This window comes from Quercus robur, chromosome 6, assembly GCF_932294415.1.
Source record: "Quercus robur chromosome 6, dhQueRobu3.1, whole genome shotgun sequence".
NCBI lineage: Eukaryota > Viridiplantae > Streptophyta > Magnoliopsida > Fagales > Fagaceae > Quercus > Quercus robur.
In genome coordinates, this window is record NC_065539.1 from 22,557,293 (window position 1) to 22,629,381 (window position 72,089).

Here is a 72,089-nt window from a genome sequence, read left to right on the forward strand (position 1 = left end):
TCTATTTGCAATTCAGGGACAAAGCAGGCCCACTAAGCAGATGATCCTTGGTGCAATCACGTGATCATTTTTGTACACAACATTACATAACAATGTTGATGGCCTTATCTGAAAATGATTGTAGCCCCACCTGTGTTGGGTTTTCTCCTTCCATTCATTAATGCATTGTTTGTTGGATGATTAACTACTGAACCAGATTGATTAAATTCTTTAATAAACAATATAATTATATCAAAGAATACAAAGCAAATTGTGGCCGCACAACATTGCATATCTTCTCTGGATAGGTCATGTATGTATAACACTGCCTTACTAGATTCATAACGCATACATTTGCCAGGTTATGCTAGGAGGGAAAATTGCCATGTGATTGTCAGTACTGGGTTATGAATACTGCTTTGGTTAGGCTAGAGAATAGGTATTTAGTGAGGCCCACTGATTTGGTATGCCAAGCAAGCTGTTCCCAAGTCCTTATTTCTCAAATCATCTAAACATGAGAAGAGACATAAAGCAAGAGAATATATACAGACTTCATGACTAACTAAACTTATAGCTAGGTATCAGCCTCAATTCTAGCATTTGATGTTCTTTACTACTAAAAAAATACAAAGGCAATGTTATGCTCTAATTTGGGTCCGAGTTATACCCAGTGTACAAATCTCCTACTTCTATGGAATTTAGAATTAATAGATGATCGGTAGGCGATCTCACCTCTATTATCTTTAGAGAGTCTGATTCTAGGATGTTCTAATGTTGGTCACATAAAGTAAAAACATTTAGTCAATTCTTACTCTATTCAAATTTGAAATTTGGGTTTAGAAGTATATACTAAATTAATCATAATCTGTACTATGAACCTAAGCCAGTTAATGAAAGCATGATCATATTAATATAAAGCCACTTGAGTCTTGATGGAAGAAACATGACCAAACCCTGAACCCCACCCCAATCCTAGCTAAATGACATGAGAGTTAATTCTAAGGAGTGCTTTTTAGCCCCAATCATCTACTAATACAAGAAAAAGGAAATAAAAAACAAAATAAGCACCTTTCAATGGGAGACAAAGTCAGAGCCCTCTAACTGGTTGATATACACACAACCCTTGTATTTCTTGTCTTTGATTGAAACCTGTTTTTTAAACACCTTGCTATCCTTTTCTTGCTATTTCATGCTAGACAAAAGGAGACATTGATGTGAAATTTGTTAGACCATATTAGTCACGTACAAATTCCCAATACGCAACTCGTCCAAGAGTGTCTAGGTAATTATAAGTACTAGTTTTTGTCTATATAAGAGAGTAAAATGAAGAAGCTCTAAGCATAGAGATAAATTGAATTGTTCAACAAAAAAAGAGAGAGATTCTAAGATGGCTGCAGTACCATGCAAACGCCTTATTCTTGTGGCCTTCATCATTCTTTGCCTTTTCTCTACCACAACTAGAGGTAACTAATTTCTTCTCCATAACCTACATGACTATATTTCAACAACAATGAAACTAAAATACATGGTTCTTAATTTTTTTTTGTGGGTTTTTTGCTTCTTAATTTGATAGCAGCACGCAATTTGCGAGTGGTAAGTAAAGGATCCCAGATGAGCCATGATGGTCCATCATCACCTAAAGAAGAGAGGATTCCGGAAGTTGATGTTGATTACACTCCAGCAAGAAGGAAGCCTCCAATACATAACTAAAATGCAAATTTTGTTAAACAAGCAGTGGTTTAGTTATTAATGTTCCTAGTATAGCTAGTTTGAGCGCATATGTAGCTTGATATATATATTGCAGAAATGTGATTGGGGAAGAAAAAAATTGGTCATGTAAAAATGTAAGCGGGAAATAGATCTGGTACTACATATATATTATCTTTGGATCTTTTGCAAACTAGGGTTATGGAAAGTTTTATATAGAAAAGCTGACTGTAACATGCTGCACAGATGTGTTAGTTTGTATAAGGGTTTATCAATAACTAAGTGGATGTATAATATAATTATCTTATAATTGTTTCTTTTTGAACAAGAAACAGCACAAATTAAAATTTCAAAGCTTCTTTTAAAACCCTAGAAACAAGAGAACCAAACACTAATTCCTCAACCTATCATAAACCTATTGCAAACTGCAATATATAAGCAATCTACATTGAAGGAATCTCTAAACAAGTAATCAAGCTTTCTGCAAAACTTACTACACAGCCAATAGGATGGATGCATCTTTGCAAAGGACTCAAGCCAAACACCATAACAGTAGTCATAAGGCTAGAAATTAAATTCCTTCTAGCAGTCTGTTATATAGTAAAATTAAATATATATATATATATATATATTATTTCCATTTTTTTATTATTTGAAAACCAGGTTGCTTTCAGTGCTTTCACATGAATATGAATGCATCCCTAACTAGAGTGACAAGATATATATATCAAGTAAGATTATTTTTTAGATATTCTTCCTATGTTTAGGACTATTTAAATAGAATTTTGTAAATTGACTTCGGTTATTAAATGATATCCCTTTAAAATATGATTGAAGATTTTAGAAATTTTTTAATTTTCTATTCCTTAGCTTTGAAAAGCTTGTCTCTTTTCTTACCTTATTTGGAAATTCAGCTCATAACAATGCTATATATGCACAGTTACTTATATGGAAGCTTATCATATGAAATTTTGTCGGGTAATGCATATTATTTTAATTATATGTGTCTGTGATGGTGAAACTGAGTAATGAAAATGATCACAGCAAAGTCACAAACCAAACACCTTGGTTTCAGTTTCTCGGAAAAAAAAAAAAAAAAAAAACCTTGGTTTCGATTCCAAAATATTTCTATTAACAAAACAAGAAAATCAACTTTGATTCTCTGAAAACTTTCTTCAGCCTGTTTTAGATATAACTTACTTACCTACCTAAAACAAAGTTTGTTTTAAAAATATTCAATCCTTTTTCTAACGTCATCAAGAAACTTCTTGACTTCGATATATCTTCCAAATAAAATGCTGTGTCAACATAATTTTATGCGTGTGTACACTCTGATTTTTTCATGCAGTAGCACATTGATGCTGCTTTGATCATATTCAGCATTTCAAGATGTTGTGCACTACGATACAATAATTTTCTGCTAGTTTCTAATTATAATCATGTGAATTGTAACAAAACGGTTTCACAGTCACATTAATCGTTAGTCTTTGTTTCACCTGATGTGCTAAGATAATTGCAAGCTGGGTTGGTTTAATGGGTCACCTAACCTGGCTGGTCACTAATGAAAAGGGTCTATAAATGATGGAATAGATGGAGTTAATCTTAATTAGGTTCAAGTTTTTTTATGCCACAGATGGTTTTGTATAAAAACTATACATATGATATGATTTTTACTGTAAACATACTTGTTTAGGTATTCGATTATCAAAGGTTAAAATGAGTTTGGACAAAGACAATTAAAAGCGAAATGGTGTCAGGTTGTGTTTAACTGGAGAGCATCAAATCCAAATTAAGATTCAAATCAAGTTTTAGACACTACTGGGTTCACTCATCGTCATCCCTAGATGCTGAAATTCAGTCAATGTCTCTGAAATGAAAAATGTGGCTAGAGAAATAGCAAAAAGCTTATATATTTAAGAAACTCCTTGACTTCATCTCTGCCTGTTTTTTCTGGGCAGCAAAAATAAAATGGAGCAGTATTTGGGCCTGTAAAAAACTGATCGCTTTTACACTTTCATGTATTCTCAGACAGAAGTGGCTATTCAATAAATTGAATTTTGACGCCACTGACCAATCTGAAACACAGCTTCCTGGGAACACCTGGTCACTCCGGTTCAAAGGTAGATTATAATAAGAGCGGTGGGATATGGCATCAATTCAACAGCAACAAGTCTAGGGACAACTTTTCTCACCACTCCTACATGTGATTAGTGTATAATAGAGCAGACTCAAGTGAAAGTGATACTGCTCTAGTCACAACAAGTCACGTAAGCTATTGTTACATCCCTAGCATTATTCAAACATACTTTAGGGGCGTGGGGGAACAAAACGAGCAATTAAGACCTACTGGATACAGTGTGACTTATGAATCAAGAAAAAATTTATGGGTTTGAAGGTAAGTTTTCTTTTGTCAAAAACATTATAGCACACTTGTAACATGGCATCCAAAGGGTACAGTGGATCAAATGTACAACTTACACTACAAAAAAAAAAGAAAATATTTAGGGTACTGCTTTATACTCCTTGTGCTAAGAAGGATGTACCAGCAGCAACAATAAATAATAACAAGGCTTTATACTCGTTCTTCCAGTTAGGAATCTTCTACTTTTTTATTCTCTCTTTTTTGTATGGAATTTTCTACTTGAACCTTCAACTTTCCAGGCCTCTCCAAGTTGCAAATGCCTCATGGCACAACCTCTGGTAGATTGAAGGGCCTTCTATGGACTCGTTATCAAAGCAGCAGCACTTGGCCTTTCTGATATAAAATGAAAGTTTCACAACAAATAGATATAGTGTGTAATTTTTCAGCCTTAGTCAATTTTCTCATAGAAGAGCAAGCTAGCCTCTGCATCAAGAACATCTTTTTCTGAGACCCTATGCACTTCAGAATCTGAAATACAAAACCAACTCATGGAAGCAGGCTCAAATTGCTCATCAGGAACTTCTTTATATGAATCAGCTCTCACACTTCTGTAAACAGTATAATGCCCACTACCAGCTTTTCCAAAGTGCTCCACAACAGAAACAAGTCGGTATAAACAACTTTCTGGGGGGACAGTCACCTGCACCAATACATGTGCTTTAAAAAGGACTGGACCTTGAAGGGTTTTTTTCTTTTTGGACAAGTACTGAACTTGATAGGTTGAAATTCATCAATCGAAAGCAAAAATATGCCACCAATGTCTACCATTGGTTTAACAGGTTTTGGAATGCCAAGTAAATTGTTGTCAATTGCACAAAAATAACTCTAGAAGATTCTATATTAAGCCCATACATACCAGTATTAGCAAACCTCAACCTACCTTGTCATCATCACATTGCATATGCATGATTGCAGACATGGATTTTGAGCATCCTTCAGTTTGGGCCATATTGGATTCTCCCTTAACAGCATGTAATTTTACCATGCGTTCAGATTCATCTGAAGAAAATTCATTTGAATGTACATCCTCTCCCATCAGCCCATAGATGTAATTCAGTTTTCTTGTATCAAATTGCATATTGAAATGATTGGAAAGAGGTTTTGGTTTCTCATATTGTAGCTTCACTTGCTTTCTTTGCAAATTTTCTCCCCAGCTATTTATTCCAACCCCCCTTGTAATAAAAGGTAGCAGGTCTACGTTCAATGGAAAAGAAATATGGCCCTACAATCATCAGCAAGAAGTTTTAATTTCTTTGCAAGGAACATTTCTGTGCTACTTATTCAAAAGTGTAGTGAAAAAGAAATAGAGAGAAAAAAGATTCAGAAAATATTAAGGGATCAAGTATAACAAAAGAAAGGAAATTCAATTACCTGAAGTTTGACTGGCTCTCCAAACATATTTATTGATACACGTTTTAGATGAATGCATAGAATCTGCAAGTATAAGATCATATTGACGAGTGTGCTAAAGTTCAAATACTAAAAGCAAAACCCATTTTTATAGATAATAACTTGGGTGTAGTACCCAAAATTGAAAAGAAAAAAATTATGGGGATAGAATTTAGGCTTTTCTAGAGATATGGATTCAGCCTTTTGGTGTACTTTAATGCAGGGTTTCATGGATTAGGACCATTAGGTTATGCCTGGTTCCAACAGAATCTTTTCTCTCTCTATTTCTTTTTTCCTTTTATTAATTGTCATAAGGAAGTTCCAGCTGCTATTTTATTTTTTTTTAATGTCTAAAAAGAGGTCCATCCTCACCCTGGTTTTCAAAGTCCTCCCCTCCCTTATAGATCTTGCAAAGTAGTCTACCCATGCACATGTTAGCAGGCAGACACATTGCTCAATCTGTGTGGAGCAAGGATTTTATCTAAAGAATGTATGAAAATCCAGTCCGTGATAGGTGTAATGACTTCCAGCCAGACTGATCCTACAGTCTCATAGCAACCACCTAAACAGTAAGCCACTCCCAGTTTTTGTTCCACCTCTACAATATCTTTCCATGTCAAGTTGACAGATGAGAAGTGTCTTAGGTTACATTACTAAAAAAAGGGATCAGAATGCGTACCTTTGGACAACGAGCAAGACTTAGTTGCTTTAGCGTATATGAAAACTTATTTGACCATGGTAGTGTTTTAAGACGGAGAAGTCTTCGGCAGTCACAGGTTTCTTGCTCACTACATCTCCTAAGTTTTTCAATCTCCATCTGAAAAAAAAATGCGCAAAAACCACAAAGTTAAACATAAATAGAGGTCAATTGCTTCAAGTTAAAAAGTCAAAAAAATTTCAAGATCCACACTTGGACCAACATAAAGAAGCCACTTCATTTCTTGCATGAGGTAAAACAGACCTGAAAGTTAAACTTTTATGATTGGGGTATAAATAGACTGCTCACATTGATTACCTCATTTGCCTCTACTGAGGACAAATACTTTATTCCAGCAATATGCCAACAGTTGCTGCAGTGGTAATTTTCAACGTGCTCGGCAACAATGAACTGCTTCAGGCAATCCTCCAAAGTACATCCAACCATCTAGTGTTTCATGGAAACAAGAAAAGTGAAAGAACAGTCATAAAAAGTAGCACCACCATTGTAGAAAAAAATGACCAGGAGGATAGAAATCCAAGTAATGGGCTTAAACATACACAATGTTAAATAGTAAAATCTTCACTTAACATACAATGGTGGAACCATTATCGAGCACCGGTGACAGAGGCAAGCTATGAAAAGATTCAAAACTCATTGAGATCTGCAAAATCAGTAAAGAAAAATAAACAACACAGACACAAAGGGACAACTGACAATTTGGCAAATGAGAAGAGAGAAAAAGGAGAGAGGAGATGTACAAGACTAAAATAGTTGCTTGGAAAGTTTATGTGCAAAAAAAAAAAGAATGCTATTGTAAGAAATTTGCTCCTATTAGCTCTCCCAAACCAAAGACAAACCTAACTGGTTGAATTAAGGAACAAATTAAGTAAAATTCAAGATGGATGGGATAGTGAAAATGCATCGCATAGTTCTATTTCATGAACACACAAATGACAAAACAATAAACAGAGTTATATAATTTGGATGCATACCAAACATAGCTTATGCATGCAAAACTGAGACAGACATGTGAATCAAATAAGCCTTTAAAAATTAAAGCATTTCAATTAGAGTTGTTCTTTGTGAAGGCCACATGAACCTGAGATGAACAGCTTTGACAAGTTAAGATGCTACCAAGGATTCCATCAAATGGTCCAAGGAAGTGCTTCTGCCATCTTTCCTGCTCACTCCGATCCTCCCTCTTTGGAATGAGAATCCTACAACTAGAAGCAAAAACATCAACTAAAGAACATTGATTTGGAAGATAACAATCTGAAAACTCCTCTCTTAAAGAGGACAAAAGATGAAGGAACGCTTCTGCTGCATCCTACACGGACATGAAATTGAAAATTAGGCTCTGGATCATAAAGAGCTCAAGCTGTTAAAGCATTCAAAGGGAACCACCGCACCTGCTGGGCAGTCAGATTAAAATTTGGAATGTGATGAGACATAGCTAGCATTAGTCTCCGTGGACTCAATACCACTCTTCCCCCACCAACTTCACATAACTCTGCAGATATGGACCGTTCACTAGTTAGATTAGACCCACCAAGTAAATTTTGTTCACAGAACTGTACAACTTTCATTAACAAATCATAAGTCTGGAACTGATAGATTCATCCCTGAAAATTTTCAGAAACAGTTGCAAAAATTACGAAAACAAAGTTGGGAGAGAAGAAAATATAATTGTTGTCGTCATAAAGTGGCAACTGTCCAGGTTAATGTAATCCAGGAAATCCAAGATAACTAGGAACCTTTTAATCAGTAGATTTTTATATTCTTTTAAAGAATCAAAATGCAGTAATGCTGGGTACATTTTAATCAAAAAGCTAAAAAATTTAAAAGTTCAATGTAATTTGATGCATAAATTGCAGAGTTTCACTGTAAAGGCAATTCAACTAAAATTTATTTAATTGGGAACACAAATTGCAAACGACTAAATTGCTTTATGTTCATTAAACAAAGCGGTACAACATAAGATTGAAGTACATGCCAATCTTTACCTAATGAACACTTTAAACACAATTCAAATAATACACAATATCTTAAATTTACCTTCTAATAAAGCAGCCAAAGCAGCTGTAAGCGGCAAGTTTGCAACCTGTTCCTCATCCATGGATAATTCACATTCCTCTATAACCTTTTGAAGAAAAGGTTGAAAGTATAAACAGCTAGCCAGAGCCTGACAAATTCTCCAAATTTTAGTTACCGAACAAGAAGAAGATATCTCCATTTTAGGTCCTCAAATAGATAAAAGTAAAATTATATTCAGTTTGGTTACTAAGAAAGAAAAAAATTAACTATAAATTCCCATTTTTTTATAACCAAATTAGAAGTCCAATTACAATAAGTATCTCTTCCTTTTTTTCCCCTTTTTCCCCCCAAACAGAAATTAAAAGTACAGCTCTTTAGGTGTTGCACCTTAAGTTCCTCAATTGAATTCAGTTGAAATTAGTCATGTGATTGCATTAACTAATAAACTACAAAGTTAAATTTAATAATCCTTGGAAAAGATAACATTGTTTTTGCTGCATTGGTCAATACAACCATCTAGTTTATTTCAATTGGTGAACCTAAGGTACTGTATAACAGTCTCTCTTTTTTTTTTTGCCCAAACAAAAGAAACACATTAACTCGAAAGTAATCATACCTGTAAAATTACATTGAGAAAACAATTATTACCAAGATTTCGCAACCCTGGTACCAACCAATTCTTCTCTGAACCACTGGATCTCTCAGAAAACCAAGGTAAGCTGGTCAAGTTGCCAACTTTACCATCTCTTATAGCCAAAACCAAACCAACAACACCCAAAAGACCAGCCAAGTGAAACCCAGAAGCTGAAACCCAGTTCATATGAGACAAAGTCCTAAACCCATGTCTGAGATTACTTAGTATTGTCTTTAGGCTTATGCCTCCTTCAATTTTCATTCTATTTGAACCAATATGTCAGTATATTTGTATTTCAATCTGTAACAAAATGTATAAACACAAAGAATCAGAGAGCACACCAACAACAAAAAAAAAAAAAAAAAAAAAACTTAAAAAGAGTTGCAATTTAAGAATGAGAAATACAGAACTTTAAGTTTACAAAGTCAAATAAAAATAAAAATAAAAACACAGAATTACAAATCCAAAAAAAAAAAAAAAAAAAACCCAGATAAGTAATCTAATAGAATGAGTAGAAGAGTACTTAGTTCATGGATTCTTTTGCAAAACCCTCGGAAGATTTTTCCGTACAAGCTGGCACTCTCTCTCTGCGCGCAGATTGATCACGTGCATTTCACATGCATTTCTTGGAATGTCAAAGAATGTTGCTGAAATTTGGGCCTGTTGGGCCCAAAAATTTTTGGCCCAGTAATTTTTTACTCAACCAAACGAGGGGGGAAAATTGAGACCATGTAAATAAAAGGTAAAAATTTTTATTTTTATTTTTTTTTTTTTGGTAAACGGCGATTCATTAAAAAAACTAGGACAAAACAAAAGGGGCAGGGCATAACCTATCTATATACACCTCATTGAGGTCATCCTCAAACACATCAATCATGTCCAAAGGCGGACTATCAAAAAAGGAAAAATCAGAAGATTGACTGAAACCCAATCTAGCTAAACTATCAGCGCAACGATTAGTTTGGCGGAAACAATGCCTAATACAAGTCTGCTACATGTGGGAGATCAACGATCTGCAATCATCCAAAATGGGGGAGATAATGTTGTTCGCATAGCTAGAGTTTTCCAGAACAGTCACAATGGATGCAGCATCTACTTCAATGACAATGCCTGAACTATTAATGTTTCTACACATCAAAAGCCCTTCCCTCAGCCCCCAAAGTTCAGCTGCAAAGCTGTTTGTGGCGCCAATTCTCTTGCTAAAACCTCTAATCCACTGTCCCTCAGCATCTCTGATGACTCCTCCACAACAAGCTAACCCACTACTCCCATCCACCGAACCGTCTGTGTTAAGCTTGATCCAACCTACAGGCGGCTTCTCCAAGGTAAAATATTATTACACACTTCGTGCGTATTGCCTTTTGATGTTTTCATATTATGTTTTAAAAATACGATTTTGGTTAAAATTGTGAAATTGAATACAATTTCACGATTTTTAATTAAAAATGTGAAATGAGATTTTTAGTCATATGATAGTGTATATTAAATAAGTGTTAACAAAAAATATATAACTATCATTACTCTAAATAAAATATAGGTAGACAAATTTGATCGTTGGACAATGGACAATGGATTGGTGAAGATTATTTTGAATCTATTTATAATCAAGCTTGAGTTTAAGTACTTTAAAAAAAGAAAATGAACTCAATTCTTAAGAGGAAGTTTGGTTGTGTGCTTTACAACTTGTAGTTAAGTGTTGCTTATGAGTACAAGACTCAATTAAAGTATATATAATATTATATAATAGGTGTACATATGTTTAAAAAAAATGCTTATATGTATTTGAAATTAGATTATGTAAATTTGTAAATAAGTTCATTAGATATCAAATTATAATTTTTAATTTATAAATAAATAAGTGATTAATTTTGTAGAATTATATATATTTTAACCATATAAGGTTTGTGAATATAATTTTAATATTTCATAAACAAAAATCATTCTATCTATTTAACTAATCAAAAAAAATTAACTGTAATTTAGTTACTAAAAATTAACATAAATTTGTGAATGGATAACAAATTTTGGCTTAATTTGGATTGGGCTGAAAACTAGCGCGTCTGCGTCTGTGTTTTTCCTTTTTTTTTCTTTTTTTTTTTATGCGTATTTAAGACTTGCGGCTACTGTTCATGCACTGTCCAATGAACAGTAGCTGCAAAGTTTGACTTTTCTAACTTTTTTCAGCCAATTAGTGCACATCGTGTACTGTTCATGAACCCACAAATTTCACTTTTCAGTAACTTTTTCATTAAAAATGGGTCCCACGATACTATTCACACATTTAAAAATTATTTTACTACAGTGTTTTTCAGTTTCAGTTTTCAGTTTTTAGTTTTCAGCTATATCCAAACGGACCCTTTATTCATAGTGTTTACTATATATGAGAATAAATAAGTTAATCAAGTAACTCATCAATAAGTTCAAGCTTATTCGACAAAAAAAAATGAATCAAGTTTAAACATATAATATAATTTAAAGATAAGTATGAGCTTGCTTGAATTCAAAATAAAATTAATTGAACACTTCTGAACTTTTAATACTTAGTTTGACTTTACCTGTTTACAAACCTATTTGAAGGGAAATGAGATGACAAAGAGACCAAAATCCAAAATACCTTGAACTCGAGAGTTTAAGGAATAAGCAACAAAAATTATTTGAAAAGATACAACAAACACATTTGTCATATCAAGACAAATATTAAAAATTCAAAGTTGTTCATCTAATTATATTTTGAACATGAACTGAGCTCATGTTTATTATTAAACTAGATTGCATGCTTAAGTTGGTCCCCTTTTTTGTCGCAATGTTTGAGCTTATTTAAAATTCTTAGATAAGTTCAAAGGATTTTTTTTTTTTTTTGGTAGAAAAAGAATTTTTCTGAGACTGTGCGAGTAAATACTGTGAATGTGAGCTGAAGGAGGCTTTTGATTCCAGAGTCCAAAACAGGAATTTGCAAAGTAGAGTTTGTCATACATGCCGTGAAGCAAAGTTTCGTACTGACTTTTACAAGCAACAAAATATTACTACTTGGAATTGACTAGCACAATTTATGTAGGAATTAGGACTTTGGACCTGCGACCATGGATTGATGTAAACTGAAAAAGATAATTCAATACTATATTTGAAATTAAATATTAACATATATATATATAAACACATGTTGAAATATTATTTTTTTTAGTTATAATCAGAGTTTTACGTAGAGCAAACCATGTTTTTTTTTTGATCAAATAGAGCAAACCATGTTATGTTATATTATATACTGTTGAGTAAAATAAAAAAAGAGAGGACATCTACTTTTTTTTTTTTTTTGGCTAAGACATCCAAAACAGAGGGAGGCAAGGAAGAAACATTACAACAGAAACTTGGGTTTAACTGTTTAAGAGAGAGACAACCTTAGCCAAGGCCTGAGCAACAACATTTAACTCCCTTTTAACCCAAGAGAAAGAGCAGCTAAGGAAAGAACTCTTAAGATGCAATACATTTTCAAGTACTGTTCTAATATTCCAGCAACTATTCTCAGTCATCGTTTAAAGCATCTATACAAAGCTTTGAGTCGCTTTCATTCATGATCTTCTTGTACCCTTCCAAGGAAGCTAACTTTAACGCCCAAGTAAATGCAGCAGCCTCTACCTCAATAGCATCACAGTATACTTGTTTCTTAGCCCAAGCATTTAATATTTCCCCCCCTATCATCCCTTGCCACAGCTGTAAAATCTGGGTTTACTGCCTCTGCCGCATCAATGTTGATTTTAATTGTACCTGGAGGTGGTTTTTGCCATCTCCCTTTGTTGATCTGATATGCTCCAATATCATTAGTTCCATGTTGCCAATTACACTCACCAAGTTGACCTTAAGCTCCTTGTTGTGCAAGATTTGATCCTCCAAGGTAATAGCTTTTCTCAAAGGGGCATGCTCCGGAATGTCCAGGTCACCTGTCATAGTGCATTGGAAAAATAAATGAACAGATTCCTTCACCCCCTTACAGCAAACACATACTGTGTCAGCTATTCCCATTCTTTGCTCCAAATTGTCCATTGTGGACTCTCCATAACTCCATTTTCAGTCTCTCGTGGATTCTCAACTTCCACACTTTTTGCCAGTTTACACCTCTAGCATCACTGGTAGGGATTTCTTGGATGGATCTATATGCCGACTTGACAGAAAAACACCCTTTGGGGTCTTTGATCCACATGAGACTGTCTTTCTTAGGGGAAAGAGGTAATGGAATTCTTTTAATGGCTGCTACAGATTCAGGTGCAAACAATTCAGATAATTTTCTCTCTATCCAAGTATGGTTAATGGAATTAATCAGACTTGAGACCATCATTGGATCAAGTGAAACAGATTCATCCTTCGGTTTTGGTTTAAACCCCTCCATCCAAGGATCCAACCAAACATTTACTGATTGCCCTCCCCAATCTTAAAGCAAGCAACTTTAACAATAATATCTTTTTGCATTCTCAATAGCTTTCCATACTTGTGATAAGATCTAAGTTGAAATCCTTTGATTTTCTAAACCCCAACCCACCAACCCTCTTAGGAAGACAGCTTATCCCAAGATTTCCAAGCCAATATACCTTGAGTTTTGTGGGTTCCACCAAAATCTTTTCATTTGGGATTCAAGACATCTACTTGACATAACCGCAACATGTAAGAAAATTAATATTATTTACCTATATTATGATATGCTTAGGTGGATGCTATACAAATGTTTACCTTACATTGTAGAATTTAGTATAAAAAAGCTCTGCAGCAGCTATATAATTCATCAAACCTTCTTTTGGTATTTTATCAAATGAGACAAGATGTGATGAATGGGAAATTACTACAGCTCCTTATTTATAAACATTAGCATGGAATGCAGGGTCACTGAAGCAATGTTGGTTCCCATGAGCCCTCAGTAACAAATATGCCTCATTTCATGGTGAAATCATCCATTCTTTCCCTACCTCTACAGCCTGGTTCTTTTCAAGTCATTTTCTCCATCTTTCTAACACTTAAGATAATCATAACATCAGCAAGACACATCAACAACCCATAAGCATCTTGGCCAAGTGGAAATTTAAAAACTACAATCATCCAATATCAAAACTTGTCAATCTAGTTTTCGAAATTCTATTGCCTTTTCCAAAGTACAAATGAGGTTTTGGTAGTCAATTTCCCAACACAACTGCCAAATAGCTAAAACACCTTGTTAAGCTCAAATCACACAGAACTGGACATTGCAGATTCAACAATGACAACAATAATAAATCTACACTAACCCGATGGTAGCGCTTTCTCTTTTTTTGGCGGCTCCACTCACCTATCAATTATTCAATAACTTAGTAAGCCATTTTAATCTAGCCTCTAGGTCGCCCCCTCCAAGACCCAACCACAAAGCCGCAACTCATTTGATCCTATCCTCAATGAGCTATGTCCAATTACTTGACGTGTTGTTTGGCTCTGATATCAAATGTTAGGAACCAATGGGTAAAACTCACCCTAGAAAACCAACTTCCAAGGGGGAGGGTACCCAAGAGCCTATAAACACATGGTTAAGCTAACACTTAATCCATGTAGGACACTAGGATCATAACACTACAAGGTTACTTATCTACACATATGTAATAGTAACCTAAGTGACTGCAATATAACAGGTTTTAGTTTTTTCAACCGCAGATAGATTTAGTCATGTTTTCATTATAAAAAGTGAATCTAGATCCATAGGCCTAAGCTTGTTGTATACATGATGACACATTAAGTGCCATTACTACCTAAAGCTGAAGATCACTGACCAGTCTACCAAGGAATTTAATTACGTTTAATATGCTTACTTCCCGTGATTCTATAGATAATTTAAAAAAAAAAAAAAAAAAAAAAAAAAAAAAAAAAAAAAGTTAATCAGGCTAAAGATAACTTGATTGCGAAGAAACTACAGCATATCTTTGTCCACAAAAAGTTCACAGAAAGCTCAAATAATCTAGGTACACATATTGACAAGGCTACAACAAACCACTTGCAATTAACAACAGCAAATAAAGAAAAGTGAAAAACTATCTGCCCTTGTTACCTAGTAGGTCCATAACTCAACACACTGAAAAGTAAAGCCTCAATGATGATACTAGCTGGATATTTTTTTTTAATTAAGATTGAGGGAAAATCAGAAGAAGAAAGAATGAAAAATATGTACACAACATATTTGACAATTTTCACCATCAAGCTCATTTGTCTTATGGTTTACCGCTTAGCTCGCTTAGTGAAATAGTTGAGGGCCAACCTAGAAAATCGGACAAGGGTGAAAAATATTTGCAGGATTGAACGACCCTTCACGACTCCCTCCCTTATGCCCCTTGCAGTTCTAGCCAACACTGGCACTGTTGTCTTAGTTTTCGGGCTGGCTACCTCCTGCACCGAAGCTAATCAAGTAAAGATGAGATAAAATTCATTGCTCCAAATCAATTCAACGAAGTCAGATTAAACCATGAAATGCTACAGAAGACATAGATAACCTGCTGGAGCCATGTCTGTTAACCGACGCAACCTCTCTTCAGCTAAGCGAACAGCTCGAGTGGAGCTTTTAACACCTTGGTTAATCTCCTGGCTAAACAACAAACGAATGGGTTTGCAACGTGATATACAAAATAGAGGCTAAGATGATTAGCAAAAGAGCTCTTTATCTATGATACTAACCCTAAATCACTGAGCTCCATGGTAAGGTCACTAATCTCCATGCCAGACAACCGAACAGCAGCCATTGTGTCAGGGAGCTCTTCTCTTGTAACATCCATCAGCTTTTCTAGTGATTCTGCTGCTCTCTTGAAAGCCTTCCATATGCCACATTGAACATCAAATATATTACTATCAAGAAAAGTGAACACAATATGCATAAAAGAAGTAAATATTTCATCACGCACCAGAAGAGTTGGTATTGCAGAGAAAAAGAGCCAAGTTGCTGAAACTGCAACCTACATGCGAAATGCACATCTATTAGAATCCACCACATACTATCACCAAAAACACCAAATTGAGATAACTAACAATTCTCTTAAAAAAACATAGCTCCATCCAAACCAAAAGTTCATTTTGTTTCGAAGAAAATGAAATCATCAAAAGGAAAAAAATTTCATACCAATATACATTAAAAACGCATAACCATAATCTACAGAGCCCTCAATTCTCACACAGTCTTACTCTATCCATTTTTTTCAACTACTACAAATTTTACTATATAGCATATAGGCCTTATTACAAACTAACGCGTCAACTTTTAAACACGAAACAAACAAATCATTCATAAATTTATTTGTTATGTTGTCTAATGGCACCAAGACTTGAAATCTAAAGAATCAAAAGATTCAAAACAATCATTTTTTTTTTTCACACAAACTTGAAATAATTGTCCCATCATGTAATTAATTGAACAACAAAACTTAAATCATCTAAGTGAATTCAAGTAAAAATTGTCTAACTTGTTTCAATTTAGTTTAAATTTAAAATTAAAAAAAAAAAAAAAAAAAAAAAAAAAAAAAGTAAATACCGCGCAAGCAATGACTTGGAGCATGACGATGTGACGGTTGGTGAGGTTCCACTGAGGGAGCTGAAGAGAAGAGGATCCGACGGTTGATGTGTAATGAGAGGAAATTGACGGCTCAGATGCTGCGGTTGCATTGTACTGTGATTGTACGACCGACAGAGACAGTTGGAGAGGTCGTCTCATGAGATTGTAGTTTTTACGGCGGGAGTCGATGTTAACGGGGAAGCTGTATTTTTTGTAGTTTGGGTTTTTTGCGACAACGTTAGCGAGCTCTAATTTCAAACCACACAACATTGTTGTCTGTCTCTCTCTCGCTCTCGCTCTCACTCACTCTCTTGCTCTATAGCTCTGTGCGTTTGTGGGTGTCTTTCTGTTTTCTTTTCCTCGCAATCTCCGAAGTGAGGAAACACTAGGTACGTTAGTAGTTCGTGAGTATTCGGAGGGGTAGTTAGGTCATATGGGGCCACTTATTTCTCATGCTTTTAGCACCGTCGGATTAGTACTCATGATCATGAATTTAAATTTGATTAATTTCGGCCGATAATGTTTTCTAAATGAATTTAAATATAATTAATTTCAACAATAATGTTTTTAAGAAAATGTGTTATTTAAAAAATATATTTTTTATAATAATATCTTATTTTTTGATGATTGGTAATAACTTTAAATTAGTTGAAAATTAATCTTCTAACTTCCCTCTTTTTTTTTTTATGCTACTAAATACTAAAAAATACACACACAAAAAAAAACTATATTTACACGTAATTTTTCATCAAAACAAACAAAGCGTAAGGAAGAATTGAAATCCGGTTTACACAAAGTAAGTAAGTTATTACTTGTTGTTACTTGTGGGCAACAAAAATAATTTGAGTAGTGGTGAAATTGGTCAATCCTCCATATAATTTTGGTTAGAAAAATGATTTTCAGCTATGCAAGATTAGGAGCCTTCAAAAAAAAAAAAAAATTGAAAGGATAATAGAAACACTTTTGTTCTCCCAATATGCATATCAAAAGTTCAAGATTATTCATCTAATTTTATTTTAGAGGTAGGTTGAGCTCAAATTTATCATTATGCTCAAGTTTGAATTAATTTTTTGTCAAAATTTGATTTTGTTCACAAAATACGTAGGATCCATTTGGTTGGAGGGTTGAAAAAATGGGAGAATAGAAAAGATTTTAATTTCCCTCATTTTTGTTTGGTTGGAAGTAAAAAAGTGAAATGATGAAAAAAATAAGTTTGTAGTATAAATTTAATGATGTATCCTTATTAAAAATTAATGCCCAATTAAAATAAAAAAAGTGACAAACCAAAAAAAAAAAATCATCCAAATTTATTATAAAAAAAAATTAAAAAAAAAAAATCACTTCTAGTTAAAAAAAAAAACAAACAAAAACAAAGACTGTTACGCCACACACACACACACACAAAAAAAAAAAAAATGCAACACCCAGGAGGAAAAACAAAAGAAGGCCAACATACTTAAGCATGGCATTTTGGTCAAATTAATAAATCAAAGTTTCCCAACAGTTTTCTCTCATTTTAGGGAGAACTTTCTCATGGGCCCTCACCCTTTTTTTTTCCTCTCCCTCTCCCAGCTAAACATTCTTCAAAAAGTTTTCCCTTCTTATTTCCTCTCTTTTTTTTTTTTTTCATCCTCTCTAAAATCCACTCTATCAAACACACCCTTAATTAGCAAGTTTGAACAATTAACTTTATTCTTTTTCATATTAACTTTATTCTTTTTTTCATAATTATGAACTAAACTGTAGTTGAAATTGTACTATTTGAAATGATTAGATTCAATGAATTTTGTTTATAAATTTATAAAAAATTTAGATTCACCAACTTTGCATTGTTCAAAAAAAAAAATATATGAGTATTTCTATTCTTCGTCTTAAAAAAAGAGTTAAGTAGAATACTATTTTAGTCCCTAAACTTTACCAAAAACTTGTTTTTCATTCCTAAACTTTAAAAAGTAGTTAGTCGAAAAGCTCGATTCATTTACATTTACAATACAACCGTTTTTGCACTCCCTAAAAAATCATTACTTCATTTAATTTGCTCATAAGCCAAATGTCAAACCTTTTTTTTTTTTGGTTAAATGGAAAATGCATTGAAATCAACTAGCCATAAATGACAAAATAATGGCTGAAAGCCTTTAGGGAGTACAATCCAGAAGTATCCGAATTCAAAATTACACATAAAGCATCAGTGGGAGGAGTTTCTAGAACAACAAAATCCCCAAAAAGGAAGCAGCCTTCTTTAGCACACATAAAGCATCAGTGGGAGGAGTTTCTAGAACAACAAAATCCCCAAAAAGGAAGCAGCCTTCTTTAGCACACATAAAGCATCAGTGGGAGGAGTTTCTAGAACAACAAAATCCCCGAAAAGGAAGCAGAAGATCCCCTCCCAATACACATGGCTGATCATGATTCGATGGAATTGGCCTTGGCCTAGGAGATACCTGCAGTCAGTCAGCAATGAAGAGGATTTCTTAAGGTCGACAATAGTTTTTGCATCCAGTTCCACGAGTAATTGGGTGATACCAAGCTGGGAAGCTAGACAAGCCCACCTCTTAAAGCCCAAAACTCAGCAACGATACTGGTTGAAACACCAATGCATTCAAACACCCAGGAACTAAATTCAATGTCAAACCTAAATAAGTATTCAAACACCCGGGAACTAATAAATTCAATGTTCTACTCTTTCAGTCCCTTGTTGATCTACTTTATTTTTAAACAAGAAATTATCATTTAAAGTAGAAAAAACCTATCAACTAAGGTCCTTGCTCAACCTTCTTGTCATATTTCACACTAGTTGAATTTTACGGATGGTCACCACCGGAAGCATCAAATAATAACAATAAGTCCAGTGTGGCAAGTTTGTTGGAGACTCTCCACGATTTGGACAAGAAAAATACATCAAAATTCGAAGAAAAAAATATACCCGTACTGTAAGTTTGCATCTTTTCTTTTTCTCATACTGAGGTGACTGAATCACAAAGCTCTAATAGCATATTAAGGTTGCATAATATTTCACAACTATTTTAGAATTTAGCCCATGTACACTAAGGAACAAGTGAATAACATATCTGACACACCTACAACAGAATCGATACCCATTGATTCTACAAGCAAATGCAATCTACAACTCTTTGACCCTCCAACAGAGTGCCTCAAGTTGCCACAGCCAACAACAAAGTTACAGTGTTAGTAGTCCAACAATTGGTTCAATAAAATTTCCAAGCAGCAGCAGGGCAACACTTAGCCTCTCCTAATTTCCTAGCCTTCTCCACACCAAATACTGTACATGGAAAAAAGACAGCAGAAAGAATGGCTGCAGAACTTGTTTTATTTACAAAGCCAACAAATAGGATTTCTACTAAATGAAACAAAACAATTATGTACAATAATTGAATGATTGGTCTGACAAAATACATAACATCAATGTAGTTTATAAAAGAGAAATGTGTTTCAGACATCCAAGGAAGGATTGAACAGCACAAGCTCTCAAGCCCGGCAAAGGCGAAAGCTCTTAGGCGGCCACTGCGAATGTTTTGAGAAACAAGCCTTTGGATTTGTCATCATCAACAATAATATTGTAAATGCATCAACATCCGATCTTAGAGTAAGAAATTAATGTGCTCAATACCAAACATTAGAAAATTCTTTGAATCGCAAATTTATTTGTAACAAAATGTGAAGAAATAAAACAATTTAGAGGAGTTTAAACTTATATATTATATAGGGATGAACACCTCCAGCATTCAAGGAGAGACTAAAGCAGCAATAGCACTTGCAACCAAGGAAGGCAGAGCACTGAGGCAGCCACTGCAATTGTTTTGAAAAGACATTTAATTTATCGTCAGTGGATATAAAAAACTAACTAACCATTTAATTTAAAAAACAAAGACAGTACCACCAAAACTTTTCAAGACAGATTGAGATTTAGAAATTTGGGAATAAAATTTTCAGTCAAAAAAAATTTTAGTGGGAACAGCTAAGAAACATGGCAATGAGGATTCCATTCAAACAAAAAATAATAAAAATAACAAAAGCAAACAACCAGAATAACTAGGAATTTACTAAAAAGACATCACTCACTGCCAGCTATTTCTGTATGTCGAAGTAACAACTTTCAGACATCCAAGGAAGGATAGAGCAGCATTAGCTCTCAAGCCTGGCAAAGGCAAAAGCTCTTATGCAGCCACTGCAAATGTTTGAGAAACAAGCCTTTGTATTTTTCATCATCAACAACAATATAGCAAATACCCTATGCCACAGATTACTATTAGAATGAACTATTACCATTATAATAAAGACTTACAATATCCGCTATCAAACATTAGAAAACCCTACAGAAGACAAATTTATTAGATGCATAATGGGAAGAATGCAAAATATCTAGAGAAATTGTACACCAATAAAATCAATATCAAATAGTATCATGGGGTGAACACCTCAGACATCCAAGGAAGGATAAAACAGCACTAGCTCTCAAGCCTGGCGAAGGCGAAAGCTCTTAGGCGGCCACTGCGAATGTTTTGAGAAACAAGCCTTTGGATTTATCATCATTGGTATTTGGTAAATACATTACAAATTCCATAACTATTGAATATTTAAATCAAAGATAGGCCTGCCAGATCTAAAATTCATGATAATGAAAACTAACAATTTGATAACATAATTCCAGAGAAGGCAAAAGCTTTGAGAAGTGTATACAAACAAAAAATTACATCTAGGTGAAAGAGGTAATAAGTTTCAGACATCCAAGGAAGGAATAAGCAGCACTAGCTCTCAAGCCTGGCGAAGGCGAAAGCTCTTAGGCGGCCACTGCGAATGTTCTGAGAAACAAGCCTTAGGAGTTGTCATCATCAACATTTGTAACTTCAATATGTATGAGTGTTCAAGTATATTTGGATCATTAAACGCATAGAATATAACTAAGGATAGAAATAAGATTTGGATAGCATGTACCACCCTAAAATGATCAGCTAGACAACGAATAAGACAGCTGACAAAGTGAATCAGATGGATTAATATGAGGGGACTTGTTCATCCCTAGAGCAATCACACACACTGCTGAAGGGGCAGACATGAAAGTCCCATCACAATTTCTAAAAATAACAAAACTGACACTACACTAACAATGAGAAATTCTTATACCCACAGAATATATAACAAGATGGGTACCTCACAAAGCACAAATACCAGACACACAGTAACCATTACCATTCCAATTACTAAACAATTAGCTAATATAAAAATTCAAGATTTACCCAAAAAACATAATTGAAAAAAAAAAACCACATACGCAAGGACTAAATATCTGTCTGAAAATAAAACAAAACATATTAGAAAATCACATTGAGCTTGCCAAAACATTTGACCAATATAAAAATATAAACTTTACACAAAAACAAAAAGACCCACATAAGCAATAATTTAGAGGACTGGATATCTATCCACAAATCAACCAAAACATATTACAAAAGCACAATTGAGATTGCCAGATACGAAAAACCAAATAAATAATAGAACCTGTTTGATGAAAAGGGTCAATGAGAGGCATTGCTAATGTTAAAGAGAGAGTAAGAGTTGTTATAGGGGGAGAGGAAGCGTTCATGGAAGAGGGTGAGGTAAGAGAGACAGGAGCTGAGGTAGTGATTTATAGTGGTTTGGGACAATTTAGGGTTTTGGAGATCTCAGGGTTTTTGTGAAATGGACGGCCAAGATTTGTTGCGCTAGTGATGAAAGGTCCATCATGGAACGTTCTAGACCAACTTTGGGTTGGGCCTAATTGGGCTTTTGTTTTCGGCCTGCAGCCTAATTTCTATAGCCCAAACAAATTATTACTATTATTATAAAATAAATAAATAAATTCACGATGTTTCAACTTTCAACTTGTTTTTCCCAACTTGCAAATAGCAATAGCTGCATGTACTATCAGTTCTTTAGGTCCCGTTTGGTTATAGAGCTCAAAAATTATTGTTTTAAAAGATGTGAAAATTGTAGTTTAAAAAGTGTTATTGAAATACATGTTTTTAGTGTTTATAAAACAAAAAAATGTGTTTGGTATCATGGTTTAAATAACATGTTTCAGTGTTCAAAAATATAAAATATGTGTTTTGTATATGTGTGTTAGATGGTAAAAAAAAGTTGAGCAAAGTACAAAATAAATATAAAATATTTTTTAAATGCTGCTGGGTTGCTGTCTGTGTGGGTGAGAGAGTAGACAATTCTTTCAAAAAGCTGACCGGTGGGCCCATAATAGTGTGCAACCTAATTACGAAAGTGCCACTTAACATTAGTTTTTGTTGTTAAAAATCAGTCCGAAGGTGATTTCAAAAACCATTGTTTTAAACATATGTTTTGAACAATATTTTTCAAACGCCCCTGTTCCAGAATGGTCCACCAAACGTATTTTTTTTGTTTTTGAACAATAGTGTTTAGTGTTTAAACACTGAACACTATGTTTTGAAATCAGTGACCAAACACCCTCTTAATAGTTAAAAATTGAACTATAAAAATAAAAATGACAAAGTTGGCCATCCATCTAATTTTTTTACTATTATTATATATTTGACCACTTTCTAATAAAAGAAAACTATGGTGAATCTACAGTGATCACCTATATGGTTAGGCAGTTTTAATAGGGTCCATTTGTGGTTTAGACTTTATTAGTTTACCGACTTGAAATTACCTCCATTAGGCCTTTGTAATCCACCTCTCTTAAAAACAATAGTAAATATGTTTTTCTCCTTTCTTTGCAGTTAAAAATATTATATAATATAAAATAAATAAAGACGAGAGAAAACAAGATTAAAAAGTATTATTGATAAACATTTTATACAATGTCTTCAAACTTGCATTTACACTTGCTATCTCAACAACTCCAAAATCCATCATCTCAAAAGTATCCAAAAAATTCATAGCCTGTTTGAGACATACCTACATAGTTTTTTTTATGAGAATTAATATCAGTTTCACATGTTGCCAAGGTCTCATGAAGACATAGAAAAAACAACAAGCCCATTGATGAGAGTTAATGCCATGTGTATGAATGAGAATATTATTTAAGAGTTTCATTATCCCATACTTAGTAATTCATAATAGTAAGATAATAGCAATGGTGGTTAGGCTATTTCATCTCTGAGACAACGTGCCTAGTAATGTTTTATTGTATCGGTTGATAAATTATCCTACAGACGACATATATCATCTAAAAAGAGCAAGATAGTCTGCTAATCAACTTGGTAATCCCCCCATAAATAAAAATAAAAAATAAAAATGGTATTCCCCAAACTCAAGAATTAACGTATACAATTAGTATTTTATGTTATAAGATATGGTGAAGCACCAGTGAAGTAATATTTCTTAAATTTTTCTCTATCTTGAGATGAAAAAATATCCTCTATAGAATATTAAGGCGAAAATACATTTTTAGTCCCTATATTTTGCCATTTTATAATAGTATATCATAGTGATCCTTTAAAATCAAACGATGGTCCCTTTAACTAGATTGCCCAATTGTTAGTTTATCAAGTAGACCACACCCAATTAAAGCATAAACTTTTATTAAAGCCTAACAAAAGCCTAGACGCCATGTGTCTTTTCTTTTTATATTTATGAGCATACAAAAATGCAATGCATTATGTTCCTTGCATCTAAAACTGCACTGTATTGTTACCAAAAAAAAACTAAAGTGCACTGTGTTCCTTTTATATATGTTCTGCATTGCTTGAACTTATGAGTTTTTTTTCTTCACAAATTTGATCTTTTTCTCATCATCCCATATTTTCCCTAGATAATTTTATCTTTTTAATTTTGGTTTTATATGCTTGATCAGTTGTATATGCTTGATCAGTTGTGCCAACCTTGATTTGTTTTTAGGAGATTAGTTAGGTTGCTATAGAGATGAGATTTATTATTATTATTATCATTATTATTGTAGAAAATGGGGGGCCTTGGGCCTTGGGCTTTGTCTGAGGAGGCTTAGTGGTCCGAGGATAGATCAATAGTAAGGAAGATGTAAGACTTTGAACTTCATGAGCAAGTTATGACTGTAAAAGGCTGAGGGAGGTAGGCCGATGAGGAGTATCTCCTCAGTTAAATGAAGCAGAGGTCAAAAAGTGTGTTCTGTTATCTAGAGTGACGTTCCAGTAAATTCTATTGATAAAGATATGCACTATGAACGTACATGAAAAATGGGAGCTAAGAAATATCTAAGAGAAAGCTGCTACCACCACATTAAATGCTTTGCAGCTAACTCTCTGGGCGCATTAATAAGGAAATGATATCTGAACAGTAGTTTTCAGCTTTACAGCTACTCCCCAAAAATTTAAGGGGAGGGCTGATGTGACAAGGATTAGGATCAACAATCTAATTTACACATGAAGGGCAAAGATCAAAGAAAGAAAGAGAGTATAAAATATAGGGAAGCCCTGAGAGAAAGGGATCAAAAATTAAAGAAAAGAATACTGTAGCACTAAGGAACTGTACTTGTAATCCAATTCAAGAAATATATACAAGAATTGATCTCCTCAGACTGTACCGAGGACTATTTTTCTTCAGTAAAAAACTAGACTATCTCTACCTTATTGCCATTTGGATCCATTACAATTGCTACCGAACTCATTATAGCCCAGCTTTTCAACCCACTCTCTACAAATTCATTGTATTGGACTTTTTGGGCCTAAGTTTCTACATCCTTTGGGCTAAGGACTCAAATTGTGACCTTACAATTATTATTACTATTTTTTTATTATTATAAGGTTTGAAGAGAAAATTGCTAAGAAAATTCACATAGAATTGATATTGAATTAATTTTATACTATGACGGATCAACGTTAACCATAACTTTTATAGGAAATATTAAGTTCTTTTTAAATTTTTTTTTTTTAAATTGGTAAATGTTTATAGCAAATTAGACAATTTATATACCTTGATTTGAGTTTAGAAATAATAATAATATTTTTTTAAATTCGGCTCCCCCCTCCCCCTCCTAAGTAAAAAATCCTGAGTATGCTCCTGTTTTGAACCTATTTCTATTTTGGTCTCTACTTTTTTATTTTACTATTTTTAGGCTCCAAAATCAAAAAGTGTTATCGATTTAATTCTTACCGTCATCTCACTAATGAAAATATCTTACATGGAAGATGAAGTGAACCACTAACACACTAAATGCCGTTGTGGCTAATAAAATAATATTTTAAAAAACCCATCATTTAATAATGCCACATCAGCATCAAATAATAATTAAAAAAGACACGTCAACATCAACATCAACTTTCACTTTAAAAAACTAAATTATCAATTTTAACAAAATAAAAAAAAATGAAAAAAATAGAATTAGAACCCAAAATACACATGAATTCAAATTTGGTTTCATCTTAAACATGAACACACAATAACACATGTAGGGTCACGTTTTTCAAGCCAAGCCCAAGATGCATGAGACCTTAGACCAGTGAGCCCGATACAATGAGTTTATAGAGAGTGGGCCAAAGAGCTGGGTTTTAGCGTATGGACAACGATCATCACGGTGTTCCTCATGGGCCGAGTTTACCAAAGAAAATTGGTCCTCGGCATGATCCGAGGAGCTTTTCCTGGTATCCCTAGTAAGTTGGGGGGGGGGGGGAGGATCCCCTCTTCTGTTTCTCTTTATTCCCTTTTTATAATCGTTTTCTTCCTCCTGAGTGGGGTCCCTAGGGTAGGTATTAGTCCCATCAGCTTCTCCCTTCAGTTGTTGAGAGTGGTTGTAAGGACAGAGAAGTATGGCTCTGTCTGGCACAAGGCATTGAATGCAATAGTGGCAGCCTTTCCCTTAGACGCTTCTGTTTTCTCCGTTGTCTTTTTCTGCTTTAGTGTTTTTCCTGCCCCGTGGAACGATATGCCAGAGTCTCTTCGTTTGCCCGAGGCGCATTCCTGGCTGTGAGACATTCTTTTAATCTATCCAAGCCATGTCCCTGTCGTTTCGGTACACGAGGCGCGCTTTAATTAGGGCCCTTTCACGAGGTGACATAAATCCAACGGCTGAAGACTACTTTGGAACTCAAGCGAGAATGATCTCATTTGTAATTCATTCTTGGGGTTTTGAGGCGAATTGATTGCCTCCAGATTCGTCCCCTATATAAGACGCGCAGTGGGAGATAGTCCCCATTTATTTGCAGACCCTTGAGTTTTTCAGGTTTCTAACTTCCAAAGTGTTCCCAAAGTCCCTACTATAAGAGTGACTGAGATTTAGGGAGTGAAATGGTCATGGTTAGGGTGAGGGTGAAGGAACCAAACCCTCTTCAGAAGCCTTGGGTATCTCCGAGATTTAGAATGGCCCGGTCAGGACAAGGGAGACAAAGGCTCAAGACCTTTTTTCTCCTCGACAAGGCAAGAAAGGAGCCTCTTCTTCCTTCAGCCAAAATCCGAAGCGGGTGGAGGTCGCATCAGATTTTTGGTGCGACAGCATTGGGGCCTCCATCCGGTGCCGTATGTCATTCACGTGAGGGCCTGGATTTTCCATCACCGGTACCATCCGTGCTTGCTCGATTGCTGCTAGAACGATACTTGCTCGGCTGCTGCCATAGCAGGTATGGGGATTGGGCATCCCCGCTTCTTCCTCTCTTCCATCACTGGTGCCACCCAGGTGCCTGTGCTTCTTCTTCTCATCCGTCACTGGTGCCATCCAGACTTGCCTAGTCGTTGTTAGAGCAAAATTGAAGGATCTATCATCCTCGTGTATTCCTTCTTCTTCTTCTTTTCTTTTTAGTCAGCTTATGATTACAGGCTTGTCTAAGCCCTTTTATGCATATTGTACTATCTCTTTTTCTAATAAAAGATGATTTTATTGCATTTTACGTATCCTTTCTCTTCTGCAATAATTATCTTGTGAATGGATGTGCTGGTGTCTTTTCTTTCGAACCATACTTAGAACCGATGCCTTCGTCGGTAGAGTTATTACTTTGAACTTATCGAAATCGACGAGCACAACAGTGTCGACTTTAAATAAGTTAACTATACAAGACTAACCGGGATAACAGCCGCATGTTCTGTATTGCGAACGGGGTGACCGCCTAAGGATGTGTAATCTAAAACAAACCGTCTAAGGGGGTCGCTGGGTATTAGGGTTCTTTTCCGCGTTTTCGATGATATTCGTAGGTTTAACTTGTTTTAGGTGTATGGTCCGAGAGCCGAGGCATGACTGTACCTGGTTTAAACACAGAAAGACACCATGGTGTGTTAGTTTCCATAAGGCCGAAGGGCCGAGGACCATGCAATACCTCTATTCTGCCTAAGATTTAGGACCTTCTTGGAGTTGCTAGTTTCCCGTAGGTTTGAGTCCGAGGACCATGCAATACCTTAGTTTTGTCCAGCACTTGGGCTCTTAGAGTGTCTAGTTTCCCCATAGGCTTGAGTCCGAGGACTATGCAAGACCTTGGTTCTGTCTAGCACTTAGGCTTAGGCTCTTACAGTGTCTTGTTTTCCCATAGGCTTGAGTCCGAGGACCATGCAAGACCTTGGTTCTGTCTAGCACTTAGGCTTAGGCTCTTACAGTGTCTAGCTTCCCCATAGGCTTAAGTCCGAGGACCATGCAAGACCTTGGTTCTGTCCAGCACTTAGGCTTAGGCTCTTAAAGTGTCTAGTTTTCCCATAGGCTTGAGTCCGAGGACCATGCAAGACCTTGGTTTTGTCTAGCACTTAGGCTTTTAGAGCATCTAGTTTTCTCATAGGCTTGAGTCCGAGGACCATGCAAGACCTTGGTTTTGTCTAGCACTTAGGCTTAGGCTCTTATAGTGTCTAGTTTCCCCATAGGCTTGAGTCCGAGGACCATGCAAGACCTTGGTTCTGTTCAGCACTTAGGCTTAGGCTCTTAGAGTGTCTAGTTTCCCCATAGGCTTGAGTCCGAAGACTATGCAAGACCTTGGTTCTGTCTAGCACTTAGGCTCTTAGAGCGTCTAGTTTTCCCATAGGCTTGAGTCTGAGGACCCTGCAAGACCTTGGTTCTGTCTAGCACTTGGTTTGGCCATCAACTTCTCTCTGTAGGGGATCCAGCGGACTGGACTACTTGGCCCACGAGAATTAGCCCCTTGTCAGGTGCCCGGGGCACACGTCTGACGTTAGAAGCCCCTAGGACCACGTTTCGCTTAACAACCCTTCCAACGTAATCAACGATTCGAACTGTGGGCCTGGGTGGAAGCTGAGTAACGACAACGACGATGTGTCTTAGGAAGTAAGGGGGAGGCTTTCGTGCAATTTGTACCATCGCCACAACGGTCTTCCTGATGGACTCCTACTAGCAGGAGCTTGATCCCATCGTGATTAGCCGTTGCACTTGCTAACGCAGGAGCTCTTCCCACAAACGGCGCCAATTGTAGGGTCACGTTTTTCATGCCAAGCCCAAGATGCATGGGACCTTAGACCAGTGAGCCCGATACAATAAGTTTATAGAGAGTGGGCCAAAGAGCTGGGCTTTAGCGTATGGACAACGATCATCACGGTGTTCCTCATGGGCCGAGTTTACCAAAGAAAATTGGTTCTTGGCTTGATCCGAGGAGCTTTTCCTGGTATCCCTAGTAAGTTGGGGGGGGGGGGGAGGATCCCCTCTTCTGTTTCTCTTTATTCTCTTTTTATAGTCATTTTCTTCCACCTGAATAGGGTCCCTAGGGTAGGTATTTGTCCCATTAGCCTCTCCCTTCAGTTGTTGGGAGTGGTTGTAAGAACAGAGAAGTATGGCTCTGTCTGGCACAAGGCACTGAATGCAATAGTGGCAGCCTTTCCCTTAGATGCTTTCGTTTTCTCCGTTGTCTTTTTCTGCCCCGTGGAACGATATAGAGTGTCGTTACTGGTGGTATGTTGCCTCTTTTACCCTAGGCTATATCTCAGCCGAGGAGGATTCTCCCATGGCCAAGGAGGGGTTTTCCTTGGGCTGGGCCCCTAGCCCAATGTAGACATCGACATGGGCCTATTAGTCTTTTACCCCCCCCCCCCCCCACAACACAAATCCAAAAAATTCAATCACAAGAACACAAACATAGAAAAATTAAATTTACCAACAAGAACATGGTACTAACATGAACTTTTCTTACATTTTCTTATGCTTAGAAACCAAACAAAAAAACACAAAATTCGAACCCAAATTTTCAACCCCCAAACACAAAACTCAACCCATATTTTCTTATGCTTTCTTAGAAACCAAACACAAAACTCAAATCCCAAATCAATGAACAAAACCCATCTTAGATAACCCGCAAATAGCCACACAACCTCAGATCCAACAAGCCACACCACCTTCAACCCTAGATTCTAAACTACTAAACCCATCACCAAATTTGGACTTAGTGAGAGAGGAAAAGAGAAAAGGGGATCAGGCTCATTGTTGTCGCAGACGTCCGAGTGTTACCGTAGGTAGTAGGCTTTACCTCATTTAGATCAAAGAGAGAGAAAAATGATAGATCGGGTTTAGAAAGTGTGGAGTTTGGCCGTGAGAAACGAGAACCACCGCGTGGAGTGGCGGTGGTGACAAGCAATTGCAAAGAATGAGGGGTTGCTCGTCATGGTTGTTCAAATTGCTCCGGCCACCGATTCCAAGCCAAAAACTCATAAAAAATATGGACATAATTGTTTAGCGTTAGGTTTGAGAGAGGTTGAGAGAGAAAGAGTAAGTGTGGGTTAGAGAGAGAGAGAGAGAGAGAGAGAGAGAGAGAGAGAGAGAGAGAGAGAGAGAGGCTTTGAATTTGGGTTTGATTTTGAGTTTGCTAAAATTTTGGTTTTAGAGATTCAAGCTACAATCCCTTCAACATATTGTTTTTCTTCCATTTAGGGTTGACATTGCATTTAAAAATTTACGGGCTGAGAACATATGAATGTTCTTTGGAAAGAAGAAAAATCTAATGAAAGGGATTTTTTTTTAATTTAATGAGATTTTTGGTTTGTTTTTTAATTTAATTTAATTTAGTATTTAGATGTTTTTTTTTTTTTTTTGGAGAAACTATTTAGATGTTGACATGGCAATTAGTTTAGTTAATTAAAATATTTTAATGTTATTATAATGGTCACGTCAAGATTTAGGATGCCAACGGTGTAATTCGTCTGTTAGTGAGATGACGGTAAGGAGAAAAACAAGAGCATCTTTGTGATTTTAGGGACTAAAAGTAGAAAAAAAAATAGGGACCAAAATGGAAATAAGGTAAAATTGTAGAGACCAAAAGTATATTTACGCAAAATATTAATATTCAAATCATGGCAATTTTAAATTATAAAAATTATTTTATTTATTAATTTATTTGTATAAGAACAAAATTACAACATCATATATGTACCTCCTTGTTTAAATTTTCCTCGAGTACATAGGCAATTATATTTTCTCATTTAGTAAGACATTGTTTTTCAAAAGAAAAATAAAATCCATAAATTATTAGGAGTATTTCAGTTGTCACTGCTCACTGCTCACTCCGCATTCCACATTGTTTTTATGCGCATACCTAGAATAAGAAAGATAGCTCATTAAAACATATTTAAAGTAAATTCATAGATACGTTTTGAATTGAGTTCTACAATTACTAAACCTAGTTTTTGATTTGTTAGTAGAACCAACACAAAAATAAATATCAGTATATAAATAAATAGTAATGCTACAACCACAAACTATTTTACAACATTTTTGCAAACTGTTGTTGTAGTCAGTTTCTTATTAATTTTCATCTAGGCCCACCACGAACATTATTTTTTCATTTATCAATAACCACTCACCATATCAACAGTTTGCAAAATTTTTTGAAAAAAAATTTGTATCTTTAGCATTACTCATAAATAAAGGATGAGTTTTTTTTTTTTTTTTTTTTGAGAGAGAATAAAGGATGAGTTTAATAAAAATATAACCCAATGAAAAGATATTAACTAGTATTATAATAATATTACCATAAGAGTAATTCAAGACAAACATTTTTTTTTTTTTGAGAATCAATTCAAGATAAACTTTTGATTAATATTACACCACACAATATCATTTTTGTTGTTTACTATTATAATACTATCAAAAGATAAACTGCTGGATAATATTTTATCAAAACCACCCTAGTTGTTTTATTAAAAAAAAAAAAAAATCTTATAATCAGACTTGTCACATATCAAGATGGTAAAAACGAAAAAAAAAAAAAATCTCCTTATCACCTATCAAAATTTTGGTATTTTATGCTTTTACCTTAATACTAAGTTCATAAATATATGAATTGAATAGTATATGAGATATAGTTTATATAAATTTTGCAAGCAAATTTGCATAAGTGAATATGTGATATAATAATGAGATTTACCTCCTATAAAATAAATAATTTACTAGATATTCATCTAATAATAGTTAATAAAATGGCGGAGCTTAAACAACATTATACCATGTACAACTTTTAAATGTTTCAAAATTTGCAATAAATTTAGTTAATAATAAGAATGTTTAACATTCATACACAATGGAATCATGAAAATAGTGTATTATTGACCTATAGTAAATATATATCATTTCTAACTTTTAATTGCATCAATGGAATTATGAAAAATGGCCTTGTATCATTGACTGATATTAGATATATATAATTTCGAACTTTGAATTGCATCAATAAAAGACACTTCAGTTATGTATTATAAATGCTATTTGATTTGTTGCAATTTAGAAGTAACAAACACTAATAAACAAAATTATAAATTTGTAGGGTAAACTTATTATTATTAATTTCATGGTGCAATAGTATAAAATTTGGAATATCCCTACAACACATGCGGGCTATAGCTGCGTTTATTTTAGCCACATTTACAAAAATGCGGCTATAGCCAACCTATAGCCGTGTTTTTAGTAAACACAGTTTAAGTCTATAGCCGCGTTTATAGGTATTTTTAGCCGCATTTTTTGGATAGGCCATATTGCCGCGTTTAGAAAACGTGGCTATAGGACCAACCCTTTTTTTTTTTTAAGATGACCTATACCCGCGTTCATAAAATGCGGCTATAGGTTAAGCTTATAGCCTCGTTTATATGTGTTTTTAGCCACGTTTTTTGGATAGGCTCTATTGCCACATTTAGAAAACATGGCTATAGGACCAGCCAAATAATTTTTTTTTTTTTTTTAAGATGACCTATACCCAAGTTTATAAAATGCAGCAATAGAGTACCTATACCACTAGTCACATCAGACATAATTATGCAAACTAAAGATTTAGTTGAACGTTGTTTGAGAAAGAAATGTGAACTTGCTTACAATAAAAGAAAGAAATGGGAGGTAGACCAGTGTGTTTGGAAGAAGAGAAGTATATTTTTTTACCTTGCCTTATTGGAAGGATCACAAATTGTGACACAATCTTGATGTGATGCATATAGAGAATAATGTGATGAACAATATACTTGGCACATTGCTGAACTTGAAAGAACAGACAAAGGATAATTACAAGGCACGCCTTGACTTGGCGGACATGGGAATAAGGAGTGAACTTCACCTATAACGAAAAGATTATGATAAGTATACTATACCGCCTACTTGTTTTCATATGACTGTGTTGGAGAAAGATGGTTTCTTGCAAGTTTTGAAGGACGTAAGAGTGCCTGATGGATACGCTTCAAATATCTCATGCCGTGTCAATTTGAAAGAATGCAAGATTTCTGGTTTGAAGAGTCACGATAATCACATCTTGATGTAGCAACTCCTTCCAATAGCATTACGCGAATCTCTGTCATCTCAAGTTACTAGGCATTTGAAAAAGTTAGCTTGTTTCTTCAGATAAATTTGTTCCAAAACTCTTACAGTTTCAGATATTGCGATTGTTGAGGCAGACATTGCAGTGACATTGTGTGAATTGGAAAAGATATTTCCTCTATCTTTTTTTACAGTGATGGTACATTTGGTCACCCACTTAACTACTAAAGCTAAGATTGATGGTCCAATTCACTACCATTGGATGTATCTCATTGAGAGGTAAGATGTATGTAATAAACTATAAGCTTCGTGTGCGTATTCGAATAACTATTGTCAATTATTGATCTTCTCATTCCTTTATAGGCACCTCTCACGCCTTAGGTCTTATATACAAAATAAAGCTACTCTCGAAGGGTTTATTGATGAAGGATACTTAGTAGGGGAGTGCTTAACATTTTGTTCATGGTATATGGAAGGAGTTGAAACTATATTCAATCAACCTACCAGGATGATTGAGGAGTTAACAGGGGTGGGTTCGAGTGTGACACTAGACAATAAAGAGTTGACCCAAGCCCATTGCTATGTTTTATTCAATTCTGAAAACATTAACTAGTTTCGTAAGTAAGTACTACGCATACCAATATTATTGCACATCAATCCAATGTACGTTAGGTCTATTAGCCCTAATACAATTGCTTGCACAAAATGCACAGAAGATTGATGGAGGACGAATTCTGAAAGTGCCACCATCGTATATCCAATGCTATTATTTATAATTACCATATGGAGAAGTTTTATGGTTGGTTTAGGTGCCACGTACGTCTGACATCTTCAACTTCTTAAACTTGTAACATCCTCATAACTATAATTACAATACTAATAATAATAAATTTGTTTGGTTATGTTAAGTGATGTCAGAGTGATGCTAACAGGGAAAGGGAGGGAGTTAGTGATACCCTTATTACACTTTCCAAATGTCCATATAATATAGCGCTTGAAGATGTATGTCATAAATGACTTAAAATTTAAAAGTTTGAATGATGAGGCAAATAGAAAAACGCAGAATAGTGGAATTAGTGTTGCTATTGAATATGGCATTACGTATTATGGTATTTTAGCTAATATTATTGAGTTGAATTATACTAACAATATCAAACATGTGTTATTCAAGTGTAAATGAGTTGATGATCAAAATAGGAAAGGATATAAGATTGATGAATTTGGGTTTCCTACGGTGAATTTTACACACTTCATACATGGTGGGGATGAAATGATGGATGAACATATGTCTTGGCATCTCAAGCTACACAAGTTTTTTATGTGAAAGATAAAAGGCACAAAAATTGGAATGTTGTTGTTAAAACTAAAGTCAGGGATGTGTTTGATGCCGGTATTGGTCCCTAGCGTGACGAGGATGACATATATAGGTTTTGTGAGAATGTTCCATACAATATAACAAGTAATGATGTTGTGAGTGACAACCTTGGTTGGGCTCAAGATGATGTAAAGGGAATGACAATTGATGTCTCTATCATTGTTGAAAGAGATCTTCATGAAATAGACAACTTAGATGATTGTGAGTTTATTGACAATGAGTCCAACAATGAAGATAACAACAAAGATGAGTACAATGAGGATGAGTAGTGTAATAGTTTATTGGTGTATTATGTGTGATTATGTGTGATTATGTTACAATTATTAATGAACTCATAAATCAGAAATAGAATTTGTTAAGTTCTATGGTGTGCAAAGTTTGAAAATCTTGCATATGTTAAGACTGTTATTTCTTCATATTGTTAAGATTGGTAATTGCTCAAAATATTGACAAGTGCAAGTTCACATCTTGTTTGACAATAGCCTTATTACTTACATTATATGCAATTGATTGTTGTCTATAATTATCATTATGTTTGTGTTGTTAAGTTGTTAGACGCATGAATGGGAAGGAAACGTTGATTGCCGCTTCTTGAAGTTGGCCAAGGATCGTCACATTCATGACAGCGAGTGAAGGAAGAAATTGAGGAAGCCCATATTTCTGAGAAAGCAAGACCAGTTGCAAGTTACGACAAGATACAAACCTTAGGTAGTTTACATGTCTTCAAATGTAGGCAGTGTTTGGATCTGCGTTTGTCAGCTTATTTCAGCATCTGCGTTTAAAACTCAGATGGGACCTACGCTACAGTAGACAAAACAAACACTGAGATGAGAAATGCAATAATGAAAATAAGAGATGCATCATTTCACTAAACTCTAAATGCATGTGCGTGTACTGTTCATGGATACAAGCCAACAAAATTCATTGCACAAGCACAGCTATCTAATCAAAATAGTGTGCTCTGTTTAACGATTTGATTAAAACGGTGATTCATTGCACAAGCACAGCTATCTGATCAAAACGATGCGAGCTATTCAACGGCTATTTTCGCATTCTCTTTAGCTTTCTTCTTTTCTCTCAACTACCGTGGCAGAATGTCTTTAAAGCTCTTCAATGCTCCTTCCGAATCCTCTTCGATGAATTGCACCTACCCACCAACCACAAAACCATCAAAACAGAGCACACACAATAATTGCAAACCCATTACGCAAAACGCGCTCACCCGATCCCCTCTATTCTTCCTTTGCTTGAGCTCACCTTCTCTCCGCTTGGGACATCGTTGCCGCCACTGTGGGTCTCTACATTCACGGGTAAGTTATGTCTAACTTCTCATGCTTTCTGATCTGCTGGTGTGTGGTTATATTATTTTCCATAAGGCTTCATCAATCTGTGGTTTTTTGTGTTCAACATTTGTGTGTGGTTTTTATGTTCAACGTTTGTGTGTGGTTTTTTTGTGTTTTCCATGACATTAGTATGTGGGTTCCTCTCTCCTTCGTGTAATTTTGTATGTTTCTTTTCCTACCTCTATTATATTTGGATATATATGTGAGTTTACTTTGCATTTTTAATGTGGGCATGCCTAATCGATTATGATATGCACACAAACTGTTTGTTGAAATGTCTCAATGAGTATAGAAGGAAGTTGTAGCAAAAATGGTTAAGGGGAAATCGAAGGACGATGGTAATAATCTGAGAGCTGATTGGAAAGATCCTAAGGAACTACAAGCTTTTTGTGAGTTTTGTGCTGTTCAAGTCCTAGACAACAAGAGGGCCAGAGAATTTTTGACCAAAACTGAGGTTGACGTAGTGATTGAGTAGTTAGGTGACATGGGGAAAGTGGTGACTCACCTGCAGGTTAAAAACAAATGGGATCATTTGAGAAAACTGTGGAAGTAGTATGCTGAGTGTTTTGACAATGAGACTAGGTTGGGTATTGATGTTGGAACTGGGATGCTTAAGACCAGTGATGACTAGTGGACCCAAAAGATTGCGGTTAGTTCACTTTACATAATTGTGAAAAACTTTACTGTCTACAACTATATTGTGTTCTAACTACTGGTTGTCCACATGTAGGCATGTCCCAATGCAAAAACCTTTAAAAAAAAAAGGTTTGCCAAATCGTGACTGCATGGATATCATGTTTGGAGGCACGATTGCAACGGGGAAAAATGCATTCTGCACGAGTGGTCAAATACCAAAGGAAACCACCGAAGGGTTTGGGGACTCCACTGATAGCATAGAATTTGTTGACCTCCAATGTGAACCCTTTGTGAATGTTGATCCAATGGAGGTTGAAGGTCCATCATCGTCGAGGGCAAGACCGGCAGTGAATAAGGAGAAAGGCTTGGCAACCAGTGTCCACCTTTTCAAGCCAATTTGTAAGAAACCAAAAAAAAAAAGCATTCAGTTGTACTCTTTGAAGAGCATCTTAGATGTTATTGTTGAAAGTAGAAGTGTAAATACTCGTACACCAATTGCTTCCACGGTAACTACTGAGGTTAAAGTAATTCTGGACATGGTGTTGAGTCTTCCTGGGGTGCAATTGGGTGATCGCCTTCATCTGTTCAGCACCCTCTTCTTCATGGAAAAAGTAGAAGGTAGGCCCATGTTTGCAGGACTTCGTGATGACAAGGACGTCCAACTGAAGTGGCTAGAGAGGCAGTACTAAAGGCACCCTGAATATTATTTTTCTTGAAGGAAAGGGGATTGTCTCGATAGGATTGCTTAGGCTTGGTGTTGTAGTAATTAGATTTTCAGTGTTGTACCTGTTGCACCTATTGCACTATTTTTTTTTTTTATTGGTAGAAACTATGCTTACCATGGGTGTGTATGTAAGACAATGGTTACTAATTAATTGTCATGTAGTGTATGCTTACCTGTTCCTTTTTCTTATGCTTATCTGCTCCTTTGCTTGTTGCATTTTCTCTTTTTCTGGTGAGTTTTGAAACTAGTAAAACTTTTTCTTTATTTTTAAAGGTTTCTGTTTAGTATCATACACCTGCTGAAAAATGTTACCTAACTTCATTTGGATGGTGGCTTATAGTTCTTGTCATCAACTCTATAGTGCTGTGCATTTGATATGGTTTCTGATGTAGGATGGCCCTCTGGATTGGATATTAGGGTTGCCTAATCTCAATATGGGTGGGCCAAAAGGCTCTTGATATTGTGGTTCATTGATCCCTTTTTTTTTTTCTTTTTTCTTTTTTTCTGATAAGTAAGAAAATTTTAATAAAGACAAATGCCTCTAAGTACATAAGAAGTTTACTTAAAAAGCTGTTGGGGTTTGTTGATCTGAACTCTCTTTGGGGATTATGGGGTTTGTTGGACTTCACTTCTTAAAATTTTCATATATTCTGGAATAACCCAAAGGGAAATGTTATCATTTACTTGAGGATGGAGGGAATATTTTTTTACTTTTAAATTTAACAGCATTTCATTTGTTGATGTAGGAGCTTCGTTTTATTATTAGTTCGGTTCCAATCTTCAACTTATCAACAGCAATTGCAGGCACTAGAATCTATGTTGCAGATGTTTAATATTCATCATTCTCTGAAGTAATATTTTGGAAATTTCTATGGGACAGTGGTAATATTTTTCTAGCATTGCCACCTCAATGTCTTTGTGTTTCTCCCCTTCTTTTATGGGAATTCATGTAGTTTAGGAGGTGCATCACTTGGCATAATGCTTATTTGGTTTTGTTCATTTTAATTAGTCAACAACTCTGAATTTTGATTTGCATTATTGGTGGTCTTTAATTTCTTCTTTAGGTTATCGTCATATTCCCTGATGTAGTAAATCCAAATTACATTTGAAATATGCACCTTGGAGATAATATGCTTATTGTTTGTCATATCTGAGTTTCGGGACAATGTTGTTGCCTCTTATTGAGGTTGTAGAATGATGGAGTTTGATATTGGTATATCAATTTGATGCTGTCATTTCCAGAGTGGGAGTTAGGCATGTTTAGTTTTTGATACTCTTAACTCAAGTGGAGGTAGGGATGAATTGTGTTGGAGGCTAACAAAGGAATAGAAGGTTTGTGATTCATTCCTTTTGCAAAGCATGATAATAGGGACTATTATAGGTGTGAGGAATCCTAAAAGAGTATATTGAGTTAAAAGGTCCCAAAAGCTTTATTGTTTATTTATTTATTTTTGCGTGGACATCTGCTTGGTAAAATTTTGATGGTTGAGAATCTAAGGGAGGAGAAATTATTGTAGTTTGGTGTTGGCGTGCTGCCTGTGCAAGGGTGGTGATGCAACAGTAGCTCATCTCCTACAATATTGTATCCTGGTGGGAGACTTTTGGTCACTATTGTTATCCTTGTTTGGCATGCATTGGTGATGTCTAGAATGGTGGTGTTCATATTTGTGTTGGAAGTTTGGCTATCATGAGAGTTGTAAGGTCTAGAAAATTGTTCTCTTGTTTTACGTTAGAGAGAAATGCTCAAACTTTCAATAATGTACTAAATCTAAACTCTAATTCTAATAGTTCTTCCTGCTCTCATAAAAAAGGGTAGAGAGTGAGCAAGTTTAACACTGGTATGGTGACTTGGGGTACTAGAATACTGTTATAGTTATTGGCAAACCTGGCTAAGAACTAAGAAGTGAACTTTGGTATCTACATACTACATTGTTTAGAAAAGTCTGAAACTTTGTGTGCTATTTGATGGTTATGTTTAATTTATTTGATTTAGATTTGTTGAAGTTTGAAAGATGTTGAGTGTGTACTATTTTGGTACTCAACATATTAGTTATGGTGACTTGGATGTCACAAAAGTGTACTAGTCTTGGTATTGATGAGAGTCAAATTAATCATAGAATGGAAAAAAGCATCACAATTTTAATGAGGTTATCTATAAAATTGTGATAGATTGGCTTTTGTCATTCCAAGATTCAAGTTGAAGATTAGTAGTTCCTTCATGGGATATAATTTTGTAATTAGTATACTTGCATTTTTTGTATTATTGATCAGAAACGTATTCCATTTTTTTTTTAAATTAAGTTTTAGGATGCTGCTACTTTTATCTCTGTGTGCTTTTCTTTGCTTATATTGATATTATCACAGGCTTGTGATGAACTAATAATTATAAAATGTCGGGGCATTCTCAAGTTTGAACCCTACCCATTTCAATTAAGTAGCATTCTTGGTATGAGAATATCTGAAATTTCAGAATGATTAAAAACCTCTTTCTGGATGGTTAAAAGATGTGATAGAAATTAAGTAGAAATTAAGACCATTGAAAGCAGAGCATTGCAAAAACTTTGTTTGACAATTGGCTAGATGGGGTAATAACTTTTTCCTTTTTTGTTAAGCCTATCTTTAATAATCTATAGCTTGGGGGGGGGGGGGGGGGGAGGCAGCACAAGGCTAAGTGCCTGCCTTGTTCATTGGGTACAACCTTTTAGCACAAGGATCTTATTCGAAACTCTTTGAAAAGATTAGCAAAGCATGTTTCATGAGGTCAATAAGAGTTTGATATAGAACTCTAACCTAAGGGCCACCGTGTTCATTGCATTATTCGTTTTGATTAATATGGGTTACATAAATGTTATAATCTATCTAGTGACTAATAGCAAAACTTGATGTATCATGTCAAACTCTTTAGTTGAATAGCTTTAGTTGTAATCTGTCTGGTTGAATCAGCATACTGATCTCAGTTTTCCAATTGCTTGAATCAGGTACATGATCCCAACACCAAGTCCCCAGCCAAATAAAGAGCTTTCTGTAAACTAGGCCATATTTTCCAGTGTCCTTGGCTTTCCACAGACAGGAAAAAAAAAAAAAAGTCTCAAGGTATACAAAAGGATGGATTTGCTAAACGACTCATCTGATTCCTAGCACCAATGAGTTTCTATACTTTCCCCTCTAAATGTGAATATACAATTTTTAGAAATCTTGGATGAAATTGTGAAAGCATATGCTTAGGATTGTTAATTTATTGGTACAACCATAGTTTGAGCCTAGTACTAATAAATGTTCAATAAAGTTTAACAGCTTGTTTTTAGCCTACATATTATAGTATCACATTAGTATTTGTACATGCAATTAAAGTTGGTAACATATGCAGGGACTCAGACTTCAACCTGAGCGATGACATAGTACTCGTAACATATATAGCTGGGTGTGCTTGTATAGCTTACGTGGAGACCTATATGACCAAAGTACCAATGCATACGAATATACAAACAGGGTATGAATAGGTACAGTATACATTAACTGGAAATGTGAAGAAATGTCTAAGAACTTTTAGAATGTCAAGCCATGTGTTTGGACAATTGTGTAATACATTGCGCACTTAGTATGGATATAACGGTACCAGAAGAGTTTGCTTGGAAGAGTTTGTGGCCATGAAATTGGTGGTACTTGGTCATGCTGAGGGTAACTGAATAGTGCAGGATAGATTTTAGCACTCGGGTGAGACAGTGCATCTACACGTGGCCACGGTAGTTACATTGTTAGCCACCGTTATTGCAGCGGACATTATCAAGCCTGCTGATCATACATTTCGGGATGTGCCAGAACATCTTCAGCATTCAAATCGATATTGGCCACATTTCAAGGTACTTTATGAATTTGGTATCTTAACTTGATTTTATTCAAATTATCTTTATGGTCATACCACGTATTTCATTTCATATGATATTTTTGTGGCAATGGTTAGGGTTGCATTGGTGCGATTGATGGGGTCCACACATCCCCATGGTCGTATTGGTTGATGAGTAACACCCGTACTATAGTAGGAAGCATATCACAACAACAAATTGCATATACACATGTGACTTTGACATGAAAATCACATTCGCATGTGTTGGATTGGGGTTAGCGCATGACACAAGGATTTTTTTAAGGTGCCTCAATAATGAGAGTTACAACTTCCCAAAAGCTCCAACTGATTTGTAAATATGCAGTTTAATTACAGTATTAAAGTATGTATTATGTAGTGAAAATACTAATGTAATAACGTATTCATTTGCACGAAAGTATTATTTTATTGATTTAGGGTACCCTATGAAGAAATGGTTCCTTGCACCATATAAGAGGGAGAGATACCACATCCCCGAATTTGAGCCTCGTGAAGTGCTGCATCATCTAGAAGAGAGATTTAATTATCTCCATTCATCACTCTATTCGGTCATAGAACGAACTTTTAGAGTTTGGAAGAACAAATGAAAAATTTTGAGAAATATGTCACTCTTTCATATACGCACTCAAGGTCACATCATTGTTTCTACAATGGTTCTTCACAATTTCATTAGAGCACATGAGAACAATGACGTTGAACGTTCCAGATCTGCATGGGGCACATCTGGACATAGTGAGAGAGGTCATTACAATGTTGTGGCACATATGATCTCAATCTTGGACGAAGCTAAAATGAAAGAGGTTCGTGACAATATCACAACATCGATATGTGCAATGCGTCCATCGTAGGACTTAAGTTGTTACGGAAGTTATATTCTCCTTAATTGATTATGGTGACTATTATCTTTGTCACTATAGAAATTAGTATGGTTGAAAATACAATTAATATTATGGAAATTTTTTTGTGGGGACCATAACTAATGGTTCACAAACTTCAATCATGTAATACCATTTTTTGTTGTATTGTTGGTAAGCAGAACTGATGGCTCACAAAACTTAATTGTAATACCTTTAATTTATGCATTTGTATATATCGTTACATGTGAAACTCATGGGTATTGCAACAGTAGATTTCAAGGGTAATAGGGGACTTTTGAATAAACTCCAATCTTATATGAACAAGAGATAAACTCAATGAATTTTAAGATTGCAATAGTAATCTGCCAGAAATTTTTTTAAAAAACAATAAAGAAAACAATAATAATATCTACCCTGAATTTCTTTTAAAGATACCAATAACCCTAACTATCAATTGCTAAGTGTATATAGATAAATAAATATAATATATGTGTGTGTGTGTGTGTGTGTGTGTGTGTATAGACACACATATACAACAACAGAACTTACAATCTCCATCAAATTGGCCATTAACATCATAGAACAAATTCAAACGTCTCCACATTGTTTTAAGAAATACAACTACATATATATTATAAACTGTTACTTGCAATAATACGATTAACATACAAAACAAATGTAATAAGACAAATCCCATTATGGCAAACACATATGCCTGATTTTGACTTCCCCAAACCTAGTAGAGAAGATAAGCAATACTAGAAATATGACCCAAGATACTATTAGAGTTATTGTCAACTTCTTTGCTTTCTCTTCAAAAATCATGCGTGCAGCCTTAACTCTTTCAGCCTTTCATTTTGCAACTTGCTCCCTTTCCAATGCTGCGGATGTCAGGGTATGTGCTTGCTTTGCTTCGACTCTTCATTGGCAACTTTCATCGCATGCACCAATCACCTGAATTTAGCGATAACAATAGGTGTTGTTGCTACGCCACGCGTACAACAAATGCTGGTATCTAACCACTTAAAGAACTTGCATGCATAGTCATCATCCTGCACAATACAATACAATACATAAACAAGAATACAACGAATTGGTTCTTTAATGAACAACACAAATATTTTGCCAATACTTGGATACGGTACTTACTAGCGACCAATGATGACAAATATAAAACCTTCTTCCAAATGTATAAAGTTTCAGGGAAGTCTTAATGATGCAGTTGTCAACGTCACAAAGATGGCCATCATAAGGTTAGAGATAGTTACTCGTTTCTGACATTGGCATATTTTTGGGTTTGAAAAAAAAAATAGAGGAGAAGATGCATATGTAAGTAATCAATATAACAGAAAAAATAATAGAGCTAAATAACATCAACCTACTAATACGCAATCTCACTGGTAACAAGTTGAACTGCTAGTTTGCTGCTTAACTAGCAGCAATTGCCACAACTACAAAAGGATATGGGTTGGATTCGATAACATGTTAGATATTCGATAACACGTCTCATCTCTAGTAGTTAGCTCTAACAGAATGCAAGACTCAAAACAGAGATGTAGAAAAGAATGGAAATTGTCTAATTTTGCGTCATACAAGTTAATACTTCTCACTGGATCAATAATGGGGATCCTATCTTCCCAACAAAGGTACCTCAACCTCAAGGCAATGACACTAAATATGCAGTTCTAAACCATTCACTTTTTAAGAGTATAACCTTTTACGTTTTAATTACTCACCTCATATAGTATTTTGATAATCACAATCACAATATATCCAGAACACGGGAGATATCAAGCAAGCTGATTTCTATGTAGGTGTATATTAAAAAAAAAAATCACAAGTTGGAAAGCCTCAACACAAAGGTCAAGACTAAACCCAAAAGCAAAAATCTTAAAGGCAAACACTCATATGCATATATGTACGGATTTTGTTAACAGGTACACAAAACAACAAAAAGTATCATGGGAAAAGGAAGAGACTCGCAGGGGCAGGGGTGTAGCAAGGTATAAGGCACAGGAAGTGAGGAAACAATCAATAACAACACATTTTGGATAACTACAGAAAAACTTCTAGAGGATGTTGTCCTTGGCATTGCAGTACTTAGAGATCAAATGCAAATTATAAGAGAATAATCAATTTTAAGTGACCGTTTATAACATTTTGAGATGAAAGCACTACAATGCCAATGATGAACATGGCACTCATTACTAGTTGTGAGGCAAATCCAAACACCAATGGTGGTTCTCACCATAGACTTTTTGTCTCTTTGCGATGTATCATGTATGGTTGAACCACCTCAGTTTCAATTTTGAAATCGAAAACTTTCTAAATTAAAAAGAGTTTGTTTGATGTCAAAAGTTATCAAGACTCAGGCTGTGAGTCGTGTGATCCCTGTTCTGATGTGATATCCATTCCATTTAATTATTGAAGATGGACTCAATAACATACACACAACAACAAACAACAAACTTTATTCTAATTCACAAAGACCCATGAGTGAATTTCTTTTACCAATTCAATGTTGTTTATACTATAATTTTATAAACAACATTCTCCTAAACCAGGTCTTATTTCCCAATATGTGCTAAAACTCTAAACAGTCACACTATACATAAAACAACCCCATTTGTCAACAACTTCAAAATCATCAAACCCAAAAAAAGAAACTTGTACATATATGCATAAGGTGGTTTTCTTTTTTATTGCTAAGTTACATGGTGGGTCTAGAACTAACAAGCTCACTCTCCGCCCTGTTTTTACAGAGAGAGAATCAGATATTTTCCAATCTCAATCTACACAATGTAGGTCCATAAATATGTAAATACATTAACCAATCTCATTGCTAAACAAAAAACATAGTTGATCATAAAGCTAAGTCAAATCTTAAGCAAAAAGAACAAAAAAAAAAAAAACCCAACAGATCCACATCTCCATTTATAGCTTTGATCATCATGCGTTTCAAACAACAATCAAAGTACTGAAATCCAATTCTCAAAATAGAAAAAAACAAAGAGAAAACACACACACACAAATCACAATAATGAGAATATTGTGAAAGTAATATGTACCTGTGATTTAGAACACGAAAGATCCACAATTCACAAACTCAAAAACCCATTTACTCAGAAATTAAAGAAATGGTTCAGCAAGTGAAATTGGAAGAGGCATGAAATGGGTTTATGGGAAGAGAGGTGTTAGGCTGGGAAAGGAGTGAAATTGGAAGAGGGTGAAATGGGTTTATGGGAAGAGAGGTGTCATGGGTGGGAGCTCGAGTGAAATTGGGGAAGAGGATGAAATGGGTTTATGGAAGGAAGAGTACACACTGGCGTTAGACTGGGGTTGTCTTCCTTGTGGATTTCTCACCTGAGCTCTTCGCCGACGTCGGACCAATGTAGGTCTTCCTTGTGGATTTCTCTGGTGGGCATGGAACTCTCTGAAGGCATAGGCATTTGCTAGGGTACGGTGAGGAGTGAATTGAAAAAAAAAAAAAAAAAAAAAAAAAAAACACACACACACACACACACACACAACCCTTTATACTTTCAGCTAAGCTACAGTACCTGTATCAAAAAATATCATCACGTTTTGTCACTTATTTGCTACAATGTTTTCAGTTTTCAGCAAAATAAGTTGTATCCAAACGGACCCGTAACGTTTGATATTTATTACTAGATGCATATTTTTTTCGTGGTGTGATATTTTTCACTAGCTGTGAACTTTGAAAATTCATTCCTAATGGTGGTTCACTAATAATGGGTATAAAAAGCATGGGAAAACGTAGCTTCAACAAATATGAGATCTTCTAGATAACGTAAAAATTAAGTTGGAGTTAAATTCCACTGGCCAACCGATTGGGGAGATCAGGGAAACATTCACTAGGTGGTTGGGCACTTTTTGCAACAACCCTTATTATTGCCCACTTGTGCTTGCTACTTAGACGAGCGTCTTGGGAGTGTATAAAGTAGATTGTTGGAAAGATATTGAGGTAGTATGAAAATAAGATATAATTAACTGTCATCTACAGCTGTTGTCCTAAATGTCATTATGAGCAGTGTCAACTCTTGCATTATGCTAACTTAACTTTTGCATTTCAGAAATGGTGGATCATTGACCCAACTATTGTCCCACCACCCGATCAAATGAACTGGGCAATGCATCAACTAGGAGAACTGAGGAGGGGTCAAGAGAGCAAGTTGAAATGTGAATGCTACAAACCTGGGATGATGAAAGAAGTTGTATTGTTAAAAAAATCATCGTGTGTTGACCAACAGCAGTACACGACATTGGTTGACTATTGGTTTTTGGATAAAACACAGGTACTGCTACTTTCTTGCTCTATTTTCTTTTCATGGTAATATACATATGATGGAGTATTTGAATTTATCAAGTAGACTTTATTTAGGAGATTTTTTTTTTTTTTTTTTTTTTTTTACAGGAATGTGTTCACAGACATTAAGTGACAAGTACAAGAAGAGTCATGGTAAACAGAAGAAGATAGCAAGGTCTAGGCCTAGAAGTTTTGCCCAGACTGCTAATATCATGGTAAGAAATGCATTAGATCTGCTACATTATCACATGTTATCATATAGACTATATTCAACTAATACTTGTCCTAAATTTTCTTAAATTATCAAACATCCATCATACACTATCATACATTATCACATAGTGAATATGTTCACATCTCGTTTTGATTGGGAACTGCCTCATGGGATAAGAAGAAAAGTTAGTTGTAACTATCTATTTATGCACTAGTATTTTAACCATTGAGCTTTCTTGAAGTAGACAATCTGCTTCTTGAATATGATTGATATGATTTTTAGTGTGTGTTCAAACTTGGTTGACCAATCTAGTAAATAAGCTCAAGCTAATTCATGATCTTTGTTAAATTGGTTAAATAAAGAATTGATTATCAAAATCTTAGACATTTTCCTGTACATGGTGGAGCAATGTGGCTTTAGCGAGAAACGGAGAGCAATGATTTCTATAATTATTAGAGGATGGTGCCAAATGTAGTAAATGGTCCCCATGTTGTATGCTTGTGGAAAAACATTTGCCTATATATAACTGTGTCATGCAATTTTCCACTTTATCTATCATATATCTACGTGCTTGAAGATATTGAAAATAGTCACTTTTCAAAACTATGTGTTAGTTTTAGTTCCTAATCTTTTAGTTTTATTCATATATAATTATATGTTGTTTTCTCCATTCATGTGGATCCAACAGGAAATACTAGCCTTGACTATTATTGTAAATATTTTCAAGATGATAACATTTTATATTTGAACAAATTGGAATGGGTATAGGAAGTTGGTTTTATACCTCAAGATTGACTTATTTGCTTACGAGGGAATAATGGATTGTGTATGTTTTGTCTAAAACTACTATTGATTGATTCTCTTCTTATGTGCTAATTCAATTTTTAGAAGTAACCAGTTGTGGACCCGTTGGTAATTATTGTACAATATGATATAATATATTATTTATTCTTTGAAATTTGTTGAAAATATATTAGGATTAATCAACTTGTAAGTAGTAGACTCACTTAGCCAAAAAGATATTTTGAGTTTCTGACACCTAACATTTTTCTCTTAAGTTGCTGCCCTTATTTATTGCTTTCTTTCCAAATTTCATATGACCTATAACTTCAGTTATTTCTCTATCTCTCAATCTTTACAAAAGTATATTTCTATTTACTTTTTTTTTTTTATCTCAATTATTCTTTATTAGCATTGTTTAGTTGATTTGTTTTTTTTTTTTAAACGAGTTATATTCTTCCAACTTATGTTATAGCAGGCTATATATATATATATATATATATATATATATATATTTATAGGTGTTACTGCCATGAAAACTTCATTTTTGTAGTTGATAGATATCACCAACATCAATTTTCACTCAAGTAACGAGACTGTTGAATATGATGTAGTCGAAATCAATAGGGGCGGCAGCGGAGTGGGCAATTGTTTATGAAAAAGTCTACAGTACCAAAGATGGGACTTCTGTTACTGCCTAAGTGAAAGAGAACATTGTAAGCACTATTTGTATCCTATTTCTTTTGTATTTTGTGTTTGTATTGTTTATATAAAGTAATATGTTATTTGGTTCTTGTGGGAAAACAGGCTAGGATGAAAGAAATTTTGAATGAAGAGGGCACACCACTACGAGGAGAGCATGGTGGTGGAATCCTATGGTCTATAGATGATGCGTTTGCTCGAGTGACGGGTTTAGAGCGCTGTGGACATGTATGTGGGGTGAGTTTTGGACCAACCACATCAGGAAGAAGTGGGTTAAACCTTTCACGGTATACATTGACTCCACCGTCTCAAGCAAAACGACCCAGAGGATTACAAAATTGGAGACTTTGCTTGCATCTGTGAGGGAGCAACTAGCCCAATCAGAGGTGAGGCATGAAGAGCAACTCACCCAATCACTAGCCTAATCAAGAGCAACTCACCCAATCAAATGCGAGGCATCAAGAGCAAATGAGAGAAATAATGTTGCAAATGAGAGAAATGTTCGCCTAATTTATCCCACATATGCGTTCTTCACAGCTTTCTCATGTACCAAAAAAATTTAATTTAACGAAACTCAACTTATTACAATGCATTGTTATGTGATATTAATACGATACCTTTAATATATTCAGGATGACAATGATGATTAACGAGGACTCTTCGTGGATATTGATCAATTCCTTTTATATTCTTTTTTGGCTGATCATGAATGAATATTGTAGACAGGAATATTGCTGTGTTAATTTGAATGTATATATATAAAATATTATTTTGATATTATAGATAGGTGGAACATGCCCTTGAAAGAATGAGAATCTGTTTCTAAACAAAAATTTTTAGTTGAATCTCTTGTAATGGCATGAAGAGCAACTCACCCAATCACTAGCCTAATCAAGAGCAACTCACCCAATCAAATGCGAGGCATCAAGAGCAAATGAGAGAAATTATGTTGCAAATGAGAGAAATGTTCGCCTAATTTATCCCACATATGCGTTCTTCACAGCTTTCTCATATACCAAAAAAATTTAATTTAACGAAACTCAACTTATTACAATGCATTGTTATGTGATATTAATACGATATCTTTAATATATTCAGGATGACAATGATGATTGACGAGGACTCTCTGTGGATATTGATCAATTCCTTTTGTATTCTTTTTTGGTTGATCATGAATGAATATTGTAGACAGGAATATTGCTGTGTTAATTTGAATGTATATATATATAATATTATTTTGATATTATAGATAGGTGGAACATGCCCTTGAAAGAATGAGAATTTGTTTTTAAACAAATTTTTTTAGTTGAATCTCTTGTAATTTTAAAATGATGTCATATGGCTAAGAATTTAGAGACTCAAAATTTCAGATTCTAGTATCATCTTTTAGTTTTTAGTTGGTAGAATTGTAGATCACTTTAAATGGTAGGTGCATTTCACAGAAAACAAGATTTCAATGATGTTGTAGAGGTAAGGAATTTCAGTCTTTTTACCTATAAAAAAAAAAGTAATAATTCTTCTACTTCTACTTGGTTCTTGTTCACCTAAATAGAGAATGACATTGGGATAATGCAAATTTGAGCATTTTAGAGGCTTAGTTTTTAGAGAATGGCAATTGGATAATCTTTATTTTTATTCAAATGAACAATTGTTTCTTTTTGCTTTTCTTTATTTTTGGCAAATGTATTTTGGTCTTACAGTTACATTAATATATTATTGGACCTCTTAAATAAAAGGAAAAAGTTGTCCATGCCAATTGAATATGCTATTTTATTTTTTATTTCATTTACTATGGAAAGGAAAAGATTTGTAGAGTATTCCACTTCATATAAGCACTTCCACTGTATCCATGCACTCATTAATTCTCCAAGTGTCTTTTTGTTTTTAACAATATCTTATGATGCATAGTGATGATGCCGAAAATATTACCAATAGGTCACACAGCACTCGCGACTCAAAGCGAACCTGCACAACAAAATAATTGAAAGAAAACCTTAGAGAGCACCAGTGTGGTGCCGGCCAAATACTCTCCGAAGATCAAGTTAGAACTATTCTCACAACTCTAAGGTGCTAGAGAGGGTAAATTATGCATACCTTGATTTGCGAGGGTATTAGGGCTTTTATAGTAGTAGAGAGTCGGCTTTTCCTTCTTGGTGTAGAAGTCTTTTCCATATAGGACTCTACTTCAAGTTTTTCCGAGCGTGGTGAGCAAGGTTTTCCTTATAGAGGAGATCTACTTTCAGCGTGCGTGTCTTCTAGAATCACCCTTGTGCTCGGATCTCCATATTGGGATTCTAGGGCATTTCTAGGTAATGAGTGATAGAGATCTCAGATCATGGGCCCTTACTGTGTCCTTCAGCGATGGACCTTCAATGAGCGTTGGATCATCTCTACATCGGCCCAACAGTTCCTATCCGGCAGGCCCATTACCATAGGCCCGCCAGACTTATATTTTATCCTCTTCACATAGGATGTTTATTGAATAGGCACTTTAATGGAACTCATTCAAGTTCTTGCTCTTTCATTTGCCGATGATGGAAAACAAGTCAAGGTAATTTTATCTGGCTTGCCTCTAACATGGATCTTCCAATAATAATATCCTAATGTGAACTTTTCGTTTATTCAATCTTCCACACCTTTTTTTCTTTTAGGTTTGTGTGCAAGGATCTATGGGGGAAGGTGCACTGGCAGGAATGCCATTGCAACTTGCTAGTACTCGAAAGATCCTAGAGTATATGGATTGGGGTGATTATGGTTTATCAAGATTGGTTCTATAGGTATAGAACCGAACAGAAAAATAATGTTAAATTTTTTACTCAGCTTGTAATCTTATGCATCATCTTTGTGGATTGCATCTATAGGTATGCATATTCTAGAATCTTTATTAAGTATCCTTGAAAAAAGTGCTGATAAAGCTTGTATGATGATGATATATATAAATATGTGTTTGGTAGGATAGTGCCGTTAATATGCATTTAGACATGTGGACAGAATACATATCTTTATCTATTTGCATTGCTATTTTAGTAAGAAATTTGTCATTTTTTTTACTTCGAAAAATGTGCTAAGCACAAGTTCTCCATCTTATTTCCATAACCCAACTTGTAATTGCAATTATCTTCTATTTGCCTTTGTTTGTTCTAATACACTAATAAAAATCAAGTAGGCATATATGTATCATATATGCTTACCAGAAAAGCTAGTTTTAGTGCGTCGAAAGGCATTGCAATCCACCAAATTTTAAATGCATCAGTTTTGTAGCTTATCCTTTCTTAAGGGTTCATTTGCCATTGATGTTAGCTAGATGTTAAAAAAAAATAATAATAATAATAATATTTAAACAATAGCTAGATGCATTAGTGCATGGATACAGTGGCAATGCTTATATGAAGTGGATTACTCTATAAATAAAGTTTTTAGGAGCCTTTTAATAGACTTAAAGGTATTTTTCAAGCTTGTTTAGCTGAATTTTCACTTGCATGGAGAGAGAGAGGATGGGTGATTCTACCTAAGAACCTAGCATAGTGTACTCATAACACACTGACAAAAAGAGGGATGGAGGGAGGGGTATATGCCTAAGTCCAATAGAATATTTTCTGCATTATGTACGGCACTTCTATTTGTTTAATTTTACAGCAAGCCCTTTACTTATTACATATGCTTCTTCCTTGATATGTTGGTTTGAATTTAAACAGGTTGAATATTGTAGATAGGTTGATGATTTTGTAGACAGGAAATTGTGATTTACCCAAAAAAAAAAAAAAAAAACCTATAGCTGTGTTTTTAAAATGCAATTTTAGGTTGAGGATCTATAGTCGCATTTTTTAAACACGGCTAATGTACACCCTATAGCCGCGTTTTAAAAACGCGGCTAAAATAAAACCTATAGTCGTGTTTTAAAAATGCGGTTAAAATATGTCCTATAGTCGTGTTAAATAAACGCAGCTAATGTACATCCTATAGTCACAGTGTATAGGCCACATCTAAAAATGTGGCTATAGAAAACGTAGCTATAGACCAAATGGACCTATAGCCACGTTTTTAGTAGCTATAGCCACGTTTCTTGTAGTGTATACACATTCTAAAACAACGCAAATAACATTAACCAAAAATGGGGAAAATCATTTGCTAAGGTAGGGAAAAAAAAAAGAAATATATATATTTATATATATATTAAGTGCATTGTATGCTAGTTTGTGTGTGTGTGCATGTGCCTGTATGACAAAATGAACAAGATTTGTAATATGTAAGAATTAAAAATCATACCATGTTGCATAGCTTTTCCCGAAAATGAACTTGAATGGCATTCATGAGAAATACACGATTTAGTACGTCTTATGATTTGAGGCAATTCATCCCATATTAGCAGACAACTGATTCGTTGATATAGTGTAATTTATCAGTCCTAACATTACACATCTCTTCATGCCATATTTATCCATAACTCATCTTTTGTTGTTGAAACTTCTTTGTGTTACAGGAAAAAAAACAACAAAATTCAACAATTTATAAGTTGTCTTCGATGCTTAATTCATACAACGAAGCCCACAAATGAAACCAATATTCACATGATTAGGTCATTTGCCTCGTAGATTGAGTTTAAAAAAAACTGTTGTTCAAGAATTATTGGTGCTTGTCAATGTATTGTGTCATTTGATAAAAGCAGCTTTCCATATAGGTCATTTGCCTCGTAGATTTTTCATTAGAGTTAGCAAACAAGTATTTGTTATGTGATAACTTTTGTCAAATGTTGCATCTAATTAAAAAAAAAGCATAATATTTAGGCCATTTAGACACATTGATTGGAAAATTTTGTTTTAGCCAATAAGATAAAAAGAAATGAAGATTAGTCTGTGAAAATCTTTTTCTATACAAGACTATCCCAGCACATATCCCGGAATCCACTATAAAAGGTAAGTTTTACAGGGACAAAATAGGCTTTTGCCCTTTTCGGGCAAATTAATTAGCTTTATACCATCTTTCCCAAACTAAGTAGGGAAATGCCCCTCTTTTAAAACTCGATTTATGATAAATCGAGTTAGGTCTTATACTGGCGTTTTAAGGAGCCTATAGTGACGTTTTTTAAGACCTCAATGAAATCAAGTTATAGGTAAAAAAATTGCCTATAACTCGATTTCATTGAAGTTGAGTTAAAAAACGTCACTATAGGCTCATTAAAACGCCACTATTTTCAGATTTTTTTTTTTTTTTCTAACTCGGTTGATCATAAATCGAGTTTTAAAAAATGGACATTTCCCTACTTAGTTTGGGAAAGGGGATATAAAACTAATTAATTTGCCCGAAAAGGGCAAAAGCCCATTTTGTCCAAGTTTTACAGTGATGTAAATATTATAATAATCACATTCTATAAGATTGATGCATCTCTTTGATGATGCAACAAGGATGTATTTTGGTGTTGCCTCTTAAGGGAGTGAGTGTTAAATTGACTTTTTGGTTACATTATTTGGAAATGAATTACACTTCATTTTTATTGTCCAAAGGGCCACTTTGATCTTGATACTCATTATGTAAGTCTCTATGTTATATCAACAAGACAAAAATATTATTTTATTGACTTATTTTAGTTCTTTATTTAGAAATGAGTTCAAGAAAAAAGTATGATTTTTTACAGTATCCAGGAATTCTCTTTCAACTACTAAAAAACAAAATTATTGCATTAATTTCCTTTAAACACGTAAGCCTTTTTTTCTCATGTTCGGTTGTTAAAATGAAATAAAATAAGCGAATTAATCTTTAAACATTAAAAAAAAAAAAAAAAAAAAAAAAAAAAAAAAACTTGACATATATATCAAAAGATTATTAGACTTTTTTATTCAATTAGGAAAAACTAAAGTTCAAATGTTCGGTTGCTAAAATGAAATAAAATAAGTGAATTAATCTTTAAACATTAAAAAAAAAAAAAAAACAACAACAACTTGACATATACCAAAAGGTTTTAGACTTTTTTATTCAACTAGCATTACGTCCGTGTACGGCTTAATCAAAATTTATATGTAAATAATTTCTTTATTAATTTACTTTAAATAAATAAATATTTTACTTTTAAATTACATAATGAATGCATGTTGTGTGAGACTAAAGTATCATAAAATGCATATATATATATATATATATAATTGAATGGAAAATGGCACAACCACGGCTTCTAAGCCCAACTTTTATTATATAGTATATAATGTGAATCTCTCTAATATTTTAGTCAAAAGAGTTTTTAATTTTATTTATTGTGCTGACGTGAAAAATTGTAAGAGTTTCAAAAGTTTCGGTTTTATATATATAATAATATATATATATATATATATATGTATATAGATTAGGAAAAATAAAGTTCAAAGACTTTAAATTCTTTTTTCAAAAAAAAAAAAAAACTTTAAATTCCATTTATACATTCACTACATACTTATAAAATTACATCTATCATTTCAATAAAAAAAAATATAAAAATAAAATTACATAGAATAATAATCAATTTAGAATCAGAATATCGAAGCTAATTATTGGCTCATATTGTTGTTGTGGGGGTAAAGTTCGCCAGTCAATGTTGGGCCAAAATACCTGTATTAGGCCCAATCACTACAAGAAGCGAAGACACGGGCGGAAGACCCCCCCAGCCCAATCATGTTGGGCCGGGCGTACTTAAGGGCGTCCGAGGAGGAATACCTCCTCGGACGCACCAAATGGGAGTTCAATTCACTCACTTTATATGGCGCAAGGCCAACCAATATCTAGGAAGAGAGCATGACGTTTGGGGGGGGGGGGGCAACCACAACTGCCGCATTAAATGCCAAGGAGCAACTTTTCCAGCCGCATTAATGTGGAAAGGACAGGAGAACAGGATTATCTTGGCCAGTGCAACTCACAGAAAAGAAGGAGGATGTGTCCTATGGGACAGGCACTCAAGTAGAGGCTTAGATGATTAACAAGTGTAGGGTCATTATCGTAGGAAGGATGCTATATAAGAGAAGAAAATTCTCATGGTCAAGGGATCGAAGGCCAGAGGAAGAAAAACGGAGAAAAAGAGAAAGGAGTTGGAGAAAAAAGCAGAAGATACAGCCCCACGGACTGTTATCCCAAAGGCTTAGAAGAATATCCCCACGTCCAACTGGTTGCATGGCTTATTCGTAATTACGTTCACGCTGTCAAGACCTAGTTCTGTAACCTACTATCTACAAATTCATTGTTGAGGGACTTTTGGGCCAGAATCGCTCGCCTGTTGGGCCTGAGCCCCAAAAATAGAGCCCCTACAATTGGCGCCGTCTGTGGGAAGAACTTGTGTCTCGACAAGTGAAACCGTAAGGGATGGAAGGATCAGGTCCGCGCCAAACCGGACGTGCAGAATCTCAGCGACAGGACAACTTTGTAAACCTCGAACGAGCGAAGGACCAAGATAATCAACGAGAGGGCAGTGTGAACACCTCTCACACGAGTAGAAGCCGCTCAAAAGGGAAGGATCACGCGTCCCACCAGCACAACGAGCGGAGGGCTCTACAGCAAGAGATTGATGATTTGAAGAAGAAGCTGCGTCGAGCCCAGCGAAAACGTCCTTCGCCTGTTTCGGACACTAGTAGTGGTGAGGACGGTGAATACAGACGAAGGTCGAGAACCCCTCCGAGCGAGACATTCTCCTATGAGGAAGAACGGCCTCACAAACGCGGTCGCAAAAGCCCGTCTTACCAAGGCCTGGTCAATGACGCCATGAGCAAGGCCCTGGACCGAATCTCCCAGTCGCCATTTACCCGTAGAATAGAGAGGGCGGTGCTTCCTCGACGGTTCAATCAGCCAGCGTTTGCCCTATACAATGGTCGAACTGACCCAGTGGAGCACGTGAGCCAATTCAACCAAAGGATGGCCGTCCACTCCAGGGTCGAAGCGTTAATGTGTAAGGTGTTTCCATCCAGCTTGGGACCCCTGGCAATGAGATGGTTTAATGCCCTCCCACTGAATTCCATAGATTCCTTTAAACAGCTGACGCAGGCTTTTGGTTCCCATTTCATCACCAGCACTAGAGCCCCTCGGGCCCTCGATTCCCTCTTATCCTTATCCATGCGAGAAGGAGAAACGCTGAAGGCCTACTCGGACAGATATTGGGAAACTTACAACGAGATAGAAGGGAACTACGATGACGTCGCCATCAGTACATTCAAAAGGGGTCTGCCGACAGAGCATGGCTTGAGAAAGTCCCTCACTGGGAAGCCAGTCACCAGCGTGCAACAACTCATGGACAGGATAGCCAAGTACAAAAGGGTCGAGGAGGACCAGCAGATTGGGAAGGGAAAGGCGAAGGTTGTCCCTCAGGAGAGGAGGGACTTCAGGTCGGACCGCTTCAGCGGCAATAACAAGCCGAGAAGAGATTATATGGAACAATCTGGATCTACTGGGGCTCAGGTAGTCCACGCTGTGTTCCGAGAACCGTTGCACAAGATCCTGGAGAAAGTAAAGCGCGAACCTTTCTTTCAGTGGCCGAATCGGATGGCAGGCGACCCCTCAAAACGCAATCAGAATCTATACTGTGCATATCATCAAGAGCCCGGTCACGCCACTGACGAATGCAGGAACCTGAAGAACTATTTGGATCGGCTTGTCCGAGAAGGAAAGCTAAGGCATCTGTTGCACCGCCCTGAGCAGTCGAATGTCGAGACCAGACAAAGCGCATTGAGGCCACCCATAGGCACGATAAACGTCATTCTTGCCGCACCTGGGAGAACCGGTTCCGGCCCGTTCAGAGTGATGTCAGTGGGTGGGTTCCCGACAGAGCCAGGCGAAAGAGGATCCACGAGAGCCAGAGCGAGAGCCCCGCCATTAATCGGGTTCACGGAGGAGGATAAGGAAGGAACTATTCAACCCCACGAAGATGCCCTAGTCGTGATGCTCAGAATAGGAGGTTATGACGTGAAGAGGGTGTTAGTGGATCAGGGTAGCGCCGTGGAGGTAATGTACCCAGACCTGTACAAGGGGCTGAACTTGAAGCAGGAAGACCTGTCGCCATACGATTCACCCCTGCTTAGCTTTGAGGGAAAAGTCGTCATCCCGAAAGGCATGATTAGGTTGCCTGTGCAAACAGACTCAGAAGTAGTGGAAGTGGACTTCATCGTGGTAGACGCATACTCCCCCTATACGGCTATTGTGGCACGGCCATGGCTTCATGCACTAGGGGCTGTGTCGTCAACCCTGCACCAGAAAGTGAAATACCCATCAGAAGGTCGAATCAAAGAGATAGTAGGGGACCAAGGAATGGCCAGGCAATGCATGGTGTTGGCAATTTCTCAACAACCAAGCGGCGGATCTTCCACTTCGGCCGGGAATAGCTTATAGCAATCAAGGACCCCGGTCCTAACTGCGGGAAATGGAGGACCGGCCATGGAGGTGAGTTGCGAGGAGCTGGAGAAAGTGCTCGTCGGATCAGACCCCAAGAAGTTTTTCCAAATTGGCTCGGAATTACCAGCACAGGAGAAGTCGGCGCTAATTAATTTTCTTCGACAAAATGAGGACGTATTCGCCTGGGATCCTTACGAAGCCCTCGGGGTTGACTCAGACCTGATATGTCATCACCTTAATGTTAATCCGGCTATTACACCGAAGAAGCAGCCTCCCCGACGCCCGTCAAAGGAGCATGCGGACGCTGTGAGAGAGGAAGTCACAAAATTGAAGAGAGCTGGGGCTATCAAGGAAGTATTTTACCCCGAATGGTTAGCGAACACCGTCGTGGTGAAGAAGAAGAGCGGGAAATGGCGGGTCTGCATGGACTTCACGGACTTAAACAAGGCATGCCCGAAGGATCCTTTCCCGATGCCGCGAATAGACCGACTGGTAGATGCAACTGTCGGGCACCCCCGAATGAGCTTTTTGGACGCTTTCCAGGGCTACCATCAGATATCCTTGGCCACCGAAGACCAGGAAAAAACTACTTTTGTCACCCCAGTTGGCAACTATTATTACAAGGTGATGCCCTTTGGCCTGAAGAATGCCGGGTCTACCTATCAAAGGATGGTGACTAGGATGTTTGAGAAACAGATGGGAAAAACTATCGAGGTGTATATAGACGATATGGTAGTAAAGAGTAAATTGGTGGCCGACCACGTCAGAGACCTCGACGAAGTGTTTCGAATCTTGAGAAGGTACAAGCTGCGACTGAACGCATCCAAATGCTCATTTGGGGTAGGATCAGGGAAATTCCTGAGCTATATGGTAACCCACCGGGGAATCGAGGTTAACCCTGACCAAATAAGAGTCATTCATAGCATGCAACCTCCTCGGAATCCCAAAGAGGTCCAGAAGCTTACCGGCATGATAGCAGCTTTGAACCGTTTTATCTCCCGCTCAGCGGACAGATGCAGACCTTTTTTCCTCCTATTGCACAAGTGGAAGGGTTTCGAATGGACTGAAGAGTGTGATGTAGCCTTCCAACAGCTCAAGGAATACCTCGCCTGACCACCAATCATGTCCAGTCCCGATGCCGATGAGGTGTTGTATGCATACATCGCGGTCGCCGCTCATGCGGTAAGCCTAGTGCTAATCCGAGAGGACAACGGCACGCAGCGGCCCGTGTATTACGTAAGCAAATTGCTACAGGAGGCGGAGACCCGGTACCTCCCCCTCGAAAAGGCAATATTGGCCATCGTGCAAGCTACAAAGAAGCTCCCTCACTATTTTCAGGCACATACAGTAGTTGTGCTAACCCAACTTCCACTGAAATCAGTCCTCCGTAGCGCCGACTACACAGGAAGAATAGCCAAATGGGGAACCATCCTGAGCGCCTTCGACATTAGATACATGCCTCGCACCGTCATAAAGGGTCAGGTCCTCGCCGATCTGGTAGCTGAATTCGCGGAGCCCACCTTAGAAGGGGTGGAAGTGTCAGGATCGCCGAGTGCTGATAGGAGATTGGTCGGCGCGATTTCTTTGCAAGAACGCGATAAGTGAAGAGCATACATCGATGGTGCGGCAAACCACAGGGGCTCCGGGGTGGGCCTCGTTCTAATCTCTCCTGAAGGTATAACCCTGGAAAAGTCGTTGAGACTGGGATTCCCGGCAACGAATAACGAAGCCGAGTATGAGGCACTGTTAGAGGGGATGTCAATGATCCGGAAGTTGGGTGGGAAATGCGCGAGCGTATTCTCGGATTCGAGACTCATAGTGGGGCAAGTAAGTGGGGAATTGGAGGCGAAGAATGAAAGAATGCGAGGGTACCTTACCCGAGCTAAACACCTGCAAGCCTATTTCGATGACTTCCGTTTAACGCATATACTCAGAAGTGGGAATACCCATGCTGATTCTCTAGCAACACTGGCCACCTCCTCGGCTCAGCCCCTTCCGCGGGTTATTTTAGTTGAGGATCTCTGCCGCCCAACGGAAGAGGAGCCCAATGGTGTTCGGGTACACAACGTCGGGGAGGGACCAAGCTGGATGGACCCTCTTGTCCGGTTCTTGAAAGACGACTCCTTACCAGACGATAAGGTTGAGGCTGAAAAAATCAGGAGGAGGGCTCCCCGATTTTGGTTGTCCGAGGACTCCAAACTTTACAAACGCTCATTCTCAGGGCCATACTTACTGTGTGTACACCCAGGGGCTACGGAACTCATTCTGGAGGAATTGCATGAGGGGATTTGCGGAAGCCATACGGGGGGCCGGTCCCTCTCCCACAGGGCCATGACGCTGAGTTACTGGTGGCCGAGCATGCATAAGGAGGCTTTGGATTATGTGAAGAAGTGTGACCAATGCCAAAGGTTTGCTCCGAATATACATCAGCCGGGCGGAGTACTTAACCCCGTTGTCCAGCCCTTGGCCATTCGCACAATGGGGCCTAGACATACTAGGGCCATTCCCCAAAGCTGCCGGGAACAAGAAGTTTCTTCTCGTCGGCACCGATTATTTCACAAAATGGGTCGAAGCTGAAGCGCTGGCAAACATTAGGGATGTCGATGTCAAGAAGTTTATCTGGAAAAATATTGTCACCAGGTTCGGGACCCCACACACCCTGATCTCAGACAATGGCCTCCAATTTGACAGCAAGGCCTTTAGGGAATATTGCAGTGAACTGGGGATTGTCAACCGATACTCTACACCAGCCTACCCGCAGGGTAACGGACAAGCGGAGGCCATCAACAAAACCATAGTGAATGGACTGAAGAAGAGATTGGACGACGCGAAAGGGAGGTGGGTTGAAAAGCTAGCCCATGTCTTGTGGACGTACCGCACCACGCCTCGCAGGTCCACGGGAGAAACCCCCTTTTCGTTGACCTACGGGGCCGAGGCCGTCATCCCATTAGAGATAAACTTTCCCTCCCAAAGGACTACTGCATTCAACCCCATTGCCAAAGACGGACTTCTGGAAAAAAGCTTGGACCTCCTCGAAGAGAGAAGGGAAAGCGCGATGGTGCACCTCGCCTACTATCAGCAAAAGCTCAAACGGGGCTACGACGCCAAAGTGAAGTCGAGGCCCTTGACGCCCGAGGATCTAGTGCTGAGGAAAGTTCTGGGCACCGCGAGGAACCCTGCATGGGGGAAGCTTGGACCAAACTGGGAGGGCCATTACCGTATCACATCCGTGGTCGGCATTGGAGCGTATTTTTTGGAGGACTTGGACGAACGTGTAGTGCCACGTCCGTGGAATGTAAATAACCTGAAAAGGTACTTTTATTAATGAAAGACACTATATTTGATGCCGTGTTACTGTACAACTATTCGGAATAAGTGATAAACAGAACCCAAGTCCTGCATAGCTCCTCGGACCACAGACTTGGGGGAAATTAACCACGCAACGTGTCTCAACGAGTGTTAAACAGAACCCAAGTCCTGCATGGCTCCTCGGACCACAGACTTGGGGGAAATTAACCACGCAACGTGTCTCAACGAGTGTTAAACAAAACCCAAGTCCTGCATGGCTCCTCGGACCACAGACTTGGGGGAAATTAACCACGCAACGTCTCTCAACGAGTGTTAAACAGAACCCAAGTCCTGCATGGCTCCTCGGACCACAGACTTGGGGGAAATTAACCACGAAACGATTCTCAACAAGCGTTAAACAGAACCCAAGTCCTGCATGGCTCCACGGACCACAGACTTGGGGGAAATTAACCGTTATGCTATTCTCACTAAGTGTTAAATGAAGCCCAAGTCCTGCGTGGATCCCCAGCCGCGGACTTAGGAGAAATCAGCTTCGTAGCCGTTTTTGCGCAATTATGAGTTATCGCTATTCTAATGTACTCATTCATTTATACTTAACTTTCAACAATAAAATGGCAAAACCAATATCCATTCACGATGAAAACAAAATGGAATAATGCAACAATATCTGAAATGAGATAACTTTTGTCATTGAATCTTCAAAGTAGCTAGGTTCACAAACATTAGCAATGACTAAACAAAACAAAGCACAAAAAGCAAAACAGATGAATTCCTATACTGCGTTTCTAAGAGCCTTAAGTCGGAGCAGGCTGATCATCCGCTGCTGGGTTCTCCGGGGCAACCTCCTGGGCCTGTGCAAGGATCTCGCTGATGCGAAGACTGTCCTCGGGTGACTGGCCTTGCGTGGCTTGCTCCGTGCCCCCAGCCTCGGGAACGGAGGAGTCTGTTGGAAGAGGCTCAGTGGAGGCGACCTCGTCAGAAATCTCGCATATTTCCACAGGGAAAAAGATGTTCTCAGCTTTCCTGAGATCAGAATCTACTAGGACGGCTGCCCGATCCAGGGCTATACCCCAGGACGTGGCGACGTATTCCCTGCAGACGGTGGCAACTTCCTCGACCAGTCTCTCCTCAGTATCATGGACTCCACGTTCATATGAAGCCACCACAGCTTTCTCGGTAGCTTCCCTGGACAAGCGAGCTTCCTCCTTGGTCCTTGCAAGCTCAGCCTTAAGCTCTGAAACCGCCTGTTGCTCCGCTGTCAGCTTTTCGTCAGAGTGGCGGGGCTGCTTACGTAGCTCGTCAGCTTGCTTTTCAGCATTTTTAAGGCCGGCTTCTGCACTTGCATTGGCCTTCTTCACCTCCTTTAGTTCGTTGCTCTGACGATTAAAATCCCATTTGAGATCGCCAACGGCCCTCTCAGCTGCCGTATGGGACTGAGCCTCCCTATGCACATCCTCACGGGCCTTCTTGGCCCACTCCTCAGCAACATAAATTTGTTGAGTGACCTGCGCTCGGACGGAAATGGAAACGCCATTAAAACATGACGATAAGAAGGTACACAGTATAGAGACAAGATGGAAGATTCCACTTACCATGGCCATATCCCTCTTCAGTGACATGAAAAGTTCTGGCTGACGAGTCTTCCTGAGACCCTCCATGTCACGGGGCAAGAGAAGAGGCTGCTGCAGGGCCTCGGCCAAGAATGAGGCCTGCTCTTGTTGGGATTCCCATAGGGTCGCATCCCAAGGGATTGGGACACCCTCTAACTCGATCCGAGGAGACCATGTCCGTTGTCCCCTAGTAATGGCCGCCTCATCTCGGCTCTCAGTGGACCTTGTCCTTTTCTCTCGGGGCTCTTTCGTCTCCTTGCCCTTCTTTTTAGGCCCGGCCTTTTCACGGGCAACCTCTCCCTCTTCCGTCTCTTCTACGGGCCTTTTTCTCCTTAAGTTAGGCATAGGCTGCAGCGCCGCATCCGACGAGGGAGGGAGAGGAGGAGCGGGAGCTTTAGGGGCAGTCTGTCCCTTCGAGACATCCCTGGAGGACTGCCCCCTGGACCTGTTAGATAGAAGACCCCTGAGGCCAGTCCTGGGCTGGAGATCCATTCCTTCTTCTTCTTCTGTGTCTTCGCTGATATCAGGTTGTGCGATGACTAAACCAGTACCAGGAGCCGCTGAGGCGCGATCTAAATCAGTGTCAGAGTCGAAGAGCTCTACTACTTTGACTGACGCCTCCCCTTCCTCGAAAAATCGAAACTGGTCTATCTGATCCTCTAAGGATGAATGCGAAGAACCAGCCTCCTCCTCCGGGATAACTACTGGGGGAAAGCCGCGTTGGGGAGGTAACTGAATAGGAGGTAAGTCTGTTGCAGTGAGAAACCCTGGTATGGATACGTCAATGCGTGCCAATCTCAGACTACCAGCCCTTATAGCTTGTCCGGCTTCCACCAGGGATCGAGTGAGCGGAACGTAGTCCAAAATCAAAGGAGCCGACCGTAGTTGTCCGTCCTCACTGACGAAAATCTCGGACCTCAGGAGGTAATTCAGAGCCTGGATGTTGACCAAACTCAGCCGAGGGGATGTACGCCCTTTGTCTGCAAAGGCCGTTAAAAGGGTCATGTTAGTCCGAGGAGACATACAACCAAACCAACAAGTTTAAAATAAAAGAAAAAGGGGGGAGAGGAGCTCAAAACTAAGGTCCTTCCCACGGAATCTAGCTCTATGATACCCCACCTGGCGTTCCCGCCCTAGTCGGACAGTGAGGGCCATCATGCCATGGTCCGGAGACGATCAAATGGTCGTCCTTCAGGCCTTTGCTGGACTTCGGAAGGCAGGATATCAACCTCACCTCGTCAGTCCTGGACTTTAGATAGTATGAGTCGCCGAGCTTATGGCATTCATAAAGATGAACCACGTCGTGCCATGAAAGGCCGAGGTTCATCTGATCGTTCAGGGCGTCGACACACCCCAAGATCCGGAACAGGTTCGCGGTGCATTGGTGGGGGGCCAATCTATGACCACGTAGGTAATCCCTAGTTATTCTCCCCATTGGAATCGTCATTCCTCCTTCCACGAAGGCTATCATTGGAATTGTGACTTCCCCTGTTTTCCTCTTGAGCAAAATATCCTCCAGATGGCAATACTCTAAACCTACCTCCGGTGGAATACGATACTTCGCCCTGAAGCCCGCCATACCGGCCGGAGAATCTACCATTTTCTCAAGCCTACCCATCCCCTTTAATCCTAAAACAACTTGAAGGCTGTTTGAATAATGGAGAATAACGAAGAAGAAGCGCGCACTTACGGGTAAGAAACTCGAAGAAGTCTTCAAGAGAATGGCAGCGGAAGTGGGAACAGACTAAAGGAGAGAGCTCTGAGACGTTCTGAATATTGGAGTGCTCGTCAAAAATGAGAGACGAACGCCTTCAAAGCCTGTTATACTTGGAAGAAGTTGAACAGACGTCTAGAGCGAGTGAAACGCTGTCCACCGTAGATCCGGTCTCCAACCGTCGGATTGGATGAGTGTAAAACCTCAAAAGCTGCAGTTACTTTCCCCCGGGTCATTAAACGGCCTCAGCATTAATGAGGCACGTGAGGGCATACCCCCCCCCCCTTTTTTTTTTTTACACGTGTAAAGCAGGAATTCACCACAAACTGTCCAGTGAGTATCAAAATCCCGCCTTTCCTCCTCGGACCCAGAAGAAAGGCCGGAATTTTGAGGGGCTATTGTGGGGGTAAAGTTCGCCAGTCAATGTTGGGCCAAAATACTTGTATTAGGCCCAATCACTACAAGAAGCGAAGACACGAGCGGAAGACCCCCCCAGCCCAATCATGTTGGGCCGGGCGTGCTTAAGGGCGTCCGAGGAGGAATACCTCCTCGGACGCACCAAATGGGAGTTCAATTCACTCACTTTATATGGCGCAAGGCCAACCAATATCTAGGAAGAGAGCATGACGTTCGGGGGGGGGGGGGGCAACCACAACTGCTGCATTAAATGCCAAGGAGCAACTTTTCCAGCCGCATTAATGTGGAAATGACAGGAGAACAGGATTATCTTAGCCAGTGCAACTCACAGAAAAGAAGGAGGATGTCCTATGGGACAGGCACTCAAGTAGAGGCCTAGATGATTAACAAGTGTAGGGTCATTATCGTAGGAAGGATGCTATATAAGAGAAGAAAATTCTCATGGTCAAGGGATTGGAGGCCAGAGGAAGAAAAACGGAGAAAAAGAGAAAGGAGTTGGAGAAAAAAGCAGAAGATACAGCCCCACGGACTGTTATCCCAAAGGCTTAGAAGAATATCCCCACGTCCAACTGGTTGCATGGCTTGTTCGTAATTACGTTCACGCTGTCAAGACCTAGTTCTGTAACCTACTCTCTACAAATTCATTGTTGAGGGACTTTTGGGCCAGAATCGCTCGCCTGTTGGGCCTGAGCCCCAAAAATAGAGCCCCTACAGTTGTGAATTGTAATGTCAACATTACATTTAATTATGGTACGTATAGAGAATAACAATGACAAGATTCTCAAAACTACGCAATATATGAGTAATTCTTAGGTACTTTCAGAGCGTGGTGAATGATGTTTTTTCCTCTCACACTGAAGGTAGGATCCACTTATTAAATTCATTGAGGGGTCCACCGTGAATGCAAGAGAAATGAGCAACATTTCACTATATTCCAGGAATACTTAAATATTTTCCCAATATGATAAAGTTAGTTAATTGGTTTGAAAAATTATAAATATTTTCTCAAATAAGCAATTGTTGATTGCTTATTGTCAAACAATTTTCTTCCTTAGTACTTCCAACATTTATAATATATATATATATATATATATAAATAGACAAAACTAAGAGAAAATCTAATTAGATTTCAAATTGGAATTCAATTAGAGTATAATTTTGTGTCATGTGTCCCATCTAATGTAAGTTTTTAAATTTTTATGCAAAGTTAATTAATTCAATGTAAAAATTAGAATTCAATTAGAGTTTAATTTTGTACTACGTGTCTTATCTAATGTAGGTTTTTTTTTTAATTTTTATGCCAAGTAAGTTAATTTAACATAGAAAACGAGGAATTCAATATAAATAAACCATAAAAAACCTAATCATATATATATATATATATATATATAATTTTTGGCTCCCCAGTTATAGATATGGTTTAGCTCCTGGTTATCATCCTTAAATAACGTGAACATTAACAAAATTCATGGGCAATACATGATTTAGTATGTCAAATGATTCAAGCAAAACCATTACATATTATGTTTACTTGGAGGATGGGATGCTAACAATGATATAGATACCATAGAATGACACAGAGTTTATTACAAAAGTGTGGAGGAGGGAAATGAGTAAAAGAGGTTTTAGCTCGTGTTTTTATAGCTCACCTATTACTCCCGAAACTTTATTTTTTCCCTAACTTCGTAGAACTTAAACATAGTCAATAATATTTATACCTTTAAGGGGCATTGTGCTCCTGGAAAAAATGGGCAAATGCCCCTTTCAAAAAAAAAAAAATCCAACATTTTGCCCCCTTTCTCAAACTAATTAGGAAAATACCCCTCTTTTGAAACTCGATTTTCTCAAAATCAAGTAAAAAAAAATAAAAAATTCTAGAGCTCTATAGTGGTGTTTTGTAACTCGATCTCCATGAAGTCGAGTTACATGCAATTTTTTTTTTTTTTTTAAACTATAACTCGACTTCATGGAGATCAAGTTACAAAACGCCACTATAAGTTCTTAAAATGTCACTATAGACTCCTTAAAAACGCCACTATAAGGCTTAACTCGATTTTGAGAAAATCAAGTTTCAAAAAAGGGGTATTTCCCTAATTAGTTTGGGAAATAGGGCAAAATGCTGGATTTTTTTTTTTTTTTTTTTTAAAGGAAAAGGCCAATTTTTTCAGACAAAATTGCCTTATGCCCTTTTCACCCAAATTATATAGCCTTATGCCCTCCTTTCCAAACTAATTAGGGAAATGCCCCTCTTTTGAAACTCGACTTTCTTAAAATCGAGTTAAGCCCTGTAGTGACGTTTTTAAGGACCTATAGTGATGTTTTTAAAGACCTATAGTGGCATTTTATAACTTGATCTCCATGAAATCGAGTTACAAAACGTCACTATAGGTCTTTAAAACGTCACTATAGGTCCTTAAAAACGTCACTATAGGGCTCCAATTTTTTTTTTTTTTTTTTTTTAACTCGATTTTGAGAAAATCGAGTTACAAAAGAGGGCAATTTCCCTAATTAGTTTGGGAAGTAGGGCATAAGGCTATATAATTTGGGTGAAAATGGCATAAGGCCATTTTGTCCCAATTTTTTCCTTATGCTCCTAGAGTTTTGGTGAAATTGTGTTTAGTAGAGATTGGTTTTTGGCAACATATTTTTGATAAAACGGCTCTCCATATAAGTTATTTGTCTCATAGATATCTCATAAGAGTCATCAAACAATTGTTTATTGTTTATAGACTTTTTCTTTAATATTTTACCCACTTACAAAATCGTGATACGTATTTTGGCACTTTGATGGAATACTATTGCCATAATTAACTAGTAAAATTCTTAAGGGAAACAAAAAAGTAACAGAAAAAAAAAAAATATATATATATATATATATTGTGGGGTCCAATAATTAATGGGCCAGGCCCACTTGCTGATGGAGAGTTCAAAGGCCTAAGCCGAAAAAGGTCATGGCCCGAGCTCAAGAATAATAAGGCCCAATTGGCCCGGAGAAGCAGCCGAGGACAGTGCAGTCCTCGGCTGACCCAAAGATCCACCAAGAAGAGGGGCAAAACGGTAAAGGGACATGCTTGAAGGGAAATCTAAAATATCTAGGAAAGGCTGCCTTTACCATCTTCCCCATGCATATCTCTGCACCTAACAGAGCCTTATCCTTTAACTTTATTAACCACTCCCAACAACTTTGGGTTGGGATTGACAGGACAAGTATCAGTCTTGGAAATGTCAACCCTACATGTGGACGAAGGAAAATGAATGCAGACTAGTATAAAAGAAAAAATAAATAATATAGAAGGGGGGCTGGGACGACTGACCAAAAAAGAAAAGGCTCCCAGTCTACCTCCAGAAGAAAGGCTCCAAGGGTGAAAGCGCTTAAATCACATATGAACACCACTAGAACCACCACTGGGTAACTAAGGCCTAGCCTTTCGAATCCACTTTCTACAAATGATATTGTTTGGGCCATTTCACGTGCGAACCCAACTCTGCTGCGGTTCGTCGCGAAACGTGTCCCTACATATATATATGTATATAATAATTTCCATTTTTTTTAAAGAAAAATTTAAAGAAACTCATGGGGCCTTCCAAGTTGTTAGGTGATAATATTACTTAAGTTATAATGAATAACGATGATTTTTTTAATAGAGCTTCAAGTTATAATATTTGCTTTATGATAATTGTTTTTTTATCAACATGTTATGATATCAATTGATTTTTGGTATAGGTGGTGTGGGTACCCGAGGACCGAGGAGGCAGTTGGAAGGTCACAACATTGGCCTGAGGACGGAGAAGGAAGTTGAAAGGTCGTAGCATTGGCCTGAGGACTGAGAATGAAGTGGGAAGGTCGTAGCATTGGCCTGAGGACGAAGGAGGAAGTTGAAAGGTCGCGACATTGACGTGGAATTGCTGCCAGCCACAGGCCCAAGGAAGGAAGTTGCCCGAGGAGGAGAAGAAATGAATCATGACACTCTGTAGTATTCTAAGTGGAAGCTAGGATCAGAAGAAAGTGGAAGTCAGTAGGAAGTAGGGAAGCTTTTGGCCTGATGTAGCCTGTTGCATCCGCATTAAATGGTAGACAACAGCTTTATCAGCCGCATTGATGAGGAAGTGACCTAAACAGTGTAAGCCACAGCTAAGCAGGTCTTTTCCACCACCTGCTTCAGATGTGAAAGGTAACTAGTGTCAAAAAAGGAGGGAGGTGAAGTAGAAATGAATGGTGAAGATGTGATGAAGGTAGAGGTATATAAGGAAAGGAGAGGGCATTGGAAATGGGATCGAAAGGAAGAAGAAAGAGCATTGGGAGAAGAAAGTGAATAGTATCACTATTATACAAATCAAGTCTCCTCGGGAGCATCTGTGTAGAGCCTTATGCTCATTTGTTTCTAAATACAATACAAATTCTGCCTTGTAGTCGTCTTCGGGCAAAGCCCATTATTGTTGTTCTTCCATCCTCTTATAACTTTTATTGATTTAGGCCAAGTTTGAAAGGCACAACCCATTATTCTAAGTGGGCTTAGGCCACAAAAAGCTGGGACCTTACAGGTGGGATTTAAATCCTAGGTCTCTTAGAGTTTTGGGAGTATTTTATTTAAACCTTAAACTTTCAAAATGTTTTATTTAAGTTTTCTATCACATATTTTTTTGTTAATTCCATTAAACATCATGTGATCAGCTAGTTTATATGAAATTTATTCCAAACTTTGAGGTTTAAAGGAAATTTACCCAAAACTCTAAGGTTTAAATAAAACTATATGTTCTTCAAAAAAAAAAAATAATAATAAAACTATATGAAATGTTTTTAGAAGCTTTAAGGTTTAAATAAAACATTTTGAAACTTTTCAAAGGCACCAAAAACTCAAGATTTTCAAAGTAATTTGCTTGATCAAAATAATGGGCTTGATCAAAACCCCACTAAAATATAATCAATGTAGATCAATTATGTACAAAAGAAAAAATAAAAAACTACAAATATTATTAGGAAGTATTATACAATAAAGTTGTTGAATGACAAAATAAATACAACAAAGTTTTTTTTTTTTTTTTTAAGAACCAAATACAATAAATTTAGAGATACAAAATATTTTCAATTATTTTTCATAATGTTGATAGGGATTGTTTTGATCAATATGTTATAAAAACATTGTGGTGTGGATCAATATAAAAAAGATGTTACTTCAATCACAACTTGCCACTTCATGAAATTATAAGAATTATTAAGAAATAAATGGTGTCTCAATTACCAATAAATAATGTATTAAAATTTAAAACTACTAGGACATAATTGCAAAAGTTGTTTTTAAAATCAAAACATTCAAAAATTCACAAAATTGAGAAGTTCATGGTATTAAGATTGGATTGGAAATTAAATGAATACTTAACCAACAAGAACTATTCTAACACACGAGCAATCTTGATTAAAAAAATCTAGTAACATAAATACTTTTCAAGCATATTTTCACAACTTGAATAAGAAAGTTAAAAAATAATAAAGCATAAGGAAAATAATATTAAACTTAAAAACAAATTTTTAGAAGAATATTAAACTTAAAATTGATCCTTGAAAATACAACTATAAATATGCTTGAAGGAGTATATATATATATATATATATATATAATTATAATGGTTTTTCATATATTGCCTCTTGGAGATGTATAATTAAAGTATATTAAATGAAGATTAATAATTTAATATGTGTCATATTAACTTTCCAATATTTCTAATCCTTTTAAATTAGCCTAGTCACTTCACTAGTGTTCAATTTGGGGGAAAAAAAATAAAATAAAAGTAAAACCCTGTTATTTAAAAAAAAAAAAAAAAAAACCGGTTTTAGAGGAATCCGATTTCGTAAAGGAAAAGCAACCAAAAAACCATCTGTTATTTATTATCAATTTTATTTTACTCTCTCACATCACACTTTCCTCTCTCCCTCTCTCTCTCACAGCTAGGGTTTGGATCTTGCACAGAACGATTGCAATGGTAAACAGATCCAAAAGTATCAAATTGAAGCTAAATTTTCAATCTTTTTGTTGGGTTATGATTGATTTTGTATCTGGGTAAATTTATTTTTCAGGAAGGAGGAGGGAATCTAGAGTCATCGATAGAGCAACTGCTGAATGTGGAGAAGCAGATGAGGCTTTCCGGCGATGTCGCCGGAACAAAGAAGGCTGCCACTGACATTCTTCAGCTCTGCTTCGAAGCTCGAGCATGGAACACTCTCAACGATCAGATTGTTCTCTTGTCTAAGCGCCGTGGCCAGCTTAAGCAGGTAAAAATAACTCTGTTTTGGGTTTCCGATTGTGTAATTTTGTTATTGTTTTGATGGTTGGTTTGAGTTTAAATTTGTGTTCTTTTGGGTTTTTGGTGTAATGGGTATTTTTTGATTTGGTCCTAGAAGCGGTGGGTTTTAATTTTGTGTGTAGTGTTTGAATTAGGGTTATGGGTGTTTGATAGCGTTTTAGTTAAGGCAGCTTAAGGAGGTAACCATTACCAAAAGAAAAGGAACTCTGTTTTGGGGTTCTGATTGTTTGAATTTTTAATTGTTTTGTTGTTGATGGTTGGGCTTAAATTTATGTTCTTTTGGGTTGGTGGTGTAGTGGGTATCCATCGATTTGGTCGTAGAAGCAGTAGTTTGGTTCAATTGTGTGTGTGTGTGTGTGTTTTTGAAATAGGTATGTGGGTGTTTTGATAGTGTTTTAGCTAGGCTTAGCTTAGGCAGGTAACCCCCAAGTAAAAAGGAAAACCAAAAACTATATTTTGTGCTTCTGTGTGTGTTTTGTAATGGTTGGGTTTAAATTTGTGTCCTTTTGGATTGTTGGTGTAATGGTTATTTGTTGATTTAGTCCTAGGGGCGTTGGTTTGGTTCAGTTTTGTGTGTGTATTTGAACTAGGGTTATGGGTGTTTTGATAGAGTTATAGTTACTCCTTATGGGGAATTGTCTGAATTTGTGTATTTGGAGAAGCGATATGGGATTTTTTTTTTTAGGGATTCAGTGGCATGAGAATGTGACTTGGTTTATGGTGGTTAATTTTTGTATGCGTAGCTGAGGGTTATATGTATTGTAATTGTAATTATTGCTACCCTGTATTCCTTTTTGAAATTGTGTATTTCATGGAGAAGGATGAATTCTTGAGCCTGGTAGGAGAATGGGGTTTTTGTGTGTAAAAATGTTGGTTGGTCAGTTGCTATAAAGCTGTGCGCTTGATTGCTGCAGGAGCATCTTAAAGGTTTTTTCATTTTGTCTAAGTTTAGTTTGAATGGCTGCAAGCAAGGGCAGCCATAATTCAAATAGCAACAACAAAGGGGATGCTAGTTAGTTATGCTATGTTTGTGTCCAAATGGGAGGTTGTATGCATTTAGGGATCCAGAAGCCTATCCTAATCTGTTGTAACTAACTCAGTAGACTTCTGGATAATTGTAGAAGCTGTACTTGATTGGATTTGGACACTTGGCTGTGATCTCAGTTTTGTTGATTGAATAGGACATTAGCGTGTGTACTTTCTTAGAACTGTGTGTTCTTGCAGAGGTGTCTTGTCCACCTATTAGTAGTTCTAAGAAACTCACCATTCCCTCATTCATTTCCAAACCAGATCCCACAGCCCAACACATTCCCTGCATCATTGATTGATCCTATTTAGTGCCCGTTTGGCTTCAACTTTTTGGTTCAGCTTTTAGCTTTTAGTTTTTATGCACAACTTTTTAAAACCTCACCTTTTCAAAGTACAAGTATACTTTAGCACATTTTCAGGAAAAAAAAAAAAGTCCACAAAAAGCTAAATAAGTTGATGCCAAACACACACTTATTG

The 72,089-nt window shown here is 36.9% G+C and overlaps 3 protein-coding genes, 1 long non-coding RNA gene and 5 other non-coding genes across 13 annotated transcripts in view; 1 reads left to right on the forward strand and 8 right to left on the reverse strand.

The window, feature by feature from the left end:
* Positions 1-4,044: 4,044 nt before the first annotated feature.
* On the reverse strand, positions 4,045-9,501 carry LOC126733286 (ubiquitin carboxyl-terminal hydrolase 27). 4 transcript variants are annotated; one of them, XM_050436518.1, is made up of 11 exons: positions 9,389-9,501; positions 8,848-9,165; positions 8,253-8,379; positions 7,607-7,707; positions 7,297-7,524; positions 6,790-6,858; positions 6,513-6,641; positions 6,177-6,314; positions 5,480-5,542; positions 4,989-5,330; positions 4,045-4,748 (listed from the first exon to the last, which is right to left on the reverse strand). In XM_050436518.1, the coding sequence occupies exons 2-11, from the start codon at positions 9,124-9,126 to the stop codon at positions 4,497-4,499; spliced, it is 1,728 nt and encodes a 575-aa protein (XP_050292475.1). In that variant the 5' UTR covers positions 9,127-9,165; positions 9,389-9,501; the 3' UTR covers positions 4,045-4,496. The 4 variants fall into 4 exon arrangements, with proteins under 4 accessions (XP_050292475.1, XP_050292474.1, XP_050292477.1 ...); XM_050436517.1 differs by having other exon boundaries at positions 6,504-6,641; XM_050436520.1 differs by lacking the exon at positions 8,848-9,165 and having other exon boundaries at positions 6,504-6,641; positions 9,389-9,477.
* A 5,246-nt stretch (positions 9,502-14,747) lies between these two features.
* LOC126733287 (uncharacterized) lies at positions 14,748-16,779 on the reverse strand. 2 transcript variants are annotated; one of them, XM_050436522.1, is made up of 5 exons: positions 16,388-16,779; positions 15,765-15,815; positions 15,541-15,674; positions 15,360-15,451; positions 14,748-15,266 (listed from the first exon to the last, which is right to left on the reverse strand). In XM_050436522.1, the coding sequence occupies exons 1-5, from the start codon at positions 16,676-16,678 to the stop codon at positions 15,088-15,090; spliced, it is 747 nt and encodes a 248-aa protein (XP_050292479.1). In that variant the 5' UTR covers positions 16,679-16,779; the 3' UTR covers positions 14,748-15,087. The 2 variants fall into 2 exon arrangements, with proteins under 2 accessions (XP_050292479.1, XP_050292480.1); XM_050436523.1 differs by having other exon boundaries at positions 15,080-15,255; positions 16,388-16,778.
* Positions 16,780-18,494: 1,715 nt separating this feature from the next.
* Positions 18,495-22,081, reverse strand: LOC126733288 (uncharacterized). Its single transcript, XR_007659673.1, has 2 exons — positions 20,489-22,081; positions 18,495-20,215 (listed from the first exon to the last, which is right to left on the reverse strand). It is a non-coding gene; the product is annotated as an uncharacterized LOC126733288 (long non-coding RNA).
* LOC126690680 (small nucleolar RNA SNORD14) lies at positions 19,855-19,977 on the reverse strand. The gene has a single exon (XR_007644717.1). It is a non-coding gene; the product is annotated as a small nucleolar RNA SNORD14 (small nucleolar RNA).
* On the reverse strand, positions 20,519-20,640 carry LOC126690683 (small nucleolar RNA SNORD14). Its single transcript, XR_007644720.1, has one exon. It is a non-coding gene; the product is annotated as a small nucleolar RNA SNORD14 (small nucleolar RNA).
* On the reverse strand, positions 20,842-20,964 carry LOC126690679 (small nucleolar RNA SNORD14). Its single transcript, XR_007644716.1, has one exon. It is a non-coding gene; the product is annotated as a small nucleolar RNA SNORD14 (small nucleolar RNA).
* Positions 21,142-21,264, reverse strand: LOC126690682 (small nucleolar RNA SNORD14). The gene has a single exon (XR_007644719.1). It is a non-coding gene; the product is annotated as a small nucleolar RNA SNORD14 (small nucleolar RNA).
* Positions 21,354-21,454, reverse strand: LOC126690635 (small nucleolar RNA snoR99). Its single transcript, XR_007644682.1, has one exon. It is a non-coding gene; the product is annotated as a small nucleolar RNA snoR99 (small nucleolar RNA).
* A 48,019-nt stretch (positions 22,082-70,100) lies between the features above and the next one.
* Positions 70,101-72,089, forward strand: part of LOC126733289 (26S proteasome non-ATPase regulatory subunit 12 homolog A) — a 7,204-nt gene continuing 5,215 nt past the window's right edge. The window contains exons 1-2 of the mRNA XM_050436524.1: positions 70,101-70,262; positions 70,357-70,551. Coding sequence (XP_050292481.1) covers positions 70,260-70,262; positions 70,357-70,551 — 198 coding nt within the window. The 5' untranslated portion in view covers positions 70,101-70,259. The remainder of the gene's footprint in view (positions 70,263-70,356; positions 70,552-72,089) is intronic.

Excerpts from the sequence above, each read along its gene's own strand:
- LOC126733286 (XM_050436517.1), bottom strand. The coding sequence starts at position 9,126 with ATGAAAATTGAAGGAGGCATAAGCCTAAAGACAATACTAAGTAATCTC. Across the intron at positions 6,642-6,789 it reads TCGATAATGGTTCCACCATT|ATGGTTGGATGTACTTTGGA; the intron begins GTATGTTAAGTG and ends ATGAAACACTAG. Across the intron at positions 5,543-6,176 it reads GTCTTGCTCGTTGTCCAAAG|ATTCTATGCATTCATCTAAA; the intron begins GTACGCATTCTG and ends TTATACTTGCAG.
- LOC126733287 (XM_050436522.1), bottom strand. The coding sequence starts at position 16,678 with ATGTTGTGTGGTTTGAAATTAGAGCTCGCTAACGTTGTCGCAAAAAAC. Across the intron at positions 15,816-16,387 it reads TCCAAGTCATTGCTTGCGCG|GTTGCAGTTTCAGCAACTTG; the intron begins GTATTTACTTTT and ends TTTCGCATGTAG. Across the intron at positions 15,675-15,764 it reads CTGCAATACCAACTCTTCTG|GCTTTCAAGAGAGCAGCAGA; the intron begins GTGCGTGATGAA and ends GGCATATGGAAG.